Source organism: Hibiscus syriacus, unplaced genomic scaffold (genome assembly GCF_006381635.1).
Source record: "Hibiscus syriacus cultivar Baekdansim isolate YM2019G1 unplaced genomic scaffold, ASM638163v2 tig00110946_pilon, whole genome shotgun sequence".
In the NCBI taxonomy this organism is placed as follows: Eukaryota; Viridiplantae; Streptophyta; class Magnoliopsida; order Malvales; family Malvaceae; genus Hibiscus; species Hibiscus syriacus.
In genome coordinates, this window is record NW_024062927.1 from 281,243 (window position 1) to 340,556 (window position 59,314).

At 34.2% G+C, this 59,314-nt stretch overlaps 4 protein-coding genes and 2 pseudogenes across 4 annotated transcripts; 2 read left to right on the top strand and 4 right to left on the bottom strand.

Annotated features, from left to right (window-relative positions):
* The first annotated feature begins 21,822 nt into the window (after positions 1-21,822).
* Positions 21,823-22,631, top strand: LOC120148047. Its single transcript, XM_039161244.1, has 3 exons — positions 21,823-22,009; positions 22,127-22,442; positions 22,526-22,631. The coding sequence occupies exons 1-3, from the start codon at positions 21,823-21,825 to the stop codon at positions 22,629-22,631; spliced, it is 609 nt and encodes a 202-aa protein (XP_039017175.1).
* A 1,559-nt stretch (positions 22,632-24,190) lies between these two features.
* On the bottom strand, positions 24,191-29,464 carry LOC120148073 (protein PLASTID TRANSCRIPTIONALLY ACTIVE 10). The gene is given in 14 exon segments (XM_039161265.1): positions 24,191-24,461; positions 24,463-24,639; positions 24,973-25,124; positions 25,479-25,529; positions 25,611-25,787; positions 26,045-26,137; positions 26,564-26,630; positions 26,793-26,866; positions 26,974-27,055; positions 27,671-27,744; positions 27,841-27,870; positions 27,993-28,052; positions 28,695-28,776; positions 28,778-29,464. Coding segments are annotated over 14 exon segments (1,581 nt in total). The 5' UTR covers positions 29,068-29,464; the 3' UTR covers positions 24,191-24,289.
* A 622-nt stretch (positions 29,465-30,086) lies between these two features.
* Positions 30,087-35,051, bottom strand: LOC120148063 (annotated as a pseudogene).
* A 393-nt stretch (positions 35,052-35,444) lies between these two features.
* Positions 35,445-36,406, bottom strand: LOC120148069 (annotated as a pseudogene).
* A 2,945-nt stretch (positions 36,407-39,351) lies between these two features.
* On the bottom strand, positions 39,352-46,127 carry LOC120148074 (telomere length regulation protein TEL2 homolog). Its single transcript, XM_039161267.1, has 13 exons — positions 45,918-46,127; positions 45,780-45,808; positions 45,584-45,686; positions 45,331-45,502; positions 45,064-45,249; positions 44,719-44,858; positions 43,676-43,952; positions 43,020-43,237; positions 42,250-42,348; positions 41,670-42,163; positions 40,142-40,911; positions 39,691-39,889; positions 39,352-39,541 (listed from the first exon to the last, which is right to left on the bottom strand). The coding sequence occupies exons 1-13, from the start codon at positions 46,087-46,089 to the stop codon at positions 39,383-39,385; spliced, it is 3,018 nt and encodes a 1,005-aa protein (XP_039017198.1). The 5' UTR covers positions 46,090-46,127; the 3' UTR covers positions 39,352-39,382.
* A 5,764-nt stretch (positions 46,128-51,891) lies between these two features.
* Positions 51,892-56,398, top strand: LOC120148079 (elongator complex protein 3-like). Its single transcript, XM_039161272.1, is given in 10 exon segments — positions 51,892-52,398; positions 53,010-53,079; positions 53,195-53,367; positions 53,914-54,088; positions 54,446-54,584; positions 54,587-54,611; positions 54,716-54,935; positions 55,022-55,126; positions 55,358-55,510; positions 56,209-56,398. Coding segments are annotated over 10 exon segments (1,566 nt in total). The 5' UTR covers positions 51,892-52,051; the 3' UTR covers positions 56,368-56,398.
* Positions 56,399-59,314: the final 2,916 nt, after the last annotated feature.

Below are 59,314 nucleotides of genomic sequence, written 5' to 3' on the forward strand. Positions count from 1 at the left end.
GGCATATGCTCTCACTCAACGATGTTGGACAGCCTACCCTATTGATAAAGACACCCTTTTTAGTCGTTGAAATCCTATCCTAGTCTCTTCCGAGATCTAAGGGATTAGGTTATAATATTCCTAGGCCGGTTCAAAGCCCCTTGAAAATACTATAACTCATTGCTTATGAGGATCTTGTCTTGCGTTTCTTCCGAATACTTACAAGTATTTTTAGCTTAGGATTCTTCCGAACACCTAACCTTCATCTAAGAAATGGACATTTCCATGCCTCTTACAAGCCTAGATGGTGAAACATTCATAAGCAAAGCAAATAAAGAACCAAAATAAACTTAAATATATCATTAAAATAAAGTTAAAACATCCATTAAACCAACCACCACCAAATAAGTTAGTTCATGGTGGGGTTCGAAATATCCATAGAAAAATCCATAAAATATTCGTTCCAACAACCCACAAATAAAATAAATAAAATAACAGTAAAAAGAAGTGAGAAAGAGCCTTCGACGCGCGCCACCGGAGGCCTCCTCGGCCACCACGAACCGCCTTAGCTCGCTAGCTCCTCTCAGTGCCTAGCTCGCCACTCCTTGAAGCTTTATCAATGGAGGAAAACCTAATGAAGAAGAAAGGAAAAGGGAAAATAAAAATCTGATTTTTCTGCTACAATATGCGTCTCCTTTTTTCCACACACTCTCTCTCTTGTGAGGTGTAATATATAATAAAAATATCTAGGGGTAATGATGAGGTTGTTGGGATATTGTTGGGTGCAAAATACCCCTCATACCCCTAGAATCACATGTTGTGCATGAACCTTATCCTCCAGGTGTCAGTGGTCCCCTAGCAGGCTGTTACAGCCATCATTTCACGTGCAGAGCCAGCTGTCCACGTACATCTGTATATTTTTGTCGTTTTCTACGCCAGAAATGCCGAGGCATTTCAATCTGCTTCAGCAACGTGTGATGCCGATACATTACTTCCCAGCTCGCCTATTTTGCTTGTTATTTTCTGCACATCCACTAAAAACCACACCTTCCTCCTCATATAGCACCTTAATAAAATAAAATGACACAACCACCAAAAATGCAATTATATGCAGCTACATACATCTAAAATGACCTATATATACCCTTAAACAAACAATAACTTAAGTTGAAAAGGCCTTAAAAATAGTATTTTTACGGAGTTATCACTAAACCAGTAAGTACACCTTTAGGTGTTCATTTTAGACTCTCCAAAGAACAGTCACCAAAGACGGAGGAAGACCGTGCTCACATGGTGAAGGTGCCATATGCCTCAGCAATTGGAAGTCTGATGTATGCCATGGTTTGTACCAGACCATTATTGCTCAAGCAGTTAGAGCAGTCAAATGGATCCTCAGATATCTGCAAGGTACCAAAACAAAGCACTTTGTTTCAAAGATGGAGATACGATATTGACAGGCTATGTAGATGCTGACTTAGCCGGAAATGTTAACATCAGAATGAGCACTACAGGGTATATCTATACTCTAGGAGGTACTGCAGTGAGTTGGGTTTCTCAACTACAGAAGATAGTTGCTCTCTCCACAACTGAAGCAGAATATGTCGCTGTTACGGAAGCCAACAAGGAGATGGTTTGGCTCCAAAGTTTCTTGAAGAGTTAGGCAAGAAACAAAAAAACAATGTCTTGTATTGCGATAGTCAAAATGATATCCATCTAGCAAAGAATCCATCTTTTCATTCCGGGACGAAACACATACAACTGCGATATCATTTTATCCGGTCTTTTCTGGAAGATGGGATTTTGAAACTTGAAAAGATTTGTGGAGCTCAAAATCGGCAAACATGTTAACAAAGACGGTGACTATGGACAAACTGAAGTTTTGTTCAGCTTCAGTTGAAATGCTAGAGTAACAAGACTAGAAAAGTTGATGCATTGATCGAGGTGTGAAGACAGATTAAAATCAGTCTTCAAGTGGGAGATTGTTGAAGTTGAGAGTCAAGCAATACAAATCAAAGTTTGGCACCACACAATGGGTTGAAAATTCAAAGGTGGGCACCGAATTTTTGTTGAAAATAGTTATAGGGAAATTACTCGTTTAATTATCAACAACAATCTCCCAATCACAGGCTCTACACTAGCTTGGAACTTAACTCCCATATCTCTCTTCTTTACCATTGGGAACAGTGCCTTGATCTTAAGGTTGGTTTACCTTCTCTAGCAATGGGTTTTAACATTGCTAGAGATTTTTTGGATAAATATCTATGGGTGCCTACAAGTTATTGGTGGGGAGAGTGGAGATAGGAGAGTTGCGATGGTGGAGTCGCAGTGGAAATTAAAAACATATTAAAAATAGGGGGATCCATCGACGGGGGAGAAAAGGGGGAGGAGACTCAAACGTCGGTCAAATTGTTGTTCGCGTGGGCAGACAATGTTGAGTTAATAGGTTTAACACTCCAATATTTTGTCACTCCAAAAACGGTACAAATAGTTGAGTGATGAATTTATTATAAATTGATAACATTAATAATTAATTTGTTAAATTTAAAATTTTAATAAAAAATAAAAACTTATTTAAACATTAATAACTATTTGTGTAATTGATTTTAATAAAAATGATATAATTTATATATTTTCCATATAAAGCTACAATGAACTAAACTCAATCGTCAAGCAATCCTTGCAGGATTAGTTCATATATATCGGCACTGTCTGCTGCGTATGGTTCCAAACTTCAACAAGTGTCACATACCTAACACAACTTACCCAAACATACGCTAAAACTAAATTATTTTTTTCTATTTAATTACTAATATATGATTTATTGATATATTATTATTGATTAGATTTTGTATAATTAAGTGCAATATGAAGGTGATTTTTTAACTCAATTTATTTTATTTACAAACGTCAAGATTTCAATTCCTAATTTAATTGAGGGAACTAATATCTCATTTTATTAGATAACTGAATATTGATATCTTATATTCAGATCGATTATTATATTAAAACTTTTTCTACATATATATTATTCATAATATTTGAGATTGAAATCTTATTTAAATAACATTGATTTTTTAAAATTTGTTTTGACCCTTCATTATCTTTATGTATATAATAATTTTAAGGTAAAATAATAAAAATATTTTTTAACATTTGATTAAATAATTATTTTATCTTTTATTTATTTTTTAAATATTTTGATTCCTATATTTTATTTTAGAGTAAAAGAGTATACCGTTGATGAAAATTGTTAATTAACAAATGATCAATTCTTCGTAATATGAGTTATTTTACTCTAAATAAAATGTTTGAGTCAAAATATTAGAAAAATAAATAAAGGCTAAAGAGACTATTTAGTCAAATATTAAAGATCATGAACTTTTTTCCCAATAAATCACCGGTGATCGGTATATTTACCGATCTAATGCCGGTCAGATTATATTTCCCGATCTAACACCCGTAGCAGTAAAGCGCGTCCCCTGAACCACGCTATACGCTGATTTGGCACAACGTGGGTATAGCGTCCCCCCTGATCCGCTCTATACCTAGGTATCTGACACGTGGGGTATAACGCGGTGTAGGGGGCGCGCTATACCCCTAAATACCCGCTCCACACCCCAATCCTCCCTATAAATACCCCTATCCTCAATCACTTTTATCACACCAAATTCTCTCAAATTCTCTAAATTTCTCTCAAATACTCTCCCTTTTTAAGGTATATTTTATAATATTTTTACTATTATGTATATAATTTATTTATGTATTTTACTTTATTTAATATTTTACTAAATTGCGGTGATTCTGGGTGAATGAATAGTCAAGTCTCAGCACCATCCGCACCAGGCTCACGAAGCGGTTCTTCTGGTGGAGATGATGGTTCCTCCATGCTCTCCACATTTAGGTCGAAGAACCTACTACTTGCACGCCTTCCCCTTGAACTGGAAGGCATATCGACATTCAGATCGAAAAAGCTCGCAGTCAAATGCCTCCCCCTGGAGCTTGAAGCCATCGTGTCAAATGGAAACTGCACAGATGGTTGCGTCGATGGTATCTCCATATGGTTAAAGAAATTTGCAGATGAATGCCTTCCCCTTGAACTGGACGCGGTGTTGCCATACGGATTGTTCGTGAACCCACCTCGGTACATATCGTAAGGAGTTGCGGATGAATGTCTCCCCATTATGGCATTAAAATCATTACACATTACTGTAGTCGAGCTGTCAACTTGATCAACTTGTTCAGCCAGCCCATAGTGTGAGCTTAAAGATTGACCCCGAACAGCACACACTTGAACAAAATATGCATACATCTCAATAGCGGCGTCTAAATAATTACTTTGAGCTTCAACCATCATTTGAACATCATCATTGTTCGAAAGTTCGAATGCTGTATAAGTTAATGGCAACAATGATGTTGAAAATCTGTACTGCAACGACAACATTCTTTTACTACTTCCAACATGAATCTTCCTTGAAATCTTCATTATCAACTCCTCAAGAGTTATGTTTCTCTTGAATGATATTTTAACATGCTCATTTGATACGAAAACAACGCCGGTTTCATCTTCTCGAATTTCACCATCATAATAAACAATAGCTGAAAGTCGCGCCATTCTTTGAGTTTAAAAGTGCGGCAATATTATATCTGCAAAAAAATAACTGAAACAAACCTGATTAAATAAATTATATATGAACGAAAATATAACACAAAAAATTTTGTACACATCAACGTAAATAATTTAATAATATAATTTTATATTATTACCTGCACCGCAAAACTATTTTGACGTATGCTCCCGGTTTTCAATTTTACAAACATAAAAATTAATTGAAAATAATTAGTATAATATTTTTTTCAAATAATGATAATAAACAATAAGTATAATTAAAAAATTATAACAAAATTACCTTATAACGAAAAATCACACGAACTTCTAAATCAAATATGAGAAGATTGCCAGAATAATTACTCGTTGACGGAATTGTTGTATTAATTTATAAGAGAGGAGAGATGCGAGGAGATGTGAGAACCGGAGGAGTGTATTTATAAACATATAAGGTGCGGTACTGCACCGCGTTATATGTAATTATTATATAGCGCGGACCAGGGACCGCGTTAAATATAATTTTGGTACGGCGTATAGCGCCCCCTGATCCGCGCTATACCCTACGTGGCGTATAGCGCGGAGCAGGGGGCGCTATACCCCACGTGTAACCCAGTCAGCGTATAGCGCGGTACAGGGGGCGCGCTATACTCCACGTGGCTCCAAATCATCATATAGCGCGGTTCAGGGGCACTTTACTGCTACGGGTGTTAGATCGGAAAATATAATCTGACCGGTGTTAGATCGGAAAATATAATCTGACCGGTGTTAGATCGGTAAATATACCGATCACCTGTGATTTTTCGAGAAAAACACCGTGATCATGAGTGTAAAGTACTAATTTTTTAATAGTTTAGGGTAATTACAAGATACCATCGGTTCAAAAAATTTCTTAGTAATTAACAACACACACCATACAGACCCAACTACTTGACTCGAGACTTCTAAAGAAAATAACACTTTCTTTTATCACTAAAGTCGCTTTATGAGTTGAAAAATAATTTGTAAATTATATATTAATAAAAAAAGTAAATTTATAAATTATAAAATATAAATAATATAAATATAACTATAATATAAATAGTAATATACAAATGCAAATGTGACCTAACCAATGTCAGCTTATAGTCTTAGATACTAAGCTACTTTATAAACGTTTGAAAGGTTAAATTATAAATATATACATTTAAAACTCTATAAATTAATAATGTCATGATCGGAGAAATTTATTAATTTAGAGAGTTATTAATTTATCGATAAATTAATAATTATTAATTTAAAGAGTTTTTAAGTAATTATACTGTACATACCAAACAAAAAGGCAAATTAGTCTATGCCTCTTAGAATTACGTTGCAAGAGATGAGTTAAATTAATAATGAGCTCCAAATAGACTTGAACTTTAAAAGAAAATAGACAACTATTGAATCATATTTCAATAGAGTGTAATATATTTTTTTCAGTTTATATGAATTATTAATTTATGATTTTATTGGGACCGAAAATTATAAAGGGATCTCACGAAAAATTATTATCTTATTATTTTATCAATTTTTTTAATTTTTTACATTGGCCTAAGTCAGGATCGGATAAATTTATTATTTTAGAGAATTTATTAATTTATCGAGTATTAAATTAAAGAGTTTCTGTCTTCTAAAAAAGTTTGGACCATTTGGATGGTTCTTGTCGCAACAGTCTTTCGGTTGGGCCCCGGAATTGGGCTTCGACTTAAAAATGTGGATTGGAGTCGCAACCGATCATTTATTTAAAAATAAATGGGTTGATCGGATACCCTATTTCTTACCTGATCTGCGTCTTACCAGAAATATGTCGGGCTCGGGAGTCGGTTACGATCAAGGAAGGATTAGCACCCTTGAACCGCCCTTTCGGTACTACGTAATTTCCAGTTGTCTTAATTAAGAAAATTGTAATTTTAAATTAAAAGGTAAAATTTGATCATGAATTACTTACCTCTGATTAATTGACGAAAATACCCTTAAAAAGTCATAAGATTGTTAGAGAAAAAAAATGAAAAAAAATGGAGAATAACAATAAGTAAAAAAATAAAAGGAAAAATAAATAAATAAATAAATAAATAAATGAAATATTAATATATATATATATATATATATATATATATATATATATATAAATGAGTAAAATAGAAAAATAATAATCATAACAATAATAATAGTAATATGAAAATATAATATAATATAAAAAAACCAAAACAAAAAATAAATAAATATATAAACCAAATATAAAAGTATACATATAATGATAATTGGCTTATAAATAAACTATTAAAAACATACATATATACGTATAATGATAAAATGAAAAAACTAAATAAAGATAATTACAATATATATAGTAATAATACGCTTATAAGTAAAATATTTAAAAAATAGTGTATATATATATAAATAATAAATAGTATTAAAAAATAATCAAATGAATATAAATAAATAAAAAATATATGTATATATAATAATAATATATAGTGTAAAAAAATCAATTTAAAATCATTTAAAAAACATATGTATATATATTTATATAATGACAATAATTTAAATAATAAATAAATAAAAATATCTATACAATAAATAAAAGGATTAATATAAAGAAAAATAAAGATTGGGGCCAAATTTGAAAGACAATTAACGTTGATATTACGCATTAGGGGATAAAAAATGAACACGACTCAGGGTAGATCTAGGTTCGAAACTTCGAAACCCCACCCATTTTTGTCATCGGCGCAACCCACGTTTTGGGTTATTCGAACCAAATCTCAAAAAAATAATGTGCACATGCGAGAAATGAACGAATCAAAAAAATGCTACCTTTTATTTCTTTTTCGAATCGTTTGCAATAGCTTTGCCTTTGTATTTTCCGTGTTTTCCTCTGTATTTGTTCTGTAAATCCCCTGTTATAATAGTGAGTTACAATGACTATTTATAATGCTTGTGAATCCTATCTTTAAGAGTTTAAATCATAGTAGAACTTTATCCTATTTTTAGGAGTTTGAATCCTAAAATTCTATCCTATTTTTAGGAGTTTGAATCATAGTAGGACGAAAATGTGTGTTAACAACTGCCCGTCTTTGCCCATAGTCGTGTAACGGGGATAGGGCAAAGATTAAAAGACACACTTTTCGTTCAGTGGAGTTGAAAATTGACTCTGATATTTCAATAACTCCCTGTCGAATTGAGTTACGGATGACTCCTCCATCGTGAAGTCGAGTTTATCTTGAAATGATATGAAATTGAAGCCGTAGTTCGGAATTTGAATCAGCACGTGGCTTCCCGTTGCCCTCCGGTCTTCTTCTCGGTTTAAAGACCTTGGATCGGAATCGAACTCAGAAATCTTCATTGACAGATAGTTTTTTCTTGACTTAAGCTATGCTGCTTGAAAATGGTTGCTTGTCACTAAGGCACGGCTAACCCAGGTCCTCTTCTCGACTTGAAAACCTCGACTGCAACCGAAAGTAGTGCGATTGATGTGTCATCGAGCTGAATGGAATCGAACTCGACAATTTTGATGGCAGATAACCCTTCTAGCCTTGAGTTATATTGTAAATGATGTGCCTTGGAGCTGAGCGTAGTCGAACTCGAAGATCTTTGTTGACAGATAATCCTTCTTTAAGTTGGATATCCTTCGTCGTGAAGTTGAAATCCAATCTAAAGATGGATGATGCTTGTGTGCACGATTCCCTTCGTCGTGAAGTTGAAACCGCGGGTGGCCCCTTCGTCGTGAAGTTAAGCCTGGAATTGGATATCATTTGTGTGAAGTTGAAATCCAAGTAAGTAGGATTGTTCCGAGTCCAATATCCTCCGTCGTGAAGTTGAAATTGGCTCTGGAATCGAAATTGTTTGTTGACAACCAGCCGTCCCTTCGTTGTGAAGTTGAACTTGTGTTATCTCGAGTCCAATATCCTTCGCTGTGAAGTTGATATTGGCTCCGAAATTGGGAAATTGTTTGTTGACAACCAGCGGTCCCTTAGTTTTGAAGTTGAACTTGCATCGTCTCGAGTCCAATATCCTTCGCTGTGAAGTTGAAATTGGATCTGAAATTGGGAAGTTGTTTGTTGACAAGTCCCTTCGTCGTGAAGTTGAACTTGCGTTGTCTGGGTCCAATATCCTCCGTCATGAAGTTGAAATTGGCTCTGGAATCGGGAAATTGTTTGTTGACAACCATCCGTCCCTTCGTTGTGAAGTTGAACTTGTGTTGTCTCGAGTCCAATATCCTTCGCTGTGAAGTTGATATTGGCTCCGAAATTGGGAAATTATTTGTTGACAACCAGCGGTCCCTTCGTTTTGAAGTTGAACTTGCATCGTCTCGAGTCCAATATCTTTCGTTGTGAAGTTGAAATTGGCTCTGAAATTGAGAAGTTGTTTGTTGACAACCAGCGGTCCCTTCGTTGTGAAGTTGAACTTGCGTTGTCTGGAGTCCAATATCCTTCGCTGTGAAGTTGAAATTGGCTTCGAAATTGGGAAATTGTTTGTTGACAACTAGCGGTCCCTTCGTCGTGAAGTTGAACTTGCGTTGTCTGGAGTCCAATATCTTTCGCTGTGAAGTTTAAATTGGCTCTGAAAATGGAAAGTTGTTTGTTGACAACCAGCGGTCCCTTTCGTCGTGAAGTTGAACTTGCGTTGTCTCGATCCAATATCCTTCGCTGTGAAGTTGAAATTGGCTCTGAAATTGAGAAGTTGTTTGTTGACAGTCAGCCGCCCCTTCGCTGTGAAGTTGAGCTTGTGCTGTCTTGAGTCCAATATCCTTCGCTGTGAAGTTGAAATTGGCTCTGAAATTGGGAAATTGTTTATTGACAACCAGCGATCCCTTCATCGTGAAGTTAAACTTGTGTTGTCTGGAGAGAAACTGTCTCAAGGAGATAAAATTTGTTTCAAGGAAGACTGTCTCAAGGGAGACGAAATTTGTTTTAAAGAAAAACTATCTTAAGCGAGATAAAATCTTGTTTTAAATGAGAATGTCTCAAGCGAGACAAAATTTATATTGGAAATGTCGAATCTGAAGATGAATGTCGATCTTTCAATCTGTCGAGTTGGTTGAAGTGTAGCTTCTTGCTGCTGAGTTAAGTAACCAACATCAATCTTTAAAGGTGCTTTTGAATCGAGTATCTTTCATCTTGAAGTCGAAACTTGACTCTAAAAGCTGTAAAAAATTATGTATGTGGAAAATGATAAATATGATGCTCTAAAATGTATGCATAAGATGCATGTAACATGAATTGGTTATATTTTATCTCCTGAAAAAGGTCTGATAATTTGCATTAGGATGTTGAATCCCCAAATGATGCCCCAATATCCAAAAATGCCCCAATAGTTGATGTTGAATCTTCAAAGATGCCCCAAATGTTCCTCATTTCTTGCTTCAGTATTGATTCTGAGCATGAGTTTTGTGTCTAAAAGTCACATGTCATTTACCAAGATCCACTCTAGAGAGACTGTCTTGTTTGAAAAAAATGTTTTTCTTTCTCTTTTATTTTCAAAGTTATGAAAATATCGATTAAAAGAGTTTTAAAAAATGTTTGATCCAAAGTTTTGAAAATATTGTCACTTTCATGGTTTTACAATTGAGACGAATCATAAACTAGAGTTCATCGGATATCAAATAATTAATTATGTTGTTAATCCTTTAATGAATTATAGCTATTTGACAAGTGCCAAGATCAAAGCTATTTTTGGGAAGTGGTTAAGTAAGGAAAGGATAAAAAAAATCTCAGGTTATTATGTTTGGTCAAAGGTTTGGTATTTGATGCTCAAAGGTTTTGCATTTGATGCTCATAGGTTTGGCATTTGATGTTCAAAGGTTTGTCATTTGATGCTCAAAGGTTTGATGGGGTAGCTTGCATGCTCCTCTACTGGAAGTGTTCTCCGACTGCCAGCTTTCATGGTCACACTCGGATTGTGCGATGTCGTATCAAGGAATTTGTGTGATCGCCTCAGTTACATAATTTTATATCGAGCGTCTTTTCAGGTTTTCAACTCGAACCCTCTTTGGTTTCAAGACGTTATTCAGGATTTACGCCTTGAACCCCCCTTTGTTATTTTTCTCTACCATGCAAATAAAGATTAATCCTGATGGGCGGGATGAAATCTGAAGATAGTCTCTTCTGTTTAGAAATCCATGTATGATTAGAAGGGACTTTTAAGGCACGTAATATAGGCCAGGGTTCATGGTTATGAAAAAAATGATAAATAGGCTCAAACAAGTGTTTCAGAGTGTTGAACCAAGGATCAATTCATTTTGATGCCTTCAATCTTGCTCAAAATGTTTCTCTCTCTTGATGCTCTATGATCTTCGAGTGAAGTGATTCAGTGATTCGAGAATGATTGTGCTTGATCAATCTCATAGTTTGAAGCTTGATGTGCCATTTTTCTTTAGGAAATCTTTTCATGTGCTTTTTGTCCCTTTTTCTTTTTGATTTTGTTCTTTCTTTTTTCTTTTGTTTCTCTTTTTTCTTTGTTTTTAATTGGATCTTCGCACTTGCCATTTGGTCCACCTTTTGGTATCTGCTTTGGATTGATGTCTTCACTCATGTGAGCAAATTTCTTCCACATTGCCCCCCAGTATGAATGGTGATCCTTGGTTAGGGTTGAATCAGAAGAAAAATACTATAGGCTCAAAAGGGGACACGAGGGATATATATTTTCTCCTGTTGTGAAGGGATAAAGAAAGAAAGTCGTTCATCATTTCATACATGTAAGTATTCATAGAAGAGGTATCCCCAGGGGGATATATTTTCAGGATTAACTTCATTCACATGAAAATAGTGTAGTTAATGCGTGATAGAATTATTTCGAATGAATTCTTCTTCTTTTTGTTCTCAACATGTCTCAATGTTCAGGCTCCCAGCGAGATGCCCCAAATTGTGTCTTATAAGAATGCTCATGTTCAAATGAACAACTGAATGCCTTGGGTTTTAATAGTAAAAAGGTTAATTTTGAGCCTAAAAAGACAGTGGTGTGATCTTATTGACTCAAAGAAAGGTGTGGGTGTATCAAAAAAGATAAAGGTAATGTTCAAAAATTTCAAAGGGAGGTATGTCAAAATTTGGTCTTTTGGTAATGACCATGAGTTATTTTGGGTAAAGAATCGAGGTATTTCATTTTGGGGTTTGAAACAGGATAAGAAAGGCCTAATCTTGTCACATGTCAAAAATCTATAATTCTTGAAGAATTAAAAGAATCCTTAATTCATTTAATATTCGAAGAACTAAAGATTAAAATTTGTTCAATTTCTCCACCTTAGAAAGTAGCATAAATTCAATCCTTTAAAAGATTAAGCAAACATGAAAGATCAAAGACGTGTTCAAACAAAGCAATCCTCTAAGTGCAAATGGTATATTCCATGCCCCCTTCTTCGGCAAGCGCCTTATAATTTTTAGATGAATGTTTGGGGCTTCTTATATGGCAACTGCAAACAGCTTCAACATCGTAGTCCTTAGGATATGTGGACTCTTTTTTCAGATCATCCTGGCAGGCTTTGTCCTACAATCAGCTGATCAGGTTCCCACTGTATTGATTTCAGCTTTTTCTTTAATTGTTAAAATCTTGCTTCAATGTGGTGTCATGTGGTTAAGACCACTTCATCGAATCCTCCATGACTTAATTTCATGTCAGTGAAAATGCTTAAAAATGTATATGAAGATGCAAAAATGCAAAATGCAAGAATGCATGAAATGTTCGAGGCATTGATCCAGAAAAGTGTCTATTATTATAAATAATCTTTACTTAGACAAAAATGTTTTATCTTGTAAGAGACGTAAAAATAATCAAAGGTACATTCGGACTAAATCCTCTAGACCCTGAATAGCTTCTAATAGGCTGACAAGTCTTCTGTCTTCATCTGTCACTGGTTGTATGCCTTGTCGGACCATTCCAGCTTCCCTTGCCAGACCGTGTAGATGACAAGCTGCCTTCTGTACTTGATACAGGAAGTCTCAGATGACTGCGTCTCTGGCCTTCACCCTTTATTGTGCTTGCTCCCAACGAAAACGCCACTGTAAACATCCGTCGAAGGGCACTATCTGAAGCTTGCTTGCTTGCTTCTTGAACCCATCTACAATAGCTTCTAACTCAGCTATTGTTTTGCCATCTCTCTCATGTTGTTTCTCCAGATCAGTCATCCGGATTCTCAAGCATTGGTTTTGATGCTGACTGCCTGCTAAGCGCCTCTGGGCAATCTTCATCTGTTCCTTCCAAGCTCTCTCATTCCAGTATTTAGAAGTACAACTATTTACTCGAAAAATATAATCAAAAGTAAGCAATAAGGATCGAAATGTTACTTTAAAATTTAAACTTACCCTTTTCGTTAAAAAACAACTGAAAATTACCTTAGCCTGACTCACTTGAGAATCCCCAACGGAGTCGCCAAGCTGTCGCAACTGTCTTTCAGTTAGGCCCGGAATTGGGCTTCGACTTAAAAATGTAGATTGGAGTCGCCACCGATCATTTATTTAAAAATAAATGAGTTGATCGGATACCCTTTTTCTTACCTGATCTGCGTCTTACCAGAAATATGTCGGGCTCGGGAGTCGGTTACTGTCAAGGAAGGATTAGCACCCTTGAACCGCCCTTTCGGTACTACATAATTTCCAGTTGTCTTAATTAAGAAAATTGTAATTTTAAATTAAAAGGTAAAATTTGATCATGAATTACTTACCTCTGATTAATTGACGAAAATACCCTTAAAAAGTCATAAGATGTGTTAGAGGAAAAAAATGAAAAAATGAAGAATAAAAATAAGTAAAAAAATAAATGAAAAATAAATAAATAAATGAAATATTAATATATATATATATATATGAGTAAAATAGAAAAATAATAATCATAACAATAATAATAGTAATATGAAAATATAATATAATAAAAAAAACCAAAACCAAAAATAAAAATAAATAAATATATAAACCAAATATAAAAGTATACATATAATGATAATTGGTTTATAAATAAACTATTAAAAACATACATATATACGTATAATGATAAAATGAAAAAAAATTAAATAAAGATAATTACAATATATATATAGTAATAATACGCTTATAAGTAAAATATTTAAAAAAAGAGTATATATATATATAATAATAAATATAGTATTAAAAAATAATCAAATGAATATAAATAAATAAAAAATATATGTATATATAATAATAATATATAGTGTAAAAAAATTAATTGAAAATCATTTAAAAAAACATATGTATATATATTTATATAATGACAATAATGTAAATAATAAATAAATAAAAATATCTATACAATAAATAAAAGGACTAATATAAAGAAAAATAAAGATTAGGGCCAAATTTGAAAGATAATTAACGTTGATATTACGCATTATGGGGATAAAAAATGAACACGACTCAAGGTAGATCTAGGTTCGAAACTTCGAAATCACACTCATTTTTTGTCATCGGCGCAACCCACGTTTTGAGTTATTCGAACCAAATCTCAAAAAAATAATGTGCACATACGAGAAATGAACGAATCAAAAAAATGCTACCTTTTATTTCCTTTTCGAATCGTTTGCAATAGCTTTACCTTTGTATTTTCCGTGTTTTCTTCTGTATTTGTTCTGTAAATCCCCCTATTACAATAGTGAGTTACAATGACTATTTATAATGCTTGTGAATCATATCTTTAAGAGTTTAAATCATAGTAGAACTCTATTCTATTTTTAGGAGTTTGAATCCTAAAATTCTATCTTATTTTTAAAGTTTGAATCATAGTAGAACGAAAATGTGTGTTAACAGTTATCTTCCCATTTTAATATTCTGAATGGGACTTCTAGACTTGCTTTGTCGTGGAGATCTCCTAGTGGATGCTGCAGGTGATTAAATCATGATGCCCCCAATAAAATATGATTTTTAAGATAAGGGTAAACCACTCATGTCATTAAATTATTGGCTCGCTTCTACTTGATCACTCAAGTAATTATTTAATCATATCATTAAAATCTTTAATTATTTCAATTAAGTCGCTAGCGTAATAATATATTGGTTCCTTATTATTTATAAAATTTATATATTCTATCAACTTGATCCTAATTAGGATGATAATATTTTATATATAAGTTAAATTGTATCTTATTGGTGAAAAATCAATAAAATAAATATAAGAAGGGTTCCAAACCTAGGACTTGAAGGAGAATTAGTGCACCTTACCACGAAACCATTATCAATATTTATATTTTATATAGGCTAAAATATAGTTAAATAAGACATTTTTAAAAATAAAAATGAGTTTACGAGAACTCAAATCTAATACATGGTGGTGTCTGCATAATATTAACTAAATACTTTTTTCAATCGATGGAAATTATATTTAATGTAAATATTTTTATATTTTAAATTAAATTCAATAATTAAAATAAAATTGAGTTTAGTGACTTTAGAGATAATTAACCCTTAAAGATATATTAATGACGGACATGTAGGCTTAATTGAATACAAGCAATGTGGATAAATGTGACATAATCTATGTCAGCATGTAGTCTAAGATAGCAAGCAACTTTTCATAGCTTCTAGTAATAGGAAAAAAACCCAGTCATTTTAATGTTATATTTAAACCCATTTCTCCATCTAATGGTGGGTGTACTTGTAGGAGACAATATCCAGAATCCACCCACATCTACCTAAAATTAATCAGGTTTACACATTTTTATAATTTTATATTACTGATATTTTAATTATTAAATTCAGTGATATAATCACATTTCTTATAATATAAATTATTTTATTTTTCATCTAATTTAATTTTTAAAAATTTGAATTTGTTAAGTTTGATCCCACACACATATATGTATATACAGGAACATTATATATTTTACTGTATAAAATTTATTTATTTAATAATTTTTGGTAGAAGCCGTTAATTTTATTAAAAATATAAAATATCTAAATTACAATGAAGGTTTGTAACAAAAACCGTAAACTAACACACAACAATAACATTTTCCTAAACAAAAAAAAAATTAGTCACTTAAGATCACACAAAGACCATATAAGGAAAATATTAAAAATTTTAACCAATTAAACTCGAACAAAATGTAGATATAAACATATTTAACTTCATCTCTAAACAAACCACAAAAGAGGATAAAACTATTGAAAGACCACCAACAAACTGTAAATCAGAATCGAACGACGTGAAAATACTATCCACGAACGTAAATCTCGTATCCAAATTCAATACGAGGGTCCAAAGCATGATAACAAATAAACATCATCTTGATTAATCGTGGCGATGTCAAATCTAACCCTGATTAAAGAAAAACGAAGCAACGACCAAACAACCGAAAACATGGCATAAAGACATAAAAAACGTGTCATAATGACAGAAGAAAACGTGTCATAAAGTATAATTATTAAAAATAAAAAATAAGAAAAAAAAGATAATGTATAATAGAGTAAAAGAAAAACAATGAATATCGGTGATTGACGATCAACACTAAAATTAATGCTATCATCGATCACAAAGAGGAATAAGAAAAAAGATTAACGACGGCTAAGAAAAGAGAGAAAAACAAGACATATTTATTTAATAAATTTAAATATATGATTGAAATTAAAATTTTATGTATTAAAACTTTTTAATTTATCTTAAAGATGATCTAACTATATTGGTATAATAATTATTTAGATGATCTTGTCTCCCTTTCAAATCTTTTAACAAGTTAATTAATCTTAATCACTTTAATCAAGATTCCACTACGAAATTATTGGATTGACTTAATTTTTCTATATGGTCTTCTTGACGGGCAATATAAAAAATCTGAAAATTTAAATAATTATATAATTTAAATATTTTATTTATATTTTTAAATTATCTTAAGATTTTATAAGTTTGTTATCTAAAATTCTATAAATTTATTTCTTATTATTAAAAATAATATATTTTATAAATATCAAATTTTGGGAAAAAAATTTTTATAAAATAAACAGAACATATATTTGATTATTATTTATTTACAAACTAAAAGCTAAATATAGATATATACATATAAATATCGTTTTCAGCAACCCTCCCAAAGAATTTAAGGTAAAAGCCAACAACACGCTGTATCGTCTTTAAGGGAAATTTTAACCTAACTTCCATGTGATTACGGCATATAATAAATATGCACAATTAGTTTAATGAGATAAATCATTAGACTCTTTAAATAAAGGTTAGAAATTCGAATTTTAATATTATAAATAAAAAATAAATCGAAAAAATTGTTTCTTTGAAAAATTTCTATGTAAATAGAATTTTATATATGTACCTATTATTGGTGGTTTTTATATATATTTGAATAGTTTTGGGTAATTAAAAGATAATATATGTTCGTAATCTTTTTTATCCACTGATAACGTATTCAGACCTTATAAACATAACTGCTCGAATCCAGGATCTTAAAAAAATGTTAAATATACAAAAGGTATCCAACGTATGCCCTTTTTTCCAGTTAAGTGCCTAACGTTTTTTTGTTCCAGTTTGGTGCCTCACGTTTCATTCCGTTACTCAAAATGGGTCACGCCGTGACGGACCGTTAGTTTTCTCCGTTAAATGACACGTGTCACAATATGGTAATTTTAAATTTTTTATTTAAAATTAAAAAATATAATTATATATTTTTAAAAAAAGAAAACACAAATTTTGAAATAACCCAAAACTTTGAAAACTTCATTTCAACCCATTAACCTTTAACCCCGTCACCAAACCACCCTTCTTCGACCGGTGGTGGTGTACATCGTCGATTCCACCGAACTCAGCATCAACCGACAACCTCAACCCAGCCCTCAGATCACCCGAAATTGGTCACTGTCGACCTTAATCTCAAGGAAACCATTTGGTCGCCCACCGCCAACCTCGGTCACCGCTCATCGGGAGTCATCACCGCCTAGCCTAGTGGAAGCACCGTCCCAGACCGGTCATAGGCCAGTCATCCACTCGCCTCCAGTCACCACCGTTCGTAGTGGAGTGGCGTTTGAAAGTCCGACGAAAAACCCCATCATCGTTCAATTTTTGCAATTTTCGGCCAAAGCCGCCGTCTTTCTACCTCACCGCCACCGAATCTGAGCTCGCCGATCCTGTCCGACCAAAACCCAATTGATTTGGTAAGCCACCGTCGCCGAGCGAACGAGCTTGGAAGAGGGGCAGCCGAAAGATTTAGGGGTGTGGGTTGAAATTAAGGTTTTCAAAGTTTTGAGATTATTTCAAAATTTGTGTTTATTTTAAATATGTAATTTTATTTATTAATTTTAAATATATTTTTAAAATTATCATATTGTGACATGTGTCACTTAACAGAGAAAACTAATGGTCTGTCACGGCATGACCCATTTTAAGTAACGGAATGAAACGTTAGACACCAAACTAAAACAAAAACAATATTAGACACTAAACTAAAAAAATGAACATACATTCCTTTTATATATTTAAGCCTACAAAAATATATTCTCTTTGATTACTACTCATTGGGTTCTGGTGTTTATATTTAAACTCGTATATATGTATGTTTGTATATGTTGTAGCATAAAATCATAGGTGATATAATTGGTGGCAGCTTGATATAATTAATAACTATAATTATATGTTTTTATATCTGTAATTTCGGCAAAATCTTAATGTAAATTTGTAAATATACTTTCAAATCCGAATATGATTATTGTTCTTATTAAATTAAAATATAATTATTAAATATGTATTAATTAAATAATAAGCAGATATCTGAATCCTTGATATATTGAATTTAGCATGGATTTAAAAGTAAAACAGATTATATATTAAGACATTCAAATTCATTATAAAAAAATGCATAATAAATATTTGAATTTGATATAAAAATTAATTCTAATAATGAATGTTTTAGAGTTATCATTCACGGGATGAACATAGATTAAGTTGGATTGAATTTTTGATCGACTCAAATACTTCTCGAGTATTATACTTATCCACCTATTATTTGACCCGAGCTTAGGGATGTTTTATTTGAATTACAACTTGATCCGATTTTGGAGTAAAAACATGCATTTGATCCGATCGGACCTAATCCAATACAAATATTTATATATATATATAATTCTTATTTTGTTCAAATAAATAAGGACATAACTGAAAAATATAGAGAGATGGTATTATTGGAATTATTCTTAAATATATAAAAAATTATTTTGAATTAGATCGGATCAAAGATTTTTCATAATAAACTCGAACTTAATCCGACTCAAACCCGATCCAACTCAAATTCGATTTTTTTAAAAAAAAACTCGATTTCAAAAAGTTGAATCAAATCAAAATTCATCCAATCGAATCACATACCCATCCCTAATCTACATGCACTGTCTATGAATATTTACATTTTAAATATGAGTATACACTATTTTCCTTGTTTGTGTTTGACGGAAGCTACGTTGGAACCCTAAATTAGGGAAATGGAACTCCGTTTGGAATGGAGATCTTATCTGAATTTGAAGTCTTTTTCACTGTCTCTTCCTCTCCGGTCAAAACCAACCACTTCCATTAGTTCAGGTAAATGTTCCCATCATATCAATCCATTAACATCATCTACCATTATTCATTTAAATTTAGGATAAAGTACTCAATTACGGATTCATATGTAAATGTTGATTTTAATCATTAAATATCTAAAGGTTATAAAACGGTCATTAAACTTATCAAATTTTTATATTTAGCCTAACATTATAATGATTGTTTTATAACAATTTGATAAATTTAATGACTATTTTTATAACTTTTAAAAGTTTAATGATTAAAATTATGCATAATGTCAAAATTAACCTCCAACGTTACCATAATGGTAATTTTGATTCATATTCTTTTTTGAAGCATTTTGGCTTCCATCATTTCATTTTAAGATAAAAAGACCCTAATGTTTGACCAAATAATTACTTTGACCATTATATTTTTTTGAGAGTATTTTGACCATTAATATTTCATTTTAGGATAAAAGGCTTTTATTTTGGAGCATTAAATGTTTGTTAACTATTGGTTTCCATCTATAGATGGGCCTTTTTGCACAAGATAAAACATTGTGGGCAAAAATATTAAAAGAAGAATACAGACTAAAATGACTAGTTAATCAAACGTTAGGGAATTTTTTTAAACATTATGCCAATGAACAAATGCAATAGACTAAAAGAAGAATAGAGATTAAAATGACTAGTTAATCAATCCGAACGACTTGATTATCGTGCTATAAAATCAGTTAGGAAATTATTTTAAAATTTATTTTTATATCGTAAGGATATTTTTATATTTTTATATTTTTATATAATTTTCAAATAGAACAATTAAAAATCATTACTTGAGAATTGAACACAAGACAATGTATTCATGTACAAATCTTTTATCACCAAATACGATCATTTGTTAAAATAATTTTTATAAACATTTTTTTTCATAAAATATTTCCTTCACTCATATATTAAGGATAGAATTAGGGTAAAACATTATAGGACTAAATTATGGAACTTGGAATATAATAAACCCTAAATCTAAAACTGAGAAAAACAAAAAGAATGACAACGTTGCATGGATCAAGATTTGCCAATTGCCCCCTTCCACTTCAATTATCATGTCTACTCTACCTAACAAAAACACAAGTAGGTAATCCTCTCTTCATGCTCTTTCAGCATAATATCCAATCACCATGATCTTCCATTGGATTCGTGGACCCTCTTCTGCAAAACAACAACCAATGGCTAAGATGTTTCCATTTGTATCATCTTTCTTATTAGGTTTTCATCAATGGGGTCCCCCCTCCCCACATGAAATATATTTTTCTCTTGCCGGAATTATTGAACCCTTTGTCTCTTTGCTCCTCGATTCTTCAAAACAATGGTTTTCGAGTAGTTTTCAAGTGCTTCAAGGGACACTTGTCGATCAACTAAAAGCTATAACAGGTAAAGAAAAATGCTTATATGATTGATGTAACGTGCGACCATTCTACTGGCCTTGGTCGTACTCTCAAGGAATCCTGCTTTTTTTTCCTGTTTGGGTGGAAAGAAAAAAAATATGCCAGCCGAGAAAATGTCCTTCTTGAAGTTCATTTGCCCACGCATTCAAGGATCATGGGGACAAACAATGGTGGGAACTTGGGGATAGGTAATAAGAGACTCTAACCACATTCTTAAATCTCACAAATCATAACCAAGGTAGCACTAGTAGGGGTTATAATAATTCGAGCCGGTGGAATCATGAATTATGAACTTTGAGGGTATATTTTTTTTATATATTGACCGATATTAGATTTATTAATTAATTAATTATATGACGTATTATAAAGGTTTATTACGAGAATAACCATTCTAATTTAATTTTTTATTTATAACATCAAGATTTAAATTTATGATCTTATTCAGAAAAACCTAACATTTCATCCTATTAGAGTTTTTGATAATTTATTACATTCTTTCATGTTTTCACGTATTGTATTGTAAGAGAAGTTTGCCCTCTAATTGATTAGATTCTTTCAAACTAATTAAAATATAAAATTGAGTGATTAAATTAAAAAAATTAAAGTTACGTATGTTTTGTAAATTGGTTGAGGAGAACTGAATAAATAAAGAACTGAATAAATAAGAAATCAAGACTAATTCAAAAATAATCAAATTACTTGGCTAAAGATCTAAATAATATTGTTTAATTTTGATATTTGTGAATGAAGCAAATTAGATTAGGATCAACCATATTAAAACTCTACCGTACTTGATCTATATTAATAGATCAGATACATATGTTTATAAAAAAAACTTAATTAAATTGGAGCAACTCTATACCAGTTGAATAGATCTATGATTAAATTGTTTTTTTTCCATACCCATACCCTAAATTAAACTTTCTTTTATTATCCCAACACTAACATTATTTTGTTTATCCCAAAATCTTAAAAGAAACAAGAATGACATAAAAGAATTGCCATTTCAAGTCAAGCCAAGTTAAACGTCACCTTTATCGGAATCTATTTTTGTAATATGACCAAACTACCAGGTTCATTTTCAAAATACATTAAAATTACAAGGGCATTTCCGTAACAAATAGAAAATCATTATTCCATTTCCCTTATATCACGGAGAGACAAAGGAGAAAATCGTATCAGCCGTTAAGCTTCGGTGTTCGACTCTCCGTTCACACACGTGTGGAAAACATCGCACGTGTCCACTTCATCTTCCTTATAAATCTCTCCACTCTTTCCAGTTTCTTCCGGAGGCATGGAGAGTAGAGGAGGATGTTGTTTAGTTAATAGATATGAAGCCTTCGGGGTTTACGATATGTCGAAAGTGGACCGGATAATGCTCCGGTTTAGACCGATCGCACCCAAGCCGGCCAACGGCGGTGGTGGTGGGTCGGTTTCCCCATTGGAAAGCAGCGGCGAGGGTAATTGTAAACTGGGGAGAGGTAGGAGAAGACAGTCGAAAGAGAGTAATAATAATAAATACAAAGAGGAGAAAAAGGGTTTTGAGCGAAGAGAAAAGGGTTACTTTGCCGCTTATATCTGAAACTCCAGACTGCAAGGACTCCATTTCCATGGAGAAGACGACGAAACGACGACTTTGTGGTTAAGCATCGTTGAAGCTGATAAAAAATTGAGTTTCAGTTTCCTCGGCGGCGATAGCGGTGATGATTCAGTACATCGGGCTGTGAGGTCGTCGTGCGTGACGTTGGAATGCGTGACGGACACTTGGGTTAGCGGTGACGGGTTGGGGTGTACCGACGAGGAACGGAAGGTTAATCTAGGGAAGGACACGTGTCCGGGGTTTATATCGGATTTGTTCGGGAGAGTGATATGGACCAACGGAGCATATAAGGAAATGGTGGGCGGCGAACGATGGTGCGTTTGCTGATGAAGCAGAGTCCGCCGCCGGTGATGGCGTTGGCGTTTACGTGTAGGGTGAGGGTGCAATACGTATGCAGGAAGGATATAAATTCGTTGACGGTGCCATGCGACGTTTGGAGGATGAACGGTGGCGGATTTGCGTGGAGGCTCGACATCAACGCTGCTCTTTGCTTGGGCCGGTAAGCCACCGAATCAGCCATTTTCGATGCATGAAGAAAGCTGCTTAGTTCCATCAACTTTCCCTGTAAAATTGCAAATTTTTCTTCTTTTCTTTTTGTTTAATTGCACGTTTTGATCTGCTTAGGTGTTTCCTAGATTTTATGTTATTATTATTAAACATGGGTTTCTTGGTTTTACCAAGTTATTATGGATGGTTTTTGTTTAGTTATTAGTATACGATCCATTGATTTAAATTAAATTTTATAAAATAATTTTTGATCCATTTTATTCAATTTATTAAAATATTTAATTTTATTTTAGAAAAATTATTGACTTCGATTCAAGAAAATTTATACTCTTACACATTGAAAAATTATCATTAGATTTATTAAACTTTTACAATTATAATATTAAAAAAAATTAATATATATTATTATAACCAAGTTTGAGAGTATGTGTATTAATCTCTAAATCTTTAAATTTTTTAATTTCATTCATTGTTTTAATATTTTTTTATTAACGATCGTAACTTTTAATGATATGATTAGGGCTATAAAAGAATCGAATGAACACAAATGAGTGTATGTTTATATTCGTTCGTTTAACTTTAATTGAATAAATGAATGAACACGAACTATGAAACGGACATAATTTTTGCTCATGTTCATTAATTAAGGAATATAGCTTGTTTGTGTTTATCTATGTTTGTTCGTTAAAATGATAAACGGATGCAAACGAACAAAAAATATAACTTTCTTTTAAATCAATTAAAAATTCTTAAAATAATATAAATAATCAAATAGAAATTTAAATTTAATTAAATGAACAAACGAATTACCGAACGTAAATGAACATATTATAAAACGTTCACGAACGTAAATGAACGACCGAGCCCTTTGCTCATGTTTGTTCATTACGAACATAAAATCTTGTTCATATTTATTCGATTAATAAATAAAAGAACACAAATGAACTTCTCGTCGAACAATTTACGAATGATTAACTGAACATTCGGTTTATTTACAACTCTAGATATAATAACATAAAATTGTATCATAGGTTAATAAAATCAACTTTTATTTTTATTTATTTTTAAAATTTATTAATAAATTTAAGATAAATAAAAATATTCAAAACAAAGATAAAAAATAGAAATAATCAATTAATCTTATTATTATTTTATTAAATTAACTTTATTCATTTATTTAAAGAAAAATTAATCAAGAACGCATAAAACGACCTTAATGATCAAAAGAAAGATTTTGAATATATATTGACCTTGTAATTATCTAAGACTATTCAAATTAAAAAAAAAGATTGAGTGAAATTAACATATTATTATTATTATTTGTACTTACCAAGTATAATTATAACCATCTTGAATGATCTCTCAAATTATCCTATGAATCGGAAAGAACCGTCGTACGAAAACATCGATTTTCATAGTTCTTTTGCAAGACAAGAAAATTGAAACGGAATATATCATTACGAAACCGAATATGGAAGCAGTCGTATTTGACATCCATATATGATACAGATCCGAACCTGAACACGAACACGAACATGAGAATGTGAGCATTGACATTAGTCCTCAAACATTCCCTCATCTGATATGCTAGAAGATTCAGTCCCATTAACAAGGGGTTGGTTTGGGAGTTCAAAACTGGAATCACTCAGAATGCTTAAATCAAAATCATCATCCGAGTCAGACTCAGCTCAGAATCACTTCTTTGCCCTCTCTTTTCATCTTCATCACCCTCCATTTGCATCGTTCCTGTTGAATTGGCATCTCTTTGCATTTTCTGCTTGATGGCATCATCGTAAGACATATCGTACCATACGGTGCCTTTCCCAAATAGATTTGTTGTGAGCATCGGTCATCCGCTCTTGTTTACTCTTTTCCGAGTTCTTCGGTTCTCCCCAGTAGTCATATCGATACAAGGCATTTGAAGGATCGTACTGATCCTTCCCGAAATAACTCGCCTCTTTATATCTTCCTGGCTCTTCCAACGGCAAACCAAGAGCTTGACGGCTGTGAAAAATCAGTTGATCATCAAAAATTAAGACGGAGAAACATAGACATGCATTTTAAACAGCCTGCAAGCAGAGTGCAGGATGAACCAGAAGGGTCGGATCTCGGACTGCAGTTCGTCAATCAAAGATTCGAGTGCAAGACTGTTATATTAACCTGATCCGAAGAATCTCAGGTAAAAAGCTAACTTTATTCCCATGATTCAAGTATCTAGATAATCCATTATTCTATATAAGACTAGTAGAAGCCAAGAAAATACGCTTTTATTGAGTCAAGTTTTTCTGACCGTTGCAATTCATCTAGAAAAGGGGAAGAAAAGAGCAATGGGAATACCAGCTGATGTCTCTGATTAAAGCTTCTCTTTCCTCGAATGAGCGACGCCAATGTATATAATCATATTCATCCATCTCAATATTTCTCCTGAATTTGCTGATTTTATATTCCTCTCCTCTTTCTTTCGCTTCGCTTCGAAGTTTATTGTGGAGCTGCACCAGATTCAAAGGAAAAGTAAAATCTCTCTTCCGGAAGTTCATTTACATGGTAAGTTAAAGACAAATACAGGAAATTTCGGAACAGTTTCCACATTACTCGGACTTGGGTTGTGTCATACATTGGTATATTTGGATTTTTGAAAAAAATGTTTTTCCATATATTCAGAAGGTCCTTGAAGGTCAGATCCTTAAAACCATATCCAAATATATGTCAAACAAGGGTACTTAAAGGAAAATGAAGAATTGTAGTTATGTACTCGAGGTGATGAAGATAAAATTCCATTAAAATTAAAGCAAAACTTGAAAAACATCAAGAATAGAGGATGCAAACAACCAATAAACGATTACCTCGCGCTCAGCTAAGGCGGCGTCCAAATCGAGTTCTTTAACACTAGTTTTCTGTCAAGAATGCAACCATATTAACAGGTTGATATAAGCAGAAAATAGGTCTATATCAAAATTGAATGAAGACAAGCTCACCGCAATCATTTTCGGTAAAAGACCTTTCTTGTAGCGAACTTTGGCGTATTCTACGTTGTTTTCTTCATCATAGTCATCGTCATCAGTTAGTTCCGATAGCTTTTTACCTTTGTACTTCTCTGGATTTGCCTCCAAATCATCCAAAATCATTTGCTCAGCGACATGAATCTGCCACAACTGCATCACAAGCAAAAAACAGATCTTGTGAAAAGAACGATCATTTGCTTCTCAGAGGTGGTCAGGTGAGTAGTAACAATGTCCAATTGTTAAGACGGATATTTACAAATATTATCAGAAGAAGGTTCATCAGCTCTCAGAATGCACATGCATGAATGAACTATTGCGAAGCAAATTGGCCAGAGATTCGAAACGAGGAAAAAAGATACTCTTATCATAAATACTAATTATCGATAAATATATTGATGCCGGATTACCTTGTCAACATAAGGGTGATTTGACAACAATGGCTCATCTTCAGGTTTACTTCCTGGATCTTTCCTAGGAACAGGAGGTCTTCCACAATCACGCTGTAAAGGGAACAAAAAGAAATTGAAGCGGAACAAAAGGAAATTGAAGAATACTCATGGTAGAAAGTTGATATTCAAAATAGTCGATTGAACAATCTCGAAACAATATCTCATGGGGTATTATCCCAGTTGCACTAACTTTTGAAGTCATGATTTAACTGAATAAACAGAGCAATAGCCTCGGAACGGTGGTATAGGTTTCCCGCCACCGTCCAAACAAACAAATAAATATAAGAAAAACGGCCATTAGAGGGTGAATATACGGTTGTAAAACATGCAAAGTTAAGGGAAACCCAGAATTTCTACCCTGCTGACGCCATAAAAGATGGTCTTAATTAGTTTAATTTACTTGGAAAAAATAGGATGCAATAAACGAGTAAATAGTTGATTAGAATGAGTGAATGACAACTGCAATAAGTTACATACCCGTAACTCATCTGGATTAGTATCCTCATCGCGGTGAAATATAGGTGGAAAATCGAATCTATTAAATCTAGAAGCAAGATGCAAATCAGAAAACAATGAGGAAAATCAGAAGTAATAAACTTAAACACCACCATGAACTCCCAGTGATATTTAGATGGTAAGTGACTTGGGTGTTATGCCACAAAAGACAAAATAGAAGAAAGAGCTTCCAATGCCCAGAATTACATACATCAGATGGTCTATGTTAGGATGGACAAAACGCATTTCAATCGGAAACCTGAACCGGTAAGGATCTCGTTTGGCCTGCAGAAAGGATGAAATGTAGAAAAATGAAACATAATATACTCATCATTAACCTTAATTGAAGAGAAAAAGATAAATATGCAAAGGAAAAGGCAAAAAATACTTACCAAAATTTCAACAATAACATGCATACCAACTTTTATATGATGGCGGATCCAATACCAATCATTACCTTTAATTGGGACCCACCTGAAATAGACAAAAACAACATATTAATCTAGTAGGAAACCCTAACAATAATTAACAATAGAACTCATTGATACTGAATCAGCCGTATAGCAAATCAAGCATATACAAGAGTCATTAATCAGCTACACTCTGCTCTCTTAAGCTCGTGAGTGATCAAATTGTTAAGTAAATGACACTCAAAATTTACGATTTGTCTCTGCAATATGCCAATGCCATATGGAATTCCAAAAAGTCTAAGAATCTCAGTATCAGCCAAGTAAATTTCACAATAATTTTAAACTAAAATTACATAATAGTAGGACTGTAGGAGTGAAGAGGCCAAAATATAGAAGGAGTGCAGATAGTTAGATTGAGGGAAGGAACACAGGTACATGCATACACAAAGTTCAAGAACAAATCAAATGGGTAATGATAGGGAACTTTAGCCTTTAGGAGAGATGTTTTCTTTTGGTACATATTATCTTGGTTAGAATAAGGCCTCTAAGAAATACATGGTAAGAAAGTTCAGTAAAACTGATTTAAGGTAAAAGATCAAAACTTAGGATTTGATGACATTCACTGTTTTTACTATAATTTTTGCTGCTAAACAAAATTAGATCAAATCATGACAATTACCCTTCATGTACACCGCCTATGTCGACAAATGCTCCTTGATATAGGTGTAAGGTAGTCACTTTTCCTTCACAGATCTGCAAAGAAATCTTGCATCAAAAACCTATTCTATCTCATGCGATCTTTAACAACTATAAAGGCATTTTCCATAACAAATGAGTTTGAAAACTTACCTGGCCTGGATAATAAAATGGAAGCTCTAACTGTCAAAATACAATAAATCATCATCAATAGCTTTATAAAGTTTAGAACAACTCGAAAGAAAAGGATATTAAAAAGAAGCAAAAACTGGTATGAATGAAGAGAATTAAGCAATTAAATTTACCATTTCGTCTTTGTAATCCTTCCCTCTTTTCCTCCTACCAGGATAGTAATCTTGGTCATACTGCACCAGCAAATAGGAATCAAACTAGTATACAAGGGCTTAAGAAGGTCCCCTCAAAATCAAGCTTAAAAGAGGAAACATATGTATATTCAATTTTTTCGCTATCCCTTTTTTTTTAATCATTGTCACAGCACTACCTCAATATTTCCAAATCCTTAATCTCAAACTTTTTTAATAGTCTAGGGTGATTACAAGGTAGTATTTGTTCATAATTTTCTTAGCCTATGATGATGTACACACACCCTACTCGAACCCAGGACCTATAGGAAGAACAACATTCCCTTGTACCACTTGGGTCACTCAATGTGTTATCCTTACACTCAATTTTAAAACTCAGCCCAAAAACTCAATAGAATGTCACCCTTCGATACTACATAAAATTGTCAGCCAAGTGAGGTTCATTGTAACCTCATTAGAAAATGGAATAAAAAGAAGAAGCTAAATTTGCACCAAAAGGTTCCATATTTAGAACTAACAATTCCTCAAGGCAACTTACTACCAACACACACTCTGAAGTCACATCAAGCAAAGTGCAAAATTCTAACCAAAAATACCCAATCAACCAAAAACCACGAAATGAACGAAGAATAAGAAAGCAAAAAGGTGAAAGTAAATTTTTCTTTCTTTCAAAAGATTGCAAACCTTATAAGACTCCTCTTCCAATCTATCCTTATTAGAATCAACCCACTCTTTATATTGTTTCAAAAACGCTTTATATCTCTCAAACCCATGTCTGCTTCCCAGTTATCACCTCTTTCTCCACTTTCTCCAAATCCACTCTTATGGCCTGTAATTTATGCGCTTCCCTTATAAACTCCAACTCTTCTCTGTCCGCTTCCCATCCCCTGGGTGGCCAATCTCGTGGAGGCACGAGTCTCAACGCCAATGGACCCGCCCACAACGTCTCCAAAGGGTCTGGAATATCTCCTTTAATCTCAAACTGCTTCCGATACCACTCATCCTCTGTAATTCCCATTTCTTTCATCTTTTTAAGCCTGTACGAAGGCTTTAGCATCTTAAAAGCCTCGACGGCTTCAGGGGTTTGGAGAGGGACCTCTTCACCTTCGTTGAGTGACTTCCTAGCGAAATCAGCTTCCGGGGTTAAGATTTCTTCCCAAGGGGCCCATCCTCGTTCGATCCAGTTCCGGCGACGGGCTTCGTCTTCGGTTTCTTTGTCTTTGGGGCCGAAGTTCTCGAGGAAGGTTCGTCGACGGGGAATTCATCGGAGCTGAAGGATTTTGGGGTAGGAAAATCCCTGGGGAAATGGGTTTTGAAGAACAGAGGAAAGCAATGGAAGCTGTGGGATTAAGAGATAAGGGTTTTGGGGAAGAAAGGTTTAAGGGTTTAGGGAAAGAAAAGAAAAGAGGGGCTTGAAGTATTTGCATATTCTTTGGCCAAGAAAGAGTGGAATGGAGGGAAATGGATAAGTTCGTTTAAAAATGTAATAAAATGGACAAGGTATTATTGGTTTAATTCCTATTTTAGTCCCTTATTATGTTGAACCTAATATTTAATCCTTCTTTGTTTAAAATTACTTGTATTTTTATAACCACCAATATTCACCCTACTGATCCACTATTTCGTTCATTATGGCATCAATTCTCTCAATCCAATTTATTTCATTCACAATATCAAATTTCAAATATATTATAGTATTTAAAGGACTTAATGTTTCATCCAGCTAAAATTACAACTTATATTTTTTTTTGTATAACCATTGATATCGAACACATTGATCGAAAAATCCGTTCATTATGAGGATAATCCTCTTAATCTAATTTATTTCATTCACAATGTCAGGATTCAAACATTTGACATTACTTAAAAGACCTAATCTCATCTTACTAGACTAATTTTAACATGATTAAACTGTGTTATTAATTTAGACTTTCTAATAGTATCGATCGTAGAAGTAGAGGACTATATTATGCTAAATAAAAATTGGGGGACTAAAACTATGATTAAGCCATTCTTTTTGCTTAAAAATTTACATGGTAAACAGCTCGATGAAACAAAGGATTATAGGTAAGTTTTCCATTAGAATTTACACATGTATACTGCATGTGGAGTCATTCAGTTCAGATGTCACTTTTGCTCAACATAAATAGAGCTCGAGCAATGAATCGGAAGGCCGGTTGAATCACGAAATCTGACCGGAAAATTTGGAAAGATGATTCTTGCTATTGTGTGATAAACAAACGACTGATGTCGGAAATATAATTCCTCAATGGGGAATTTGGCCGGTCGATAAGACACCATCCATGGAAGATGGGAGCTCCCATGACCCAGGTTTGAATCCTCTAGGTCTATTGGATACTTTTAACCTTCCAGCATTATACAGAGCCTCTTCCGCAATAGGCCTCCACTGTTCCGCACACGAGTAGTTGATTCCAAGACCAACACTAAGTCCTCTCAGAAGATGTACGGTACGAAGAATCGAAAACAGTTCTTCCGGAAAAGACTTCCATAGCCAAGAAAAAGAATTTGTTATAAACACGAGAAAAGAAGGAACGTTGAATGCTAAATGAAGGGTAAATCTTATAAGAAACGACTGTTCGGACAATGTGAATATCATCAAACGGTAAGCAAGAATAGTGATCAGCTTCCCATACCTGTACACCGATTTTTTTTTATCGAACCATCATCGGAGAATGGTTGCAGCATTACCACTCCCGGAGGTAGTTTTGTATCAAACATCGTCTGTGCCAAGCGAAGCAGTTCCTGTTGTCATTCTTACAATTGCTTACAGTATCGATGCCAAGTTCCCTAAAAGCAAGAATAACAAAACATAATCAACACCAATTAAATCTCCGAAAATGCTAGGATAACAGCGTCAAACCAATGCATTATCAAAATTATCACTCAAATTATGTGGATCAACCGGCATTTTCCGGTCATATCCGAGCAACCAAATTTCATATGGAAAGGCTAATAAACAAAGCATAAACCAAAACTAACAAGTTTACCTATAGCTTTTGATTGCTTTAATGGGATCATTATCAGCCATGGCAAGAACCAAATTAGCATATCCGAGCCTCAACTGGTCTGGTAAATCCTTCACTTGCCCGTAGTCCAGCAAGGCAACCTCAGTTAAAGCGAAAAACAAAATAATCACACAATCAGCAGTATGTAATATGGCAAGTCAGTATGCTATATAACAGAACTTAAAAGTTAAAAACCATGACAGCCAACTCACCTCGGAACCTTTACAGATCAGTATATTTCCGGGATGGGAATCTGCATGAAAGAAACCGGTCTTTAGTATCATCTGTCCATATGCTAGAGTCAAACTCTTCAGTATATTCCTGCATTCAAAGTGTTATTTTAAGGCCGTTATCATACATTCTCTAAAAAGCACGATAACAGATCTTATTTTCTCTTTTGCACAGGATCAAAGAGTAAATAACTTAGTAAACCCAAAGCGATACACATGTAGAACTTCAGAAAGAACCTAAAAAACGTCAAGGGGAAGAAAAAATTAAGCAATAAGATAATCAGGTACTCAAAAGAAGGCGGGATAACCCACTATACGACTTCGGAGAACACGCAATACAAACAAACTGGAACTTATTGCTTCATTTCAAGTTCACATGAAAAAGACAAATGCAGTAAGTATAGCTGGTAAGGTAAAAGGAACGAGACAAGAAACTACGTGGTCTCTTTGGTATCCAAGATGCTTACTGCTTTGCCACCATAGCCATCTTACTACCAGGATTTATTCTTCTAGCCATTTTATCACCAAGATTCAAGATTGGGATTCCCTCAATATAGTCCATCACTAAGACCCTCCTATTTAAACAAGTAATCAGCACATCACTGAAATGCCAGCATTGACGATGAAGAGAAATAATCAACATAAAATGCATAATCTAGAAAACATGAAGGAAAGCGGAATCACCCGAGCTCAGTAATTCTTGTCTCAAAAAGCCATTTCTCATTTCCTACCAAAGCATGCAGCTCAGTATTCTATCAACTATGTCACTGTCCTTCCTGGATTCCAACAACTTTAACTTAATAGGCAATTACTTGTTTTATCCATGGTTGAAAAAACCGGAACAGAGGTCAAACTGGTTGGAACTTCAGTCCCAGTTCAATAGGTTCAATAAGTTGAACCAAACGGTTCAACAATCTTGAATAATTTTAAAATAAAAAATAATAACATTTCAGAAGGAAATAGGAAAAAATCATTTACAAGAAAGCAAAGGATGAAAATGAACCAAGACATAATGAAAATGCCCTATTTTTGTTTAAAAATACAGTTTTACAGGATTTTTACCAGCTCCACCCAGTTCTCTAAATTCTGCTGCAAATTATATAGTGGAATCGTTGGGCCAACCGGTTCCCGCTGGTTCAGCCAGTTGATTTGGTCAGCAGTCTGGTTTTTAAACCCATGGTTTTATCTCAAAAACTAACAAATATTTTAGGGTACAATGACACAACGCTAACGTTGATAACAAACTTCATAACTAACTTGCTGGCATGCATGATAAATCTTAAAAGACAAAACAAATGAAACTGCACTGGCAAAGCCTTTCCGCTTGTCAATCAGACTGATAAAGATAAAACAAAGTCCTAAACTAAAATATATAATGCATTTCCAGACATCCTCGCTTCATATTCTTGGATAGACCTAGAACTAACCTGTACAAGACATATGTAGGAAAAAAAAGTCAACTTGCCTTGTAACCAAACCCTGACGCACTCTCGGAACCAAGACTGGAGTCTTTTTGTTATTCTCATATAAGAAACGGCGAATTCTCTCCATAGCATTGGCTTCTCTTGGAAAGTCAAACTCATATCCGATCTTGATAGCACAAAGCGTAAGTAATTAACTACTTGCAGAAGAACAAAGAAAATCAAACGATACTCTCAATTTACATAATCTGAAAAGTATGTAAAGCATGAGTGCTATAAAAAACTAGATTAAAAAATTAACATGAGAAAGTTTACAGTTGAGACTTGATGTCTAACTATAATCACAGTTACCAGAACTTAAGGAATTGAGATCAACCATCCAAAATGGATATTATTATACAAATTTTATCGCTAGAGCTTTACCAACATCATGAGTTGCAAAAGTTTATAAGGGTGTAGTTTCTCATCTATTGTACTTAACAGAGTTAAAGAAATACCGAGTATAACTACTAATGGAACAAATTGAGCAATTTGATATAACACTTCATGGCAGTTTGATTCAAGTAAGCACAATGATTAATTCAATAACATCGGGAAAAACAAGAAAGATAATTCTAGCTTGACGAATTTCTGAAATGGCTTAGTTGAATAAGCTGCATCGTGAGACTAGGAATTAGATTATGGCGACTGGATGATTCATTACGAACTAATTAATGAGATGTATTGACTATAGAAGCACTCAAACAATGGGAATTAGTTTCTTTTGAATATGTTGCTCCCTCGTTACTAACTAGACCCATCCATTCTTCAATTCTTCTCGTACCAAACTACCAATATTAACTATTTTAAAGATGGAAGAAAAAGTTAAGAAATGAAACACAATAAATTGGAAAACAAGGATAATGTGTTTTGCAAGGAGCATCAGTGTGCATACGGATGCCTGTTTTTCTTCCTTGGTAACAGAATATAGATCAAATTTTATATCGGTCTTTTGCATGTAGAGCGCAAATGCTTGCAAGTTACGGATGTCTGTCATCATCAGATCTTGGACTCCTGGACGTTGCACCTGCCATAAACTTAAATAGTAGCAATAACATGGATATACATGGCTTTAAAATCATCGTCAAGGGGACTTGCCTTTACAACAACATCGTTCTTATCACCTCTCAGTCTTGCTCGATGAACCTAATTCAGATATGAACATACATTACGGTATATCCACTGGATTCTTATAAGCATTATTCTATTTCCATTTAAACAGCAACTGTGCCATATCCTGCAGTATGTTTGTAAGCATGAACCTTATTTATGAAAATATTATATGTTTAAATACTTAAACCTATATCCTTCTCAGCCAGCTCATTTAAGAATTTTAAGCATGGTAAAGAAATGGAAAATAAACCTGTGCAATTGATGCTGAACCAAGAGGATTTACTTCAAAGTTTTCAAAAATTTCGCTGATACTTCGACCAAACTCCTCCTCTAAAACAAGTTGAACGGCATCAAATGGTGTTGCTGGGGCTTGATCACACAAAGTAACAAGCTTTTTCACCCATGCAGCCGGAGCTAGGTCTGGTTTCCGAACAATTTGAGCAATTAATTCAATTCAATTGGCAGTATCCACAAGCAATTAAAACAGAATCCTCAACATATTACAGTATTTCAAAATGAAAACATAAGAAAATTCAAACATACAGGTAAAATTCAGTCTTTAATTGAACAGCAAAGAGCTAAGAACAGCAAAGTCAACAAAATGAGCAATCAATAAGAATCAAACAGTGAACAAACCAAAAAAGGGACAAAACCCCATTTAAATTTGTACCATTTTCAAAGCAAAACTTACGGTAAAGAAACAAGGAAAAAAAAGGGAAAATAGAGAAAGAAACCAATTCATGTGTACCTTAAGGAAGAACCCACCAAGATCAGAACACATAGCGTAAATTTTATCAGCAGCAAGCTCATGTTGTTTTTCCCACATTGACTCTTGCTTTTCTGCATCCTTCACAAAGCTCACTCGAAGTTGAAACACCTATTGTATCAACAATTACCCAACAACCAAAAACCTTACGAAGAAGCTAAAGAGAGAGACACCAGAATAGAGAAACAAATAAAGAAGAAGAAGAAGAAGAAAGGACCTTGTAGCCAGTATAAATACCAACTGCTCGAACCCAGAACTGAAATGAGCGATGCCAAGGTCTCAAACTATGAGAAACCTTCTCTTGAATCTCTTTGAAACCAAAACCAGAAGCTAAAGCATTCATCCCCCCTTCAGTTTGGGTATTTTTTAGAATTTATATTAATGTAATGAAAAATCAAGTACTCTGCTTTTGATTAGCAAAAGGAAGAATTTAAGCTACGAGTTTGGGTTCTTAATTTTTTTTATGGTGAAACGATGGAAAACAGAGAAACCCTTTTTACAAAGAGATCAAAGAGACGAGTCGCAATGATTAGTTAATGTAGAAAAATGGCCGTTGCTTGGTTTACAAGGCTTGCTTTTGGGTTTACTTTTGTTCTTTATTTTTTCCTTACAAAACAAAGGTTTACAAGAATTAAGGTAAACTATAAATTTATCCGTTAAACTTTATTCTTTCTTCTATTTATTAATTATACTTTTAATTTTTTTTCATTTTAATCACTGAATTTTATATATTGAATTTTTTTATCACTCAGTAGTTAACTTTATACATTAAAAATCATTTTTCTTTTTTCTCCTTTATTTTATGTTTTTCATTCATTCATTTTCTTCTTCTTCTTCCCATTCTCTCTCCATTTCTCTCCTCAACCTCAATTTTGCAGCCTCACTTTCACTTTATGTGCGGATATAATAGTTGTGCTCCTCTTTTGGTCAACTTTCACCACGATGTATTCGGATCTCTTCGCCTCATGTTGTGCCATTTGCTTCTGCTCCATAGCCCTTGAGAATTCAGCATTGTATGACAGATGTGTGATAGCAACATCAGCTAGCTCGATGTTGAAGTCTCCGGCACGCTTCGTTAGCGAATTAATAACCAATGTCAACGTCGGTAAGAACCACGACCTTCAAGACCTCGTTACCAATGGAAGAGAGCACCTTCTCATCATACTTAGACCATGACCATGGTGTTGATAGAATTCAGCAAGTTTCTCCACTTTATTGCAAAAATAATATCAATCAAACAATAATCTCCAAAAGAACATAATTAAATACAAAGATTCATAAAAGTATAATTACACAAAAAAAATTACATTTCTATGCAATTTTTTAACAAGATGAAAAACTCGTCAATTTACAAAAAACCTATTAGATAAAATCATCCAAAATCACAGAAATTCTCTGCTAATTCATTAAGTAATAAACAAAACTCATAAGTCAAACAAACTCATTTAACCTGAAGAAGAAAAAAAAGCTAAAAACATTATTGGGTTATCTTGGGTTTAGAAAGGACTCGAAGGGTAGGATTAACCATTTGGAGATCCTTAGTTCCAGAAACAAATGAGAAAATGTGGGGCTTCGTGTAGATATAATCGATGGAAGGCTTCTGGAGCCATAAGATCAGGAAATGGGTTATTTCATCAGCCATTTTTTTTAATACTTCCCTGAGACGGTCAAATATCATGGCTCTTTGGACACCATTGACGGTGAACATGGAAGCATTGAGGACACTGGTGGCGACATCAAGACCGAAAGCGACGCATGCGAGGTTGGTCAAAAAAGAGACAATGGCTTGATTGTTTCACATTTGTCTCAATTTATTGCTTACTTTTTAGTTGGGTGGCTGAATGATTAAAAATAATAATGTATAAAGTTCAGCAATTAAATTGAAAAAAAAGTTAAGTTCAATGAGTAAAATAAGATAGAAAGTAAAGTTCAATGAGTAAAATAGTAATTTACCCGAGAAATAATAATACTCGGTAGAATTACATCTTAGGTCCTTCTGATTTTGAAATTGGACAAATTAATATCTCAAAAATAGGTGTTATTCATTCTCTATCAATAACAATCAAATGACCTTTTTTGTTTAGAATCAAATAATTATGAAAGGTGATGTAAAGATTTTAAATTTTAAGCAAATTGCACAACATAACACTCAATTAGTAGTAAGCTTGCAAACGGATTACTGCATTTCAAGAAGTCACGATTAAGTCACTCAATTAATCGATTGAGCAATCTAGTCATTATACCGTAAAATTGAAAATAAAAGTCTGATGTGAAATATTTTGATCATGATAATTCTACATATTTCAAAAAGTTCTTATCGGATTACTTAAAACTCATACCTTCAATTCCACAAAGATAGCTCTAAACCTTTGCTCAATATGTTGTACTAACAATCTTTTATACGCGTGTGTTTAACACAGATATACTTAATTTGTTTTTAAACTTTCTTTTTATATATTTAAAAGATTGACGATCGTATGAGTCTGCAAAGATAATGCTATTGGAAAACCCTGCAATGGAACATTCAAAACATGTTTTGATTTCGGAATTAAATAGAAGCTTTCACTTTGTAACTAAATCATCCGAAACCAAGATTTTGTAAGCTGATATTGAAGTCAATGCAATAATAGGGTTTTCATATCAAACCTGGCTAATAGGGCAAGTCTCCTTCAGGAAGGTCCCAATTATCATCTTCATCATCATTCTTCTTAGGGCCTTCCTCTTTGGCTTGTGCGGAAGCCGTAGGTTTAAACCGTCTGAAAATAGGCAAAAAACGGATCATTCAGTAAGCTATTCTCAGAGATCTATTGCTCCAAATTCCTTGAAACTGCATGGGAATTGGTCAATATAAAGTAAGAACAAACCATTACTAGTGTTCGACACTCGTGTCCGAGGATATGACCGCACTAGTGTTGGACACGTACCCGATACCAAGTAAGAAAGCCTAAGACCACTGAAAGATCTATGAAATGATTTGTTAGCTGTCAAATGGTTCCTCAAAGTTAAATCTTCATTAACATCTGTGTAAATATGTAATTAGTTGCTTCTGTTCTTTGACACTCAAAAGCTGGTAAAAAGCCTAATTCTATTTGCTATGATAGATTCCGCTTGATAATCATTAGCAGAACACATACATATATTCAAGTGACGTATTGAGCAATAAGCAGCGTTGAACACGTACCCATATCCGAAGTGTTAGACACGTACCGTACCCGAAAATTAAGCAGAGTCCGGGTAACATAGCCTAAGACCTCTGAAAAATCTATGTAGACTGTATAAAACTTAAAAAGTCTTAGGAGTCGCATCCTATGCTGCTCATTAGCAGAAAACATACGTATTTGAAGTAATGTATTAAGCAAAAGGCAAATGAATACACACTCATTTTTGCAACAATCTGAATCTTCTATATGCTTATTGTCTGCTTAACCTTCTAAACTATTGCACAATAGAACCCGAATTCTATAATCCATGGTGGGATCTGGGACAATTGGGCAGGTTGGAGTTGGTTCTGGACCGGGTCAATATGGATTGGATCAACTCAGACCAAGTTTTATTCAGTCCTGGTGAATTTCAAGCTTGGGCTGATTGGTATTCGAGTCATTCAGGTTCATGTTCTTAAATTACACCGCAACGCAGTGCAATTTAGTACTATGTACGGGTTTGATGGGAGATTCTCAACAAAACTAATCGGATTTTCTATCTCAGGTCAGTGAATTTTTTTTACTCCCAATGAGCTCAATAAACCAACATCATCTGAGGCACTTTGATCGAGTTCGAATATCAATAAAACAAATAAACCTTTTGCGGTTCCTTCTAGAAGCCTCCCTTGCTTTACGTTTCTTCTTCTCCTGCGAGCTCTCGAAGAACCTCCTCCTCTTGCACTCCTGTACGACACCGGCCTTAAACAAGGCCCTCCGGAACCGACCCAACAGCTTTTCCTCCGGTTCATTCTCGGCCACCACCACCTGAGCGTTATAGCAAACCGATTTGAAGAAAAGGGTGTTCGAATACGCCAGCGATGGACATGTTATGGCATTGACTTCATCGGTTTCCGTCAAAGAGAGAGACAGAGAAGTAGGCGTCGATGTCGATTTGGGGTCCCACTGAGACACCGGTGGGGCAAATTTGATGGCTTTGGGGGGATTGATCGGGAAGGGAGGAGAGAGGAAAGTGATTTGGAGAGAGAAGTGAGGGAGAACGCCATTATGACGACGACGACGACGACTTTTGTCTATGGGATTTCAATAAACTTTGTGGGGGGATTGGTTTTTGAATTCCTTATATCAGACCATTCGTTCTGCTTGACGTGGAAGGCTACTGTTTGCTTTTCTGCCTTCGTGAAACCATCATTAATTTTTTTTTCCGCCCGATTTCAACACTACGTCTTACCCATGATTGTTTGTGTTATACTATTAATCTTTTAAAAGTAAAAAACACTAAAATTCCAAAAATTCTTAAATTTTATTTTTTTCTTAAAAAATAAATCACCTTAAACTGTCGATGTATCGACGATTAAAAGTTCAAGCTGCGACATTAAATGATAATAGAATAAATGTTAAACATTATCTTGACCCAAAAAAAGATTAACACCTAAAATAAACAATAAAAATAATTTAAATATTTATTTTTCGCCTATAATTAGTGCAAATGCAAGTTTTTCTTAAAATGTAGTCATATTTACACACCCAAGGTCTACTTCTATCTGAGTCGAGCGAAAAAAATCAGATGACAGGCTAATACTCTTGGCATTGATGGGCATCAACTGTATGTGAATCTACTAGTATTCAACATTGGAGTTGGGGATTTTGATTGTTCCCTTTGAAAGATCAAATGACAGGCTAATACTCTTGGCTTTCAATGTACTTTCTGCCGACTCCAGTGCTCGGGAAGCTAAAAGCGCCATCTCGGAATGTAGTCGGAGACACGATACTGCCATCTAAAATCGGAAAAGCTTTAGGCATTAAACAACATTCTAATGATTCAAATAATAAATGATGCAGTTATTGGAATGTTCTTAAAAGGCATAAATCAGAGAGATGAAAGTCCAAGAACTGATGCAGAGATTTGTACGATCTCTTTGCTTACCGTATAGCAATCTCTATCGGTGTCCGAGTCAGCAACATGAAGGGCCCATGTACGGATCCATTCAAGCCCTTCAGAGATTTCGATATTTCCTTCAACCAAGGAAGATGCTATAGAAGAGGGATGAAGAGCAACAAGCACGCATGAAGCTGCAAAAAGGACAGCTCTTCTGACATAAGCTTCTTTGTGATGGCTTACCTCCCTGCATTAACGAAATCGGGTAATGGCAGATTAACGAATTATGTACGCATGAAGATTTTAAGTAAAACAGATAATTAGCAAAACCATCATTGAATTACCAAAAGTATTGACACATGTTTTTTATGTAGTCTCATGCGCGCGCACAGATGCACATATATGTATCATCAGACACCAGTCAGTCTATGCCATAAAGGATAAGTCTAGGATCTATAGTTGTGACAGAATATTTACATATTGGTGTTGAGTCAAGTACCTGGATCTTAACATATCAAGAAGAAGGGGAGCCAACGCAGATGCTTCCGGATGCATTGATACACATTTCATACAAACACCAAGCATATAGATGAGTTTTCCAAGGACAAGAAAGTCTCTACCAAGCAAGTCAACACCATGTCTTTTCTTATCGAATCCCTGCATAGCTGGAAGCATAAAAGCCGCCGCATATGGAGGAAACTTATTTTGGGACCATTCGATTTGGTTTTCATGTAGATTTCCCGATCTAAGGCTCCACCTGCGAGTCTTTCCTCTCCTGACATGCCCGCCTTTTAGTGGAAGTTTTCTTTCATATCGGTTTGACCAGTTTAGAAGGGTTCCTGTATCTGAGACCTGTTTCCAGGATCCAGCTCCTGGAGGTCCCGTATTGGTTGGCAAGAACCATGGTTGAGGTTCTGAAATGGTTGATATGAGGGGACCTGTTTGATGTTTAGGTTTCATAGTTTTAGTATTGGCAAGCTCCTCTGCTGCCAGAGTCATGACATCGAGTATCATTATTCGTTGACTAACATCTACATTTGGTGAATATAATAGTTTGTTTAGAGTATCAAGAGATTCAAATGGACGCATGACAACAATTGCTGTTAAAGCACTTTGCCGCTTCTCTTCAGCCGGTTCTTCCTCGCCTTCTACAGCCACATCGGAGCAACGAACCTGTACAAGAGTTCGAGCAAGATCACCTGCTAAATGTGTTAGTTCATCAGGTGAAGCTCGTATAAGACTTTCAGCAACATCTAGAGCTCTCTCCACCTGCAGAGTAGAAACATACAAAATCAAGTTAACCCAAGTTCCTTTTACTAAAATTCTCCAGATAAAAGTTAAATGCCTTCCTCAATAATCTATACGTGTCATATAACTTCGGTCAAAATGTCACCATTCCCTGTACTTGAATGAAATTTGGATTATCATTGTACTTAAAAAGTTAAAAATTAAACCCTTAATTTTCCAATTTCAAATCTTAGTCTAATCGTTGTCAGCATTAATATTTTCCATCAAAATTTGCCATCAATACCCATGCAATCAGACCAAAAATTATAAGGAAATCATAATAAGCATACCCAAGTAAGAAAAATTGGACGGAAAATACTACCGTTATCAATGATTGGAGTAGAATTTTTAAATAAAAAAAATTAAGAAGATTTAATTTTTAACTTTTTTAAGGACAACGACTATATCTCACACAATCAAAGAATAGGGATTGGCAGCATATTTTGACATATAACTAGCAACATGGGAAGTTTTCACAAGAAAACAATCAAGCAGTTGGTTGAACGACCTCTAACATAGGTTTAAGCTTATTAAACAAGTCAGTTCTCTTTTTTTTCAAAGTTAGTCAGTTGAGCAACTAAAGGATATGAAGGAAAAGAAAAACTCAATAAAGTAGCTGATAGCCTGATACTCAAAGAGTCTTCATTGCGCGTATCAAAGTTTAGGCGTCATAGATAACACAAACTGAATAATTTTAATGAAGACAAGAATGAACGCTGAACTCAAAGTCTCAAACTTACCCCGTCAGCATCATCAGATTTCCTTAAGGCTCCAACCACATCAACCAGTTGTGAAAAATTTCTTTTCAGATCTGTGTCATCATCTGTCAAGTCATATGGCCGCAGAGAGGAGTCACTTGAATCAGAATTCTGACTTGCATTATCGTCATCGTTTTCATCTGAGGCTGATTCATAATTTAGAGTAGCGGGATCAATAATCTCATCTGGATCAACCAAACTGAACTCAGAGGATTTCTTGCTTTTACTCTTCACGCCACTGCCTTTCCCACTGCCAGCTGTTTGCGACGTCCCTGTTTCATCAATTTTATTTTCTGCATTTGAGTTCAACAAGCTCCCTTTCTCAGAGGTGGTTAATCCAAACTCCCAGTCAATGCTCTCCCCGTTGCAGCTGTCATCAAGATATAGAGGGTTTTTTGGGTCAACTACTTTAGAGAATACTAAAGCGATACTGCTAGCCATTTTCCGCACTGGATCTGCAGGGCTCTCCAGCCTACCTGTTGACAGTAAAGATTTTCAGTGCAAAAACAAGCGACAGCCTAAAATCCAGGACAATTTAGTAGCAAAAGTTTCAAGAAGTTACAGCTGACTCCTTGAAGAATTGAGTGCATTACATCCTTTGTCGTATCTAGTTCCTCTTTGGACATCTTCTCCAGGCAAAGGCCCAAAGCAGCAGTTATATCTGCTTTCCAAGTTAAAGGGAAATAAAACATGAAAAATTGAAGACGAGAAAAAGAATGAAAATGGAAGGACGGACAGGGTAGGAGGTTTAGAACAGTGTTATCAAGGGCACAATGGGCAAAAATAGCACTAGCCAGAGGGAAGTATAGCACAATTTGTATGTTATGAGATTTTGTATTTGAGTGTCTGTGTTTATAAACTCTAAGCATGGTCTAGTTTATCTACAAAACATGCAATGTTTTTATTGGTCAATATGCATGATTTGCTTATAGTCCATATCTTTTGTTAAAAGTATAGGGTTTGATGCTTCTCTTTCTTATTAGTAACGGTATATCTAATGAAAAAAATTGAAAAATTAAATTTTAAAAAAAACTTTAATCACGTGGGCTCCTTTTATGCCTATCTCCTTAAGAAAAAAAGCATGCCTAGACACACTAGGCATGCGCCTGATCGGATGGACCTCACCCGAAAGGATTTGAGGTTCTTCTGCAGTCTAGTGCTAAGGTGCAGGCATCTATAGGCGCACACCTTGACAACTCTTATTTAGAAGAAAGTAACTATACACAGATATGATTCCCACAATAACAGTGAAGTTTCTACAGCTTGCATGTCTAAGAATTGTCAACCAAATTGAGAATTTTTAATTTAATGCGTCAAAGTAGTAAAGGATACAAGCTTGCTGCTCTAGTGGAGCTGATTGCACAAAGTCTCTTTTTGACCATACGGCAGCCAGGCGTTCCACTGTGTGCAAAAGACCATTGGTGGTTTTGTGACCTTTAGTTTGCAAATTATTAATGGGTGAGTATTCAAGAACAGCAAATTGCAAGATCCACCGCAGGCAACAAACAGGAAATACTTTCCACAGTAAAAATTTGTCAACAAACATGGACCTGACAAAGAAAAGTTTGAAAAAGAACATCAGCTATAAACTTAAACAAAGAAGTACAAAGTGCTATACTATTTATCTATATATTAAGAAGTACTTCTGTATTGCACAACAATTTGCTCGTCGCACAGTTCACCTAAAGAAACCAAGAGACTCTTATTATGGTTGGATACCCAAGTTTCAATTACCTTCTGGATAAATATACAACCAACGAAGGAAAATAAAAGAAAGGTTCATTCTCCAATTTATTGTATTTGAGACTGTCAAGTTGCATGCAAGTTATCCAAGTTAATGTCATTAATTATAATGATTTATGACAACGCGATGGTCATTTCTTCTGGTCTGAATGACCTAGGTGCAACAAAAGGATCATTTCAATTGAATAATGCATATTGTCAGCTACACTTAAACAAAGAAATTGACATAACAAACGTTCACCGACCTGACTGTTGACTGAACCTGAAGTAAATGATGAAACAATATCCAAAGAACCCAATAAGCTTCAATATCACTTGCATGTTCAGTTGCAAGCTGACGCAAAAGCTGTTCTGCAACTCTTTCTACGGTGTAGGGGTCTGTTATTGCTTCCATTATCTTTAACCACAATTGAGATTCAGGGTTTGACTCAAATGCATCTGTTTCAACTACATCAGTGTTCGAAGATAAGCAACTTCGAACATGTCTAAGAATCTGGGGGGTAACTTCACTTAACAGCACATCTGCAAGCAATGAATGTAGTTACTTCAGAGTCAATTTCACCACCATCTTGCTTTCCTAAAGAGGAAAAAGAGAGGGAAACAAAAGAACATCTTCAGCAGTGTGTGATGAAATGAACAGAATATTTGGATAGAATTTGCCTTTAAAAGAACCAGAAAATTTAAATTTCACGTGGTTAATGCTAATGTTTGAAACTATAGAACATAAACATTATTGATTCAGGACCCTCATGCCTGTTTACCAACTTATAAAAACTAATAGTGATGAATGTTCTTTTAGTTAACTAGCCCTACACTGTAACACTTCAAGATTAGGATCTTGATATCACCATGTTCTTCAAGTTCACCTTAGCTTCTCCAGCCTAAACTAGATTCACAATTTCATCATTTTTAGCAGTATTTAAGATGCATAATAAATGTATAGCACCAGGAAACACACAAACACCAGTATATAACATGAAATAGATTCTCTAAATGTAGTGCATAGAGAACAAATATTTCTGCATTCACAAATCGGAAACTAAGGTGGTACCAAATGGCACTCATCTGTTTAGATAAGAATTACCTAGTGGCATAATGCATTGAACTATCCAAAAGAGTGAGAAAAGACAGAAGAATTGGTGGAGTAACTGTCAGACTCAAACTTTTCCTTTCATTTAACAAATTCGATATATAACTCATAATGGATGATAAGTCCATTAAAATGGAGATGTATGATCAAAATGAGAGAAACAAAATCCAACACTAGGACTTGAAATATCTAAACTACCCGAAGATCCACGTCGAGCAATGCGGGAAAATATTTCTCCAAGAAATGAAATGTTAACATCAACATCACTTTTACTAGTGATTGCTAGTCTTTCAACCATGCCAGTCAGAAGTTGAACAGTGATCTGCTTGAAAAACAAACTATAATACTTTTGTAAAGGAAAAACATTAAAACAAGGCATTTTAAATAAAAACTTCCAGAATAAATAGATGTCGAAATTTAATCCCATTTCTCCTTGAAAGACTAACGAAAATGCCTGACATCTTTCCGGCAGTTAAAGCACAAATGGATGGATAGACATGTATAAACAAACAGAATAATTAGCGAGGAAAAAACAAAGGATACTGTGACGAAAGTAAAGGCGGGGCTCTCAACCGTGCTTTGTCAGGAATAGATGTTACAATTTGTGCTACCCTAGACACAGCTGACTTAAGCCTGTCATTTGTATTATCTTCCAATTCCGGGAAAACTGCAAGGTCTATAGCCATTTTAAGCACCCCACCATTGTCGAGAAGGCAGATTAGAAGCAACCTGTCAAATGTAAAACATGTAGTAACAATTGATAAAAATCAAGTTTAACAGAAGATTTAAACAGAAAATACCACAGCATACCTTTCTACATTTGACTGAATGGCATCGACATCGAGATTATAGCTGCTGCTCTGCTGTAGGAAAGGAACCAAAACCTGAACAACTTCAGTTGAAAGTCCATTGACAAAGAAAACATCATAGATATGTTTCTTTGCTGAAAAAGGGAAACAAGTGAGCCAATTGGAAGCAACATCTGCATACAACATATTTCCTATAAGAAAATCCTGGATTTGATTCCTGCCAAAAACATTAATAATTTCAGGAAAAAAATTACCAAGCAACAAAACACGAGCCAGTGTTGGGAAGGCAGCTCCTTGATAAAATGCCCTCCACCAATCATCCCTTTCATTTGCAACATGAACTTTGGCACTCACAATCTTAACAAAGCACAAATAACGAAAATTCAAACAAAATGAAATGGATAAATCCAAAAGGAACGAATATAAGAAGAAGAAGAAGAAGAAGAAAACCTGTTCTTTGTAACGCTCGTCGATACTCCCTGTAAGTCCATTATAGTCATAAAAAATAATCAGAAAATCATATATTCACAAAGTTATTAGTAAATTTTCTGATGATTTTTATTAAAGAGGAAAGCGAGAAGGAGTGACCTGAGAGAAGAAAAGAATCAATAGGGAAGAGAAGAACAGCTAAAGAGTGAAGAGCGCAAATCACTTGTTCGACGTGCTTTGCTCTTTTTATTTCCCTTATCACTTCGCCAACCTTCTCAATCACTTGGCTCTCCACCTCTCTCCTCCTCTTCACTGCCGCAGCCGCCTCCATCTCCGCCGTCGCCAACTCCTTCCAGTTCTCTGCTTTCCCACATATAAGGTCTCTTAATTGTTAAAACGACGTCGTTTGAAACCTTAATCAAGTTATATCACGTAGAAAATACTATATATTTATATATAGGTTAATTGCTGGTTTCGTCCGTCTACTATGGTCTAATTTGAGATTTAGTTTATATATTTGGTTTGACATAATTTGATACTATTTTATAGTATCGTTTAAGGATGAGTATGGGTCGGGTTGGATTTTAGGTCAACCTGATCCAACCCGACCCGAAAAATATACACCCTCCATCGGACCCTAACTCGACCTAATATTTTGAGATAAAATCTGAAACCTATTCAAAATAATATTTTTATTAAAAATAATATTTTTATTCAATAAAAATATGAATTTAATTGAAAAAATAATTTATAACGGGAATTATTGCAATTATTTTAAAATATGAATGTAAAACTATATATTTTTCTCGGGTCAGGTCAGGTCAAGTATTTTTCAACCCAAACCCGAACATAACCCAACCCGAATACAATCTCTAACCAGACTCGAACTCGAATTTAAAAAAAAATCAAACCTGATTGAGTCGATTCAGGTCAGATCGGAACCCGTCGAATTCGAGTCTCATGCTCATCCCTAGTATCGTTATTAAGTCTAACTAGTTAATAGTGATAATCATTTGTCTCCTTATTGGTAAATTTGGTTTTCCCTTTGAACTCTAACTTTTTAAGTTTAGATGATGGTGAAATTTTCTTTTGTTCCCTATTAACTATAAAATTTTAATTTAATCCTTTGAAAAAGTATAAAGTTATAAATTAAAATAATAAAATTTTTATTTTAATCCTTTTAAATTTACAATTTAATTTTGGACCTTAAAAAAATCCTTAAAAGAGTCGATTTTAAGAGAAATCTACTTCTGATATTAATTATTGAGTTATTATTTTATATAGGTAAATTGTTTAGATATTGTGGTGAGAAAACAAAATTCATATTAGGTGTTGGTATAATTATTTTCTCAGGTAGTGTAATTGTTATAATACATGTTGAAGGTCATCCGGACAATATGCTATTATAAAAAGACATCTTGACCGCACGACATCTTCTTTTAATTATATGCATGTTTGAAAGTATGTAACACTATAACTTTGTTAAAGACACCCTGTCGCCTGAACGTCTTCCAAAAGACGTCACATCGTCATTGTGGCCTCCAACATATATTGTACCAATCACTCTGTTGGAACCGTCTTTCAGTTGGGTCCGGAATTGGGTTTCGACTTGAAATGATGGGTTAGAGTCGCCACCGACCACTTTAAAATAAATTTAGGTGAGTCGGACACCATCTTACCTGATCTGCATTGTACCAGAAATGTGTCGGGTTCGGGAGTCGGTTACGGTCAAAGAAGGATTAGTACCATTGAACCACCCTTTCGGTACCAATTAATTTTCCGGTTATCTTTATTTGCAAAAATTAAGAATTTAAATTAAAATTTAAGAATTCGATTCAACTACTTACCTTTGATTAGTTTGAAATTTCTAAAAAAAATAGGTCGAAAATGTTAGAGGAAAAAAATTATTTAAATAAATAAAAAAGGAAAAAAATTGATAATAAAAACAATAAAGAAATAAAGAAAATAAATTGAAAGGGAAAACAAAAAAAATTAAATAAATCAAAAAAAGAAAAGAAAATATATTTATAAATAAATAATAAAAGGACAAATCAAAAGAAAAAAATAGAAAATAACAAACATAAAATAATAAATAAAAAGAAATAAAGTAACAATAAAGTAAAAATAAAGATGTTTAAAATAATTTAAAAAAACCCAGAAAAAATATAATAAAATAAAATGTGTAAGAACATGAAGGACTAAAAATATAGTTAACCCTAAGCATACATGCCAAATTAGTGATAAAAAAAATATATGAAAATGTAAGGGTCAAATTTGAATATTAACACAAAAAACATGTAATATAAAAAAGGGCTAAAATATAAATTATGGAAATTTAATGCTCAAAATAAAATGAATGAAAAGTTCAATGTATGGCCAGAAAGCAACATTACAAGGGACGAGGGACCCATGCTGTGATAAACCCCTAAGCAAAATTACGAGCCACTTCCCCATCGAAACTACATCGTTTCATCAGCATTATAAAAAGGCCATATGAGAGTGAAATAATACCAAACCCTCTCATTTTACTCTCCACACTCTCTCTCTAAAATGTTGGGCCCAAAATTGGGCTTCGACTTGAAATGATTGGGTTAGAGTCGCCACCGACCACTTTAAAACAAATTTAGGTGAGTCGGATACCATCTTAACTGTTCTGCGTTGTACAGGAAATGTGTCGGGTTCGGGAGTCGGTTATGGTCAATGAAGGATTAGCACCCTTGAACCGTCATTTCGGTACCAATTAATTTTCTGGTTGTCTTTATTTGCGAAAATTAAGAATTTAAATTAAATTTTAAGAATTCGATTCAACTACTTACCTTTGATTAGTTTGAAATTTCTAAAAAAATAGGTCGAAAATGTTAGAGGAAAAAAAGTATTTAAAAAATAAAAAAAGGAAAAAATGATAATAAAAACAATAAATATATAAACAAATAAATAAAATAAATTGAAAGGGAAAACAAAAAAACATTAAATAAATCAAAAAAGGAAAATATATTTATAAAGAAATAATAAAAGTACAAATCAAAAGAAAAAAATAGAAAATAACAAACAGATCATAATAAATAAAAAGAAATAAAGTAACAATAAAGTAAAAATAAAGATGTTTTAAATAATAATAATAATAATAAACCCATAAAAAATATGGTAAAATAAAATGTGTAAGAACATGAAGGACTAAAAATATAGTTAACCATAAGCATACATGCCAAATTAGTGACCAAAACAGAAGATATGAAAATGTAAGGGTCAAATTCGAATATTAACACAAAAAACATGTAATATAAAAAAAGGGATAAAATATAAATCCTGGAAATTTAATGCTTAGAATAAAATGAATGAAAAGTTCAATGTATGGCCAGAAAGCAACATTACAAGGGACGAGGGACCCATGCTGTGATAAACCCCTAAGCAAAATTACGAGCCACTTCCCCATCGAAACTACATCGTTTCATTAGCATTATAAAAAGGCCATATGAGAGTGAAATAACACCAAACCCTCTCATTTTACTCTCCACACTCTCTCTCTAAAATGTTGGGCCCGAAATTGGGCTTCGACTTGAAATGATTGGGTTAGAGTCGCCACCGACCACTTTAAAACAAATTTAGGTGAGTCGGATACCATCTTAACTGTTCTGCGTTGTACAGGAAATGTGTCGGGTTCGGGAGTCGGTTATGGTCAATGAAGGATTAGCACCCTTGAACCGCCATTTCGGTACCAATTAATTTTCTGGTTGTCTTTATTTGCGAAAATTAAGAATTTAAATTAAATTTTAAGAATTCGATTCAACTACTTACCTTTGATTAGTTTGAAATTTCTAAAAAAAATAGGTCGAAAATGTTAGAGGAAAAAATTATTTAAAAAATAAAAAAAGGAAAAAATGATAATAAAAACAATAAATATATAAACAAATAAATAAAATAAATTGAAAGGGAAAACAAAAAAACATTAAATAAATCAAAAAAGGAAAATATATTTATAAAGAAATAAAAAGTACAAATCAAAAGAAAAAATAGAAAATAACAAACAGAACATAATAAATAAAAGAAATAAAGTAACAATAAAGTAAAATAAAGATGTTTTAAATAATAATAATAATAAAAAAACCCATAAAAAATATGGTAAAATAAAATGTGTAAGAACATGAAGGACTAAAAATATAGTTAACCATAAGCATACATGCCAAATTAGTGACCAAAACAGAAGATATGAAAATGTAAGGGTCAAATTCGAATATTAACACAAAAAACATGTAATATAAAAAAAGGGATAAAATATAAATCCTGGAAATTTAATGCTCAAAATAAAATGAATGAAAAGTTCAATGTATGGCCAGAAAGCAACATTACAAGGGACGAGGGACCCATGCTGCGATAAACCCCTAAGCAAAATTACGAGCCACTCCCCCATCGAAACTACGTCGTTTCATCAGCATTATAAAAGGCCATATGAGAGTGAAATAACACCAAACCCTCTCATTTTACTCTTTACACTCTCTCTCTAAAATGATATATCTCCTCTCTCTCTAGAGAGAGCTCCCCCGGTCACCTGTCGGCCACCGTCAAACCCCGCTGACGGCGGCCGACAAAATTAAAACTTCATCGAATGCTCATCTTCATCCCCTGATACCAAATTCAGCCTCCAAATCCCCGAAATAAGCCCCGATAGTTGCAGATCTAAAGAAATATCCCTCGGTTCTCACCTTTCCTGACGAGCCTCTTCACTTTCCGACGACCGTTCTTCTCCCGAGCCCACGCCGACGTTAATCCTCGAATTTTCGATGATGGTTGTCTTTGTATGCTTGGGATGTGGTTTGATATTTTTGTGGTTTATTTTGCGTTTTGGATTGGCTTTTGGTTTATGGTTGTGTCTTGATTATGTTGATGTTGTTCTGTTGGTACTGTGGTTGATCTCCGTGTACTGTTGATGTTTGCTGTGGTTTTTTTTACTGGCCGTATGTTGATATTTCTTGGTATTCTCAGTTTCACTTGTTTGATTATGGGTTCGTTGCTGGTATTTTGGTTTCGGTGGCTCTCGGTATCTTGTTCCCCGTGGTTCCTCGATGGTTTTACTGTTGGTATTGTTGTCCCCCGTTTCACGTTGATGGTCATGGGTTTTTATAACCCCCACCGACCGTTGTGAGTCCCGACGATCTCAGGATCGTGTCGTTCGTGTGACCGTTCGTGGTTGACCGACCTAAACGGGATGGGTCAGTCCCGATTTAGCCGGGGTTCAATGCTTCAATTGTTTCATGACAGATTTTGGCCGGATTTGACGTTTTGCCGTTGGCTGCGGCTGCCTTGTTCTCCCATGCAACGCTTGTCCTGCTGAAATGTGAAAACCTTAACTTTGAACTCTGGGCTAGATCAGGTCTAATGTTGGACTATGTACTTGGACAGATTAGACCCAAAACAGACCTAAAGAGAAAAAATAAAAATAATAATAAGTAATAATAATAAATAAATAATAATAAAAAATATAAAAAATATTTTTTAAAAACTATATAATATAAATTTTTTTAAAAATGCATTTTTTTAACTATATAATTTTTAAAAATGTTTTAAAAATTATATAATTTTCAAAAATATTTTTAAAAAAAATATATTACATATAAGTTTTCAAAAATGTTTTTAAAAAAACTATATATTATATAAGTTTTCAAAATGATTTTAAAAATTATATATATATATTTTCTAAAAATGTTTTTAAAACTATATATTATATAGTTTTCAAAGGTTTTTTAAAAACTATATATATATACATTTTAAAAATGTTTTTTTTTTAAAAACCATATATTATATACGTATTTTCAAAACCATTTGTAGACTATATAATATAATAGATTAATTATATCATATAAACTTCAAATTATAAATCTCAAATCTAATCTCTAATCTCTACACTCTAAATAGGACACGTGACAACACTAACATCTTGCTTGTGAAAAAAAATCACTGCTCATGCATAAAATAATTTTCCTTAATTATTTGGACTTACTTAAATGACTTGGGATCTAAGTTTATTAAACTAAATACTGTATTTGAGTATAGTAAAGGGACCAATGCCATAATGTGTAAACGATGTCGTTGAAGGTTTATTATTAGAGTTAAAATCCCTTTCTCTACTTCGCGTTGAGCAATTTCAGTAATTCAGTTACACTTCTTTGCACAATGGCAACTGCCGCCATAGCTCCGGAGCTCAAAAGCTCCCGCGCCCGGGTCGGGGCGGGTTTCAGGCTCACGGTCTAACCGAAGAAGAAGCCCGAGTTCGAGCCATTGCCGAAATTGTCAACTCCATGGTGGAACTCTCACGGAAGAATCAAACGGTAGACCTAAACGCGATCAAATCCGCCGCGTGTCGAAAATATGGACTCGCACGCGCTCCTAAGCTGGTGGAGATGATCGCTGCACTTCCCGAGTCGGATCGGGAGTCCTTGCTTCCTAAGCTCCGAGCCAAACCGGTCCGAACCGCATCCGGAATCGCGGTCGTGGCGGTAATGTCAAAGCCGCATCGGTGCCCGCATATTGCAACTACGGGGAATATTTGTGCTTATTGCCCAGGTGGACCGGACTCGGATTTTGAGTACAGTACGCAGTCATATACGGGATATGAACCAACTAGCATGCGAGCAATTCGAGCCAGGTAAGCCTTTTTGCTGTTCTATTTCCCTTACTTTCTTTGAGCTCGTTGATTTTCTGTTTTCATATTACGTTACGTTTGGGAACTTTAATATGCATAAATTATTATTGATTAGTTGAGACTCAAACATGTATATATATTGTCAAATTCATAAATAGTATAAGAGTTTCAAATTCTATACTTAATAGTTATCTAATAAATCCATGAATTTAAGAAATAATCTCGAATTTTATATTTGTATATGTTTTATCACACAATTTGCATTATTTTTAAGTTCGGAATCCAAAGTTTAAAATCTGAATTCCCAAATGCTACTTCAGGAAACTTTTGAAATTCAAATATTTAGTAAGTTTTTTGTTCATTGAAATCAATGGGAGCTGGTTGTTGGGGTTGGGTTGGATTGGATTGATGGGTGAAAAGGCCACGTTTTGCATTGTTAAATTGGCTTGTAATTTGTTTGTTGCTATTACTAGCTTTTGAGAACCCAAATGTCATCCTGAATTTAGCTGCATTGAGGTTTCAAGATTGTTGAGAATTGAAAGATAGATTTTTTGGTCTTTTTCTTGGTTCTGTCAACTAAATAGTTCGGAAAATTTGGTTTACAATGATCCCAGGTATAACCCATACGTCCAGGCTAGAAGCAGGATTGATCAGCTGAAACGATTGGGTCACAGTGTAGATAAGGTTCAAACTATTCTCCAGATCAATTATCTGCTTTTGTTTTTATTACTTTGAGTTTGGTTAAATTGTTCAAATCTCACTTTGGCATTTGTTAACAGTAAAGTTATTGGATTTGCAGGTCGAATTCATCTTGATGGGTGGTACTTTCATGTCACTTCCGGCAGATTACCGAGACTATTTTTTTAGAAATCTTCATGATGCTTTATCAGGACATACTTCTGCGAATGTTGAAGAGGCAGTTGCCTACTCCGAGCATAGTGCTGTAAAGTGCATTGGAATGACAATTGAAACGTGAGTTATCATGTCGCACTTTGAGATATGATCTGAGTTTTTGTATAGTGTTGAGGACTTCCATTTTGGTTTCTAGTTATTCAGACTCAAAACTGGTATAATTGTTAGTTTTCTAGACATTTATCGTTGTTCATATTTTTCTTAATTCAGTTTCTGTAAATATTGTTACTTGCTATGTTGTTGCACAAAACTAGGCAGCTGGTTTGCTTCGACTCTTTATTTTCCTTGAAGTATCCATGTCCTTTGTGCGTACGGAGATATGAATCTCCAAGGATCTTCCTAATTCAAGGGATTTTTGTTTTTAAAGTTGAACACATCTGTATTGGGTGCGGTGCTTATTTGTATCGGACACTCACCCTCGAGGCTAAGTAACATATTTAGGTAGGAGTGACAGTAGTCTGTGTAACAATAGCCTCCAAAGTTGAATATATGTTTTTCTCCATGTGTCATAAATATGTGAGAACATTTGTTTGATTTTAATTTATTTTGATGATTAATACACCGCCTAATTAATAGAATGTTTCTTCTTCTGTTTCTATTCTACAGTAGGCCAGACTATTGCCTTGGTCCCCATCTGCGCCAAATGCTTTCTTATGGTTGTACACGACTGGAGATTGGAGTTCAAAGCACATATGAGGATGTTGCTCGAGATACTAATAGAGGACATACTGTTGCTGCAGTAGCTGATTGTTTTTGCTTGGCAAAGGATGCTGGTTTCAAGGTATCCATCTCGGTACCTTGGCATTCAAGATTTTCTCTCAAGTGGAAAGATTGTTATGTTTCCCTTAGATACCTCCATATAGCATAAAGTATCCCCGTTATTCTTATCTTCTTCATCCTCCTCCTCCCTGCTATCTTTTCCCTCTGATGTTAAGTGTTAACACAGCCATTGGGGGGAAAAAATCTTTTGAACTCCAAGCATCATTTTGTCTAATGTAAGCCATATATCAATTTGACTGAAATCAATTTTCATTGTGATGGAGTATATGGCTTAATTATTACTTTGTGCATTTTATGCATTTAAGTTCTTTCAGATTTATCCTCTCGTTGCTGAACTTTTTTCATTGCTTTTCTGGAGGTTGTTGCTCATATGATGCCTGATCTTCCTAATGTTGGTGTTGAGAGAGACTTGGAAAGTTTCAAGGAGTTTTTTGAGAGCCCTTTATTTCGAGCTGATGGGCTTAAAATTTATCCCACCCTTGTAATCCGTGGAACTGGCCTTATGAGCTTTGGAAAACTGGCAGGTTTAGTTATTTATATTTTATTGTACTTATTTCATGGACCATTATCTTTGGATTTTCAGTTTGGTTTTAACAGGAACTAATAATTTTAGTTATTTACTTTGCAGGTATAGAAATTACCCACCTGAGCAGCTTGTGGACATTGTGGCAAGAATCTTGGCAATGGTACCTCCTTGGACACGGGTTTATAGGGTCCAACGTGATATTCCAATGCCACTGGTTACTTCAGGTGTTGAGAAAGGAAATCTTCGTGAACTAGCTTTAGCTCGTATGGATGACTTGGGCTTGAAGTGTCGGGATGTTCGAACACGTGAAGCTGGAATTCAGGTCACGAATATTGATGTTGCTTCTCAGGAATCCGGTCATGGCTTCATGTTGTTGACAGTATAATACTAGCATGTCTTTTGATACAGGACATTCACCACAAAATTAAACCTGAAGAAGTCGAGCTTGTTCGACGTGATTATACAGCAAATGAAGGTTGGGAAACATTTCTGTCATACGAAGATACACATCAGGTACTGTGATAACCCTCCCTATTGCTGCGTCTCTACCGTTGACTCGCTTCTTGCAAACAAATATCTATGTCATGTCCTCTAGTTAAACTGGCCTAACTTTCCAGTTTTAGTGGACAAGTACGATATCTTGTGGAACTTGAAATTTTTTCCATCTCTTTCAATAATGTTGTACATTTTACATAATGTTTTATACATTATAAGCAATTTTCTTTTGGATGCACTGATACACAGGATATTCTTGTTGGGTTGTTGCGACTGCGAAAATGTGGCCGGAATACTACTTGCCCTGAACTAATGGGAAAATGTTCTATCGTCCGTGAACTCCATGTATATGGAACTGCTGTACCGGTTCATGGCAGAGATGCTGATAAGCTACAACACCAGGTAATGATTAAATCTTTACTACTAAAATATTACCTAGAAATAACCGAGTTCAATTGAAGCTGCCCATTTTGAGGTGGGCACACTTAAAGTTCTACACTTTGAATTTAATTTCGATTTTGAGCACAATAAAATATGCAGATCATGGAATAATCTATGCTGCTCCAACTTTTCTCTTATATATATATATTTGTGTCCGGCACTCGTTGGTTTACATTTGGACACGAGCATGGAAATATAAGAAACCAAATGTACATGGAAAAACTTTAGTGAAATTAAGCAGAGCTGTAATCGAGCTGAACCAAGCTCGAACACTGAGAAGCTCGAGCTCACGTTGAAATTCACTGCTTGTAACTTGGTTTGAGCTCAGCTCGAACTAGAACCTCACTATTCGAGTTTGGCTCGAATAAGCTCATTTACATTTTGATACTCGATCGCATTTGAACTTGATTCATATAATTTATATTTGAATAGAAAAAATTAGTGTAATTTATTATTATAAATATTATAAATAAAAAGCTCGAGTATGAAAATACTCGAACTCGCTCGATAATGACCAAACTGTATATAAGTTTTCTTTCCAAGTTGAATTCGAGTAGCTTGTGAGCATGAGTATCTCATTGAAACTCGTGTTGGAAACATACTCGTAGATTGGAATACTTATTTACATCCGAATTCGAGTGACATACTGCATGTTGCAGGGTTATGGTACACTGTTGATGGAAGAAGCAGAGCGTATAGCTGGAAGGGAGCATAGATCAACAAAAATAGCAGTGATATCGGGAGTAGGAACCCGCCATTATTATAGGAAATTGGGGTATGAGCTGGAAGGGCCTTACATGGTGAAATCTCTTGTTTGATAATTAAAACCAATTTTGCTATTGAATTTGTAATTTGTGATTGCCAAGTTTGTATTGGACCATCGTTATTCAGTAGACTTGAGCATAGGGATGGACAGTGGGGGAGCGGGAGCGGGAGAGGGAGGGGCGGTTCTCTTCCTAAAATTTTAAAATTTTCTTATATTTTAGATTTTCCTTTATATTTCTGTTCGTAATATGTTTTACCCCTTAAAAGTTTATAAGTTCGGCCTCACTTAAATTTTATATATTTGTCCTCACTTAAAATTTTATATATTTGTCCTCACTTAAAATTTAATAAGTTTGTCTCTTTTAACATAAAATCATACGTATGACCCTGATAGTGATAGTTGATCGGTATGTTACACTACTTTGAATAGAGATCTTGTAGATAATTTGACTTGAGTTACTATTTAATAATAATAATTTTTTAGAATTTTTTGAGTCGTTTCGATGGTTAAAAAAAATTGTTCTCCTTAGGTGACTCAAATTTAAGTAGCATAATTTGAACGTGTATATGAATTTAGATCTAGATCTTTTAAAAAGATAATATTTTATAAAAATATATATTATTAACATAGAATAATATTCATTATTATTTTTAATAGCGTTACAATCTTGGCCTGACCCAATTATATTAAGAAATAATCATTAAATTAGTAACAGAGAGTTGATAACTTTTTTATAATAATAAATTTAGTCTTTTATATTTCAACATCTAATCGATTTAATCTTAATTTAATATAATTTATTAAATTTAATCTTTAAAATAACACATTATTTTTGTAATCCCCTAGACCCGGTCTATGCGTTTCGACTAAGTCTAGTGAATCACATTCATGATTCTTAAAGATATTGTTCCGAAACCATTATTCAATCATGATAAAATTCACATTATAAATGACGTTTATGAAATTATAATAATTTATACTATAAAAATACAACTCATAAATGTAATGAAAAAATAATAATTTAATTTAAACATGTCTTAAAAATCCAAATTTACTATAAACCAAATATCAATATCAAAGGAATAATCATTATAAAATCTAATACTTTAAAATAAGACCCATGTTATCAAAATAGTGTCAACTTAAAAGATAAAACATTACAATACGATATACTTCAAGAGATATGTTGATCCTCCAAGTGTTCAATCACGTGAATCTAACCAACAGTATCTGAAAGGGGAAAATATTTTCGAAAAGTGAGCTAGGCTCAGTGTGTCCCAACATTACTATAAAATCATGATAAGTACACTAAACAAATCATAGTCCAGTAAATATCATAAAAATTATACTGCAGTAAATCCCATAAAAGAGTTACCCTAAGGGAACATCTTAGGGCCTGAGAGTCTACCCAAGATAGATTTCGGGGCCGTGAGGCTTACCTAAGAACACATCTTAGGGCCGCAGGGCCTACCCGAGAATGATCTCAGGGCCGCAGAGCCTACCTAAGAGTCACATTAGGTCCGTAAAAATTTCAGCTTGATCAGAGTTGTACTTTATAAATTCATATTCTAAAAATTCAATTGCACCGTGACATAAATTCCATAAATCCATAAACATGGTAATCATATACCATTTCAAAACAAAATCAGATAGCGATCATAATCCATAAACCATCACATTAAATCGGTGCATCAATAAAACAGTAACCAAAGAATTCAGTGTACCACATATTAAAACAAATAAAATAGTTCAGTAATAAATAGGGAATGCACCTCGATAATAGGTTAAAGTAGTAGATCTACTTATTGTTGGTCTCACCACGTTCTGCTACAGTTTTCGAACCTAATTTATAATAACACTATATTACTAATGGGTAACATAATTAATCTCTAAAATCATAAAATTTACGGGTCTTACGGTTGAATACTAGCACACGTGGTTTAACTGATCTAGAAGAGCTGGGTCGAGCTGTCGAACGATCCAGAGAGTCTCTTGTACCTTCAAACAATAATAATTTATTAACCCCAAGTCTTACTTAATTGATTAAAGCTAAAATTCTTAAGTATGTACACATTTTCCGGGTTTGACTATCTATTTGGAGGATTTCAAGTCTGAATTTGACCAAACGGATTACGGAATCGGAATCAGGACGTCGAAAAACATAAAGTATGACTTTTCGAAAATTCAAATTCTTGGTTAAAATCAAAGTCAACGGGTTTGACTGATGATTTGGAGGTCTTCGGTTTCGAATTTGGCAAAACAGACTTCGGAAACGAATTCGGCACGTCGAAAACTGTCAAAATAGGTATACTCGAATAAAATCAAAGGTCGTTTAATGGCCGTTTAAAGCTGGTCAAAGTTATGGTCAAAGGGGTTCAATAGTCCACATTCGAAAATTCCCAAAATGTCACCATTTTTAAAATAATTCCCAGAATGTTACTTTTTCAAAATAATTCCCAAAATATCACCTTTTTCAAAATAATTCCCAGAATGACACATTTTTCAAAATAATTCTCAAAATGTCACCGGGTCGGGTCGGACCGGTCAACCCGGTTCAGACCAATCAAACCGGGTCAGACCAGTCAAACCGGGTCAGACCGATCAAACCGGGTCAGAACGGTTTGGACCGGTTAAGCCGGTCAACAAATTTAACACCGCAGTTTTTCCCCATGCGCAGGGGCGGCGCGTGGGGGCGCGTGAGACCGCCTCCGGCTTCCAAAAATTCCTGCAAAATTTTTCAAAAATTCTTTTAAGCGATTTTGAGTCACTTACCAGCCTCGATTCAAATTTTTGAAAGGTGAAGAGCTCGATTTCACTTCGATCGGAACTTTGACCGCTCCACCTCCCTCACGTGCCGCCGCCTACGGAGACAAGGAGGACACCGTCGGACTCGGAACGACACCAGGAACACGATGGTGCGGGAGGTGTTGAAAACCGATCAACGATCGGAGATGAATTTAAGATTTTCCAGGCGGTGGTGCTAAAAAAGCATCGATACT

Excerpts from the sequence above, each read along its gene's own strand:
- LOC120148074 (XM_039161267.1), bottom strand. The coding sequence starts at position 46,089 with ATGGAGGCGGCTGCGGCAGTGAAGAGGAGGAGAGAGGTGGAGAGCCAA. Across the intron at positions 45,687-45,779 it reads ACGAGCGTTACAAAGAACAG|ATTGTGAGTGCCAAAGTTCA; the intron begins GTTTTCTTCTTC and ends TGCTTTGTTAAG. Across the intron at positions 40,912-41,669 it reads AATCTGATGATGCTGACGGG|GTGGAGAGAGCTCTAGATGT; the intron begins GTAAGTTTGAGA and ends TCTACTCTGCAG.
- LOC120148047 (XM_039161244.1), top strand. The coding sequence starts at position 21,823 with ATGGAGAGTAGAGGAGGATGTTGTTTAGTTAATAGATATGAAGCCTTC. Across the intron at positions 22,010-22,126 it reads TAATTGTAAACTGGGGAGAG|GACTCCATTTCCATGGAGAA; the intron begins GTAGGAGAAGAC and ends CCAGACTGCAAG. Across the intron at positions 22,443-22,525 it reads ATGGTGGGCGGCGAACGATG|GAAGGATATAAATTCGTTGA; the intron begins GTGCGTTTGCTG and ends ATACGTATGCAG.